The sequence below is a fragment of the Lactuca virosa genome, chromosome 8 (genome assembly GCF_052849685.1).
Source record: "Lactuca virosa cultivar CGN04683 chromosome 8, Lactuca_virosa_CGN04683_v6, whole genome shotgun sequence".
Classification (NCBI taxonomy): domain Eukaryota; kingdom Viridiplantae; phylum Streptophyta; class Magnoliopsida; order Asterales; family Asteraceae; genus Lactuca; species Lactuca virosa.
The window spans coordinates 315,951,669-316,023,757 of NC_136433.1; the positions used below are offsets into that span (position 1 = coordinate 315,951,669).

At 35.1% G+C, this 72,089-nt stretch overlaps 1 protein-coding gene across 3 annotated transcripts; it reads right to left on the reverse strand.

Annotated features, from left to right (window-relative positions):
- Positions 1-6,394: 6,394 nt before the first annotated feature.
- On the reverse strand, positions 6,395-60,073 carry LOC145134040 (two-component response regulator ORR26-like). 3 transcript variants are annotated; one of them, XM_079068965.1, is made up of 6 exons: positions 59,997-60,073; positions 59,405-59,572; positions 46,740-46,889; positions 46,196-46,606; positions 46,025-46,101; positions 29,558-29,904 (listed from the first exon to the last, which is right to left on the reverse strand). In XM_079068965.1, exons 2-6 carry the CDS (start codon positions 59,550-59,552, stop codon positions 29,869-29,871), a joined length of 822 nt encoding a protein of 273 aa, XP_078925091.1. In that variant the 5' UTR covers positions 59,553-59,572; positions 59,997-60,073; the 3' UTR covers positions 29,558-29,868. The 3 variants fall into 3 exon arrangements, with proteins under 3 accessions (XP_078925093.1, XP_078925092.1, XP_078925091.1); XM_079068967.1 differs by lacking the exons at positions 29,558-29,904; positions 59,997-60,073 and adding an exon at positions 6,395-6,450 and having other exon boundaries at positions 59,405-59,612; XM_079068966.1 differs by lacking the exons at positions 29,558-29,904; positions 59,997-60,073 and adding an exon at positions 16,443-16,525 and having other exon boundaries at positions 59,405-59,612.
- Positions 60,074-72,089: the final 12,016 nt, after the last annotated feature.

Here is a 72,089-nt window from a genome sequence, read left to right on the forward strand (position 1 = left end):
CCTTTTCACCAGTGGCCAAGATTAAGTCTTCCCTCTGGTTCTGTTAGACATTGCTGCATTTCATGATTATGAAATATGGCAAATGGATGTCAAAACCACTTTCCTTAATGGAAACTTGGCTGAAGATGTTTACATGGTTCAGCCAGAGGGTTTTGTCAGTACAGAGTACCCCAGTATAGTGTGTAAGCTCGAGAAATCCATTTATGGATTAAAACAGGCACCTCGCAGATGGAATCTTTGCTTTGATGAGAAAGTCAAAGAATTTGGCTTTTCAAGGAGTGAAGATGAATCTTGTGTCTATATCAAGGCTAGTGGGAGTATAGTCAGCTTTTTGGTACTGTATGTGGATGACATACTACTCATAGGAAATGACATCCCAACCTTGCAGGAAGTAAAGTCCTGGCTTGGGAAGTGTTTCGCTATGAAGGACCTTGGAGAAGCTGCCTATATCCTAGGGATAAGGATTTTGAGAAACAGGAGTAAAAGACTAATTGGACTTAGTCAAAGCACCTATGTGGACAAAGTGTTGAAAAGGTTCAACATGCATAACTCCAAGAAAGGAGAGTTACCTATCCAGAGTAACGCCAGATTAAGTAAGACACAAAGCCCTAGTACTGAGGTTGAGATAGCAGAAATGAGTCGAATCCCTTATGCTTCAGCTGTAGGATCGATCATGTATGCTATGACGTGTACTCGACCTGATGTAGCCTTTGCTTTGAGCATGGTTAGCAGGTATCAGGGGAACCCTGGCAAGGCATACTGGACTGCGGTAAAGAATATCCTCAAGTACCTACGGAGGACTAAGGACTGGGTCCTTACCCTCGGTGGCAGTGAGGACTTGAGAGTTGTAGGGTACAGTGATGCTAGCTTTCAGACTGACAGGGATAATTTCCGGTCTCAGTCGGGCTGGGTCTTTACTCTAAACGGAGGGGCAATTACTTGGAAAAGTTCCAAGCAGGAGACAGTGGCTGATTCCACTTGTGAATCAGAGTATATAGCAGCAAGCGAGGCAGCAAAGGAGGCTATATGGCTAAAGAACTTCATCGGAGACCTTGGAGTTGTACCAGCTATAAAGGAGCCAATGGAGATTTTCTGTGACAGCAATAGTGCGGTTGCCTTAGCCAAGGAACCAAGAGATCATGGGAGATCCAGACACATTGACAGAAAATATCACTTCATCAGACATCGAATAGAAGAAGGAATCCTCGTGGCAAAGAGGGTATCATCGGATGAGAACCCAGCAGATCCCCTCACATAGGGACTGACTCGGGCTAAGCATCTCCAGCATGCTCGGAGCATAGGGCTGAAGGATGATATTAGTTTTAGTAGTTAGATAATCTTGAAATTTGTAAAATGTAATTGACATTTGATGATAAATAAAAGCTGTTATTTATGAGTAAAGTGTTGCTATCTCTTGTCAATCGTTTACTATTATTTCTTTTTGCATGTTTTGACTTCCAGAATAATTATGTTATGGTTTATATCATATTATTCAAACTCTCCACAGTCGGTCATATGTTGGAAGTAGATATGAATCAAGACTGTCATGGGTTGGCTTGTAGAGGTCTAAGATGTTAGACAAAGCGGGGCTACAACACTCATGAGTGCTCATAAGTTCTGAGTATTGGATTCAACCCACGCTCACTTGTATCACTTAATGGAATTTATCTCGAGTGATCGTGAGACGGTAATATCATATAAGTCTTCAAACCTAGAGATATGATTTGTTGCCTATGAGTTGGTTATGCATTGATTGCACGAAAACGCATTGGTAACTCGATGTTATAAACCGTGCCTTTGTGTGTAGTTCAACAAGTAGTAGAGCAAACATATGAGTCGAAGTTTATCTGTTCCTTCTAGGATTAGAAGCGATATCTAGGCCCCTCGATGATTTTGTTTTGACCTATGTACCGGGCCCGGTCAGAACTAAATTGATGTGTTCAGTTAAGTTCTATGTCAAACAAATCGAAAATCAGGAAACAAATACTGGACAATAAGCAAGACCATGTTCCATGTATTTGTCCGGCTGATATCTAGAACAGAGGATTATATGATCACTTATCTAAAATGGCGCTTCATAGTTCAACAGAGTTTAAAGAGCTACGATTGCTGATCGGTTCCTGAAGTCATACTTGCAACTATAGTTATTAGACTTATCCAAGTGGGAGACTGTTAGACATAGTGTCTAAGTCCATAACTATATTTGGTATGTACTTGACCCGACCCGGCATGGTCCATTTGGGTTGCACTTCACCTGAACAATTTATGGATAATCGTTTGAGAATAGTATAAGTTATGATTTATTAATATATTATAAGTCCTAATATATTAATATAAAATCATATTATTTAATTAGTAATGATCTATAATTAATTTAGAATTAATTTAGAGATCAAAAGTATGACTAATTAAATATGGGCTCTTGTATTTATATAGTGTGGGCTAATGCTTATTTGGAATGGGCTAGGCTTGCATGGAAAGTCCATGGAGCTTTAACCCATGGATCTCATGGAAATGAAAAGACATGGGTATTAGGGTTTACATGGATGTAACCCTAATCCACCACACTATATAAAGGAGGCTTTGGTTCTTGAAATTGCAGTAGTTGATGTGTGTAAACCAAGAGGGCCGATTTCAAGAAGTTTGTGACTATTCTCTCAAGTTTCCAAGTTTGTGGTGATTTGTGACTTCTATTTGAGGCATCCACATTATTGGTGCTAGGCTCTCAAACTCCAAGCAATCAACGACTACTACAAGGTAAGTAATTCTACTAGTTTTATTTGATTCAAGTATCCCATGCCATGTTAGTTAGGATAAGAACCTTGGAAAAATAATTATTTGCATGTATCTTAGTCAAACATAGATCCAAGGTTTCTAGGGTTGCAAGCACACCATAGGAGTGTTAGAATGCTCAAAACCCATCACCATATGTAATCCATGGACACCATAAGCAACTACACCATGTTGACCAACGACCCATATGTCATCCATGGACACCATAAGCAACTACCATGTTGACCAATGACCCATATGTCATCCATAGACAACATAAGCAACTACACCATGTTGACTAATGACCCATATGTCATCGATGGACACCATAAGCAACTACCATGGTGACCAATGACCCATATGTTATCCATGGACACCATAAGTAACTACACCATGTTGACCAATAACCCATATGTCATCTATGGACACCATAAGCAACTACCATGTTGACCACTGACCCATATGTCATCCATGGACACCATAAGCAACTACACCTTGTTGACCAATGACCCATATTTCATCCATGGACACCATAAGCAACTACCATGTTGACCAATGACACATATGTCATCCATGGACACCATAAGCAACTACATGTTGACCAATGACCCATATGTCATCCATGGGTGATACCATCACACCATACGCAACTACCATGTTGACCAATGACCCGTATGTCATGCATGGACACCATAAGCAACTACCATGTTGACTAATGACCCATATGTCATCCATGGACACCATAAGCAACTACCATGTTGACCAATGACCCGGATGTCATCTATGGACACCACAAACGACTACCATGTTGACCAATGACCCATATGTCATCCATGGGTGATACCATGACACCATAAGCAACTACCATATATATTGACATGACCCGTACTTCTTTTATATATAAATTTTGGTTTAAACATAAAAGCATAAAGATGTATAGTTTATTAATGTTTAATCCTCGTTTATAATTTTAAATTAAAATTATACTATGAGCACCTCGTTAGTCTATGTTCTTTCTTGACGTTAGGTAGATGTATATACCCTATCTATCAATCTGGAACTACTTTAATAAATTTGAATTACTAAATATTTAGCGGTAATTAGCACAGTTCGAATTTTTCATTAGCGGAGCTTCAAAATATTTCGCAATTCCTTTCCCTCCAACTTACACACATTTAGGCTGCATATTAGGGTAAGTTTACTGATTCGAAATCGGTTTACATTTTCTGTAATCATCATCTCCGGCGGCTAATTGATCGAAATCTTTGTTCATTATACGTTTGTGCACTGACTTTGGCGATATAAGTTGTCACTCATCTAAAATTTATTTTTATTTAATTTACTGTTATCGTGATGATCGTTTCTTGTTCTCTGATCATCTTCATGTATATTATCATTTTAAATTACAAGTAAATTGGTTTTGATTGTATTAAATAGTTTGCATGCGTAGTAATGCCTTCCTATATAATTTATTTTTATTGTTTGTTTCTCTCTTCTCATTAGTAGTTTATCATCTTTAATACATTGGTATTGACTACAGCTTTTTGTTAATTTTTAAGCAAGAGAGATGTCGAAATTGAAAGCAAAAGGAGCATCCGATGTGAAGCCAACTAAATTCATTGCACCACAGGTTATGAAATGCAACAGGATTTCAGCTGCAAAATTCATAAACAGACAATTACAAGATGAAGAAATCGACTTCCCAATACCAACAACCACATCCAAAGCACCTATAACATCTACCAAAAAAACCCCTAAACCTAAATCATTAACATCAACCATGACTACCACTTCCTCGGCATCACTTACAACATCCACACCGTCCTTAGAAAATACATCTAAAACTTCAGAAACTGGAACAATACAATCCTCAACACTTACATCAATAACCAAAACTTCAGCACCTACATCATCTAAACCATCCTCAACACCGACACCCACTACCACATCATCAACACCTATATCTACTACCACAACCTCAAAACCTGCATCTACACTACCATCCTCCACAACTACAATAACTACCACACCCTCCTTAAGTAAAGGAACTACCACATCCTCAACATATACATCTATCCCAACACTTACCCCATAATATACCCCATCAACAACACTTAACTCAGAATCTACCCCATCACCAACATAACCAACCATGAACAGATCTGTAGTGGAAAGTTTAGAAGGTGAAAACAATTCCTCTGAAGATTGTGGACTAGATGGACGTTTAACTGTTCATGTTTGGAAAAAAACGTGAGTTACCAATCAAATCTTAATTACAACTTTTTCTATGTATAACCTTTTGGTTTACACATACATTTCGATTCATAACTTAACACATCACATGATTACTTGCAGGCTAATGCCACCAGGCCCTTGTGCACACTTTATTAGTCGGTACTTTTTACAAAGAGTAGATCCACAAGGGTACGCTTGGGGAAAAGTAAGAAAAGAAATGCGCGAATTATATTGGGAGGAGTTTCAGGTAATTAGTATATGTGATAAATTGTTGTTTGGTAAACATTTACACTTAAACTTATATTTATATAGTTAATGTGTAGAAAAATGTTGTTGGGATGAAGCAATAGACTCGTTGGTAAGGCAAGCTTAGGCAAGGAAAGCGGCACAAAGTTATGGTCAATATCTCTTCAACATGTGGATCCCAAAAAGAAACAAACATGGCTTTAAACCAGCTCATATTCCACAGGAAGTCTGGAACTCCTAGCAATTAAAATGGAATACAGATGAATACAAGCTAAAATCTGAGCAGAACAAGAAAAATAGTTGTAACGGTGTGGCTGATGGAGTAGCAAAACAGACACATAACGCTGGATCCGCAAGTCATTTGAAGATAGCTTCTGATTTGGTAATTTTTTTAATGGTACATTATATCAATGTTTATATATGTTTATCTGTATATTTGACATTTTATATGGTATTTATACAGAAGAGGAAATTAGGATGTGATCCACCCCATAGTGAATTGTTCCTGTATACACACACGAAGAATCACGATGGAGTCACTTTCACAAATGAAAAAGATAGACAAGTTCATGTAATATTCATTTCAGTGTTAAACTATTATATTGTAGCTAGTTCATAATATCATTCATAAATTATATATCCTTTAACTTATATTATTTTTATGTTGTAGGCGGCCTATACAGAAAAACGGGAAGAGTTGGAAGCTGAAGGTGTTGAATTTGAGGAGGACAAGCTATTTTATGATGTTGTTGGTGGTCATGACAAAAAAGAAGACTTTATGGATTAGGTTCTTTTGCAAAGGCGGTTCTCAATAGGAACGGTAAAACGGATGTATCTTACATTCCGGAAAAAAGTGATGAAATAGAAGAAATGAGGGAGCTTCTTGCTAAACAAAATAAGCAAAACGAAGAGCTTAAATAAATGATGAAGGCCCAACAAGAAGAAAACAAAGCAAGTGTCACACCCCAAAACCGGAACGGCGGAATCGCTCGGGGGTGGAGGACGTCATGTACAGTATCACAACAATGAATAGTAGTAAACAAGCAACAACATCATCCATTGCATTAATAATATAATTTTAATACAAGTGTGTTCTGTCAAGTTTATAAACACCAAAAATATAAATCAAAATGAAAGATGAGTCTTGAACGAGCTCCATCTTCTCTAAACCTGGCATCGTACCTGTCTACTGGTGACCTGAGAATACAAGTTATTTTGAAAGAGAGTATCAGCTTTAAAGCTGGTGAGATCATAAGTATTTTAGTGTTTGTGTTTGTATGAAAGTGTTTGTAAGTATGTGATGTGTAAGTTTGTAAAAGTTTGTGTATGTTTGCAAAATGTTTGAATTTCCTAGAAAACCCTATGTTTTACTACTAAAAGTAGCCTTCTACCAAGGCATCAAGTGTTTGTGTGTATGTCTCTTGTAAGAGTATGTATTTTCCCAAATCTGACTATCATTAACCAAAAATATAGTTTTTGCATTACGGTTCTTTGTGTGAAGATCACAAAGTGAATTCAATGGGAAATAAAATAGTACTGTAGTATTGTATTAAGGTCCAAGGGTAAACTCTTTTGGAGTTTACGGTTTTGGAACCAACTCCCATGGAGTTTACGGTCGTAAACCCATGAGTTTACGGCCGTAAACTCATGGTAACTCCACCATTTCAAGTTTTAAGGTCTTCCAAGTCATAAAGAAGCATCCTAAATTCAAGTCTAAGCCTTAGGAAGTGATTGGGGCAACACTTCACCCCTTTGTAGAATTTACGGCCCATGGACCATTTCTCCATGAGTTTACGGCCGTAAACTCTAATGGTCCTTGATGTTTTCGATGTTTAAGGTCCTATACACTTCAAGGATGTGATCTAGACTAGTATCCAAGGCTTGGTAAGGGACTAGGGCACACAATGGCCCTTTCATTAGGGTTTACGGTCCAAGAACATGTTTGGACCGTAAACACCTTTAATCTTGTGTTTCTTTGTGTTTACTAGTTGATTAAGAAGTGTAACAAGCCTTATAACACACTAGGGTAAGAGTACTTACAATAAAGGAGCTTGAAAGGGTGTTAAAAGTCCAAGAACACTAGTGTGTGTTCTTGGTGTTCTTGGTGAAATGAAGAACACTTGAAGATCTACATAAATGGAATGATTTCATGGATGAAATCTTGTAAGATCACTAGATTAAGGTAGAGAATAACTAATCAAGGAAGAAAACACTTACTTTCTTGAAGATTTTGAAGAAACTTTGGATGATACTTGAGAGAGAAATGGTTCTAGTCTTGAAAATGTGAAAAAGAGCTAAAAATAACTAAGTGTCACTTATATAGTCCTTAGGGTTTACGGCCCTAATACCATTTGGGCCGTAAACTCCAAACTGTAGGAGTTTTGGAACTTAAGTGTTACACAATAAACCTTAGGGCATCCTCTCTCCAGTTATTTGTTACAGTACTAGGCTTTAGAACACTCAAACTGACTCTACACAGCTCAAAAGTTAACAGAAACAGTTCTGACTTCTATTGAAGTGAATGGTTGTACAAGATAGAAATTTCGGGTTGTCACAGCAAGGGTCGGGCATCTTGAAAAACAACTTCAAACGGCATTGAATGTTATTAATATCTTTACAAAACAACAACACTAGTAGGTCATAAAGTGTATTGATATATGTTTATTGCAGAGTATTTATTTTAGATTAGCAACTTTTTTTTCCATGTAATAAATAATTATTGTATTATTTTATGATATAATGGTTTTGATTTTTTTCTTATTTTTTTCATATATTACTACAAAATAATTTGGATCTAATTTATAAATCAATTATCCATCGGTCTATATGGAATCTGATATACAATATACACCACGAAAATTCCTAGGGATTCATGACCAAGGAAGTTGCTAGGGATTCATCACGATGGAATTTGTTAGGGAATGACTACAACAAAATTTTCTAGGGAATGACCACCACGAATTTTACTAGGGATTCACCACCACAAAATTTGCTAGGGATTAATCACGACGGAATTTGCTAGGGAATCACCACCACAGAATTTACTAGGGAATGACCACCACAGAATTTACTAGGGATTAACCACCACGACATTTGCTAGGGAATCATCACAATGGATTTTGCTAGGGATTAACTACAACAGAATTTGTGATGGAATAACTACCACGAATTTTGTGATGGAATCCTACTACGGAATACACGACGGAATACCATCTACAACGGATTTCATTTCGTCGTCACAATTGCGACGGAATGATTGTTTCCCTAGCAAACGCTCGCTACGGAGTTTTTTGGGACGAAAATCGGTCGTCGCAAATTCTGTCATTATCCGTCTTTTGCAATGGATTTTAAGCTTTTCGCAACGGAATCCTTCCCTAGCAAAATCGCGTTTTTCTTGTAGTGGTTGAATAAGCGTATTCGATTCTCATCCACTTCTTCACCCACTCCCACTGCAGATGATGACGTACAACGTGGAACAACCCTTCCTTTAGTGGAAACTGCTAAGCCAATGATCCAAGATGAGAATTCTGCAAGATTAGCATCTCCTTCTCCTTAAGTTGAGATTGTTCCTCGTATGCCAACACCTATTAAGAATGCTGCTTTTCATCAGGATGATCAGGAAGAATCCAGCTCTAACTTTCAAACTATTGTGCTTTCTCAACTCTCTCTAATAGTGCAGTTAACTCAATAATTGGGAAAAAGGTTGACTAAAGAAGAAAAGGATCTGGTTGATTTGAAGCGTTTTATGGACTTGGTTGATGATGTTGCTGATGATATGGTTTTTGATGACACCCGACCAAATTCTCCAGATGATAATCCTCCTCCTCCTCCGTCATTTACAAATCTTCCTCCACCATTTAGTTCTCCTCCCCAATATGATGCTGCCAAAAAGGGAGAGAATAATCAAGAGAGTCTTGATCAGCAAATGCAAATGGTGGTGATTGCACCAACTCCATCTCAGCCTGAGATGTCTGAAACTGGAAGGGTTGAAAGTTATCCTTCATAAAGAAATTGTTGTTAATGACATTCCAGAAGTTGATGCAGCAACTGATGATCAACCCATTCCAGACACTGGTGATCAGTTAGAGACTAATAACTATTAAGGTTTTCTTGATCTATGATTCATGCCACCAGCTGATGTTCCTGTTGTTCCTTTGAATGTCGTCTACCCTGATTTATACTTTAAGGGGGAGATTCCTTAAGGAACTAATAGTGACATTGAGTCTGAATGATCAGCTCTAATCTCAAAAAGGAAGGCTTCATTCTCATGGGGAGCTCATGATTCTGAAGCTAGAAGTTCTTCAGATGCTGGTGATCCTTCAGCACCTCCTCCTTCCAAGAAAAGCAAACTCATTTTTTATCTGAATGAATTGGCTAAAGTATGGGACATAACTATTGATGAAGTAAGAGAAATCATGATAGATAATAATGCTACTATTCGACAAAAGAAAGAAATTAGAAAAGGAGAACGTCTGTCTGCCAAACTTGCTCAAGCTCTTGATTTCGCTGATGAAAGTGCTGATGTTCAAATCAATAATGATCAAGTCAAGAAAATTCAACTCTTCAATAATAGTGTGGAGAAACAACACAGAGTTTCAAAGCTGAATGACAGGATCAACAACAAGAAGTTTGGAGATGTATTGACTCATAGAACAAAGCCTGATCCCATTATCAAAGTGAGATGCACCAAACCAAGGAACAAGTAACTGAAGCTTCACTTGGTTAAGAAGAAGATTGATATGAATACACTAAGGTTGTATTTGCTCGTGAGCTAGTCAAATTTGGCTACAAAGAATGAGTGCAAATTCAAGAAATTATTGAAAAACATGTTGGATTAGTGTCTAAGTCCATAACTTTATTTGGTATGTACTTGACCCGAGAGTAGGATCGTCCATTTGGATTGCACGGCACCGGAACAATCTAAAGGATGGATTATTGAGAAGAGGTTATGTGACATCCCCAATTTCACGGCCAGAAAAGACCGGTTTAATTTATGCTTTTAAAATAATTTCAGAGTAATCATTTGATTAAAAGTGTTGCGGAATTTGTTCCCAGAAAAACATAATAAATATGTTATCAAATCATTTCCGAAGAAATGTGTTTTATTCACTTAAACCATTGGGATGTCATTGTTAATACAAAAACATAAGCATAAACAAAACTTACATTCATTTACACTAGTGATCTACTTCTCTTTTAATCTCTCAGTGTAAAGCAACTTCGTATCGATACTTGTGATACAATTAAACTGAGTGGGTCAGGCTTGGGAGCCTGGTGAGCATATAGGGTTTTCAACCCACAATAAATAATTTATTATGCTTAAACATCAAACAATCAACCCAATTACCCAATCCCCATTGTCTTATTTGTTTCTTAAGGATCTACCCTAAGAATCAACTATCACTCATTCCTAAGGATTCATCCTAAGGAATAGGCACGAAGTCCATCGCTGCCGAAGGTTTATACTACAAGCATTAACAACGTCGATCCCCACATACTGATCCTATACAGTGATCTTACTAGATCTAGCCTAAAGGATCGATATGAACAACCAACTAGCGAAACTGCTTCGGAAATCCCCTAGCAGCAAACAAGGATCGATAAAGATATCGAATGAATGGAATAAGTTTAACCACGAACCTTTGTTCGTAAAAGAAAGAACCACAAGATAATTAAGTCAGGGGTAGTTATCAATGCCTAGGCTGTGGTCTGAATATCGTGAGGTATGTAGCCCCCAGACGCACCCTATCCAGCATCGAACTTTTCCTAGGCTGTGGTCTGAATATCGTGAGGTATATAACCCCCAGACGCACCCTATCCGGCAATGGAAACCCTGACTAATGCCTAGGCTGTGGTCTGAACCCCCAGACTCACCCATATGCAGCATTGGAAATGGAAACACTGACTAATGCCTAGGCGATGGTCTGAACCCCCAGACTCACCCCTATCCAGCATTGGAAATGAAAACACTGACTAATGCCTAGGCGGTGGTCTGAACCCCCAGACTCACCCCTATCCAGCATTGGAAATGAAAACACTGACTAATGCCTAGGCTGTGGTCTGAACCCCCAGACTCACCCCTATCCAGCATTGAAAATGAAAACACTGACTAATGCCTAGGCTGTGGTCTGAACCCCCAGACTCACCCCTATCCAGCATTGGAAATGAAAACACTAACTAATGCCTAGGTTGTGGTCTGAACCCCCAGACTCACCCCTATCCAGCATTGGAAATGAAAACACTGACTCATGAAGCTCGTCCGAACACTTCACAAAAGAAACGAAGACTCCAAAGCTCTTCAAAATAAAAGCATAGGGAAAATACTAATAAAGTACTCCCGCACGCTTCCGTACCCCGACACGTAATAGTGTCAAAAAGAAGAACTAACGGATGAACACATAGTTCAAAAACACCTAATGAACATATAGTTCGAGAACACCTTATGAACATATAGTTCAAATATATCTACCGATTACAAATCTGCTAACGTTCCACCGGACTATCTAAAATAGACTGTGGCCGTTGTCTATACTCTGCTAGATGACTAGATCATCTTAAACATCGATACCTCTCATCACTTTTATTTCATCACACATCATCTAATTCATCTACCCATGTTTTACCCAACATATTTGTAGATAAAAATACATATACAGTTTAAAACTTGTATAAAACATCAACTCAATAGTCACCTCAAATAAACAATTAATATATTTACACATAGCACGTATTTCAAGGTAAATACTTCATATCTATGTGTAAGGTGAAAGTAACTATACACTCACATGATTTAACGATAACTGGGCAGCACTTTGTTGCCTAAAACGATCATTTCTAATAAAACCGGGAGTTTTATTGAGAAACCGGGCTCTGCAAGGGTCGGGCTTCGAAACCGAAAAAATAAATTTCCCGGGCTTCTCGGGCACTCCAGGACGTGTTCCGGGCGTTGGAAATGATCTCGAGGCATCGGGGGATGTGAAAATGGCTAAAATATTGAAAAAGGGGCCAAAATTGCCAATTTTCCAATCCTAGCCGGGAGGGTTCGCACCCTCCTATTTATAGGCTGCGAGAAGACTTCGGCCGTAGGAAAGGAGGACCACGCGTCGAACTTGCGAAGGCTGCACGCGTCGGATGCGAAGGCGAGGCACGTGGCTCGCTTCGGACCTGCCACCGATGCGAGGCGTGTCATCTTCTTACTGCGCCGCACCTTCGGTCGAATCAGCAGGTGACACCCGTTGGCAGCTGGCTTCGGACGACGCATCAGATCGGACACCTGTGCGACACATGTCGCTTCTCGGACGCACCACGCAGCTACTTCGGATACGTGGCCACCTCGGAGCGAGGGTGACGTGGCCGAAGTTGGGCCATGCGAAATTCCTTGGTTTTTGTGCTTTTCTCGGTTTTTGTGCAAAAACTTCTAAAATCCATAACTTTCGCATACAGGCTCCGTTTTTAACGTTCTTTATATGCACGCGTAGGTAAAATTACGCTCTACAACTTTCGTTTAGACTTCGTCGGCTAATTTTTAATTTAATTTTTATATTATTATTTTTAACAGACCGGGACAGGAAATCCGTTAAAAATTCATAACTTCTTCGTTATAACTCGGATTTCAGTATTCCTTATATATCCGTAATCCTTGTCACGCCCACTACAAGTTTCTTAATAGATATTAGCTTTATCTAATATTTATTTTCGACGCTCATTTTTATTCTTAATTATTTAAACCCTAATAATTAAGCATAAAACACATAATTTTTTCACATAATATTCACATAATTCCTTTTCATTTCTCCAAAATGAGTCACAAAGGTTAACCTAGACTATCATGTCAATATTAATACCTAGCCTAGAAACACGGGCATTACAGGTTATTTATGATTTATTAATATATTATAAGTTCTAATATATTAGTATGAAATCATATTATTTAATTAGTATTGATCAAGAATTAGTTTGGAATTAATTTTGTGATCAAAAGAGACTAATTAAATATATGGGGATTGATTATGTAAATCATTCATTCTTATAATGTGGGCTTGTGATCCATAGTTCCTTATGTTGGGCTAAACCCATGTGGTGACCCATGGATGATCCATGGAGGTTTAAACCCATGGAGCATGAGGAATATGGAAAGTCATGCACATTAGGGTTTGTATGGTGTAACCCTAATCAAGCCACACTATATAAGAATCCCTCTAGCTCATGAAATTGGCACTAGTGGAAACACAAGAGGGCAAGCCGATTTTATGAGTGCAAGTGACATCTTCTCAAGTTCCTCCATTTGTTGGTGGTGTTGTGTGATTCCATTTGAGGTGCAACACTTGGGGAACTAAGTTCTTAAACGTCCAAGGCTTTCAACTACACTAAAAGGTATGTCATCTAACTTGTATTTCATGTTGTTTATTGATCTGCGTATGGATAATGAAGGCCCAAAAGGTTATGGGTAACTTAATATTGGGCTAGAAAGTTGTTTGGGCTTAATGGCCTATGGGGTGTGCATGGTGAGGTAGTTGTTGGATTAGGGTTTTCTTAATTAAATTAATAAAAGTTTAATAAATCCAAGACTTCATTGATTGTTTGATTCAATGCATGGATGGTTATGGAAGCATTTGGAAGGGTAATATTGATGGCCCTCTTTAAACTTTGGGAGTTACACTGTTATCATTGATGGCTCTCTTTAATCCTTGGGAGTTACACTCTTTACATCTTCTCATAACCAATTACTAGCAATTGAAGAACAATTGAAGACATGGACGTTTTTTTGTCATTCTTAAGGGTGGTAGACGTTTTTTTGTGTTATTTCAAGAGTTTCCTTAATTTTCATTTACTAGCTTTAATGAGTAGTTGGTTGGTTGGCTTGTAACCACCAACTTTGTAATAAAGGCTTCATATAAAGCCATGTTTATCCATGGAAATGTAATAGACGAATTTTTAAGAAAAAAACCTTTGTTCACTTGGAATTATTGTTATAATTCACAAATTATCTTGATGGGACGTGTTCTTGACTTTATACGAACTCAATCCAATAGGTCTTGGATTGTTTTCACCGGTATACAACTTAATAGGTCTTGAGTTGTTACTAATCTATCCATTTCTTTACATTCACATATCATTTGTGGTTGCTATTCTCTCTTAATTTACCTAAACACTACCCTACTCACCAAATCAAGCCCATACACGTATCATAAGTGGTATCAGAGCCAAGTTCCGATTGGGTGGTGTTGAGTTCTTGTTTAAAAAAATCCTGCTAAGTTTGTTTGATTTTAGTTCCTGTTCAAAAATTATTTTCCAAACATGCTGCGTAAGATATATGATGAAGAAGAGATAAAGGAAGAGAAAATTGAAGAAGAAGATGAGGAAGAAGATTATGGTCCCATCTACGACACCGATGGGGAAGGGGAGTTTTGTGAAAGGATAAATTTCTTGTTTGAAGAGGAATTTATTGAAAAATTCACTTTCATGGTTGGAGATGAAATTATTGAAGACTCTAGCCCTATCTACGATATTGATGGGGAAGAGGATCATGAAGAAATTGAAGAAGAAATAAATTTTGTGCTTGGAAACAAAATTGTTGAAACGTTTTTGAAAGAAAACGATTTTGTTGTTACAAACAAAATTGGTGAAGAAAAGGTTGAAGAATCCGAAGAGGTGGAGCAGGTTCTTGACCACGAAGATGTGGTTGTGGTTAAGAAGGATGATACCTATCTTATAACAAACTCTCTTTCTAAGAGCCTAGAAGAAGGAGTAACCCATCAAGTTCCAAGTTCCAAGGAGTTACGAGGGAGGGAGTTCATAATGCTTGGATTCCTATTCTTTTGGTGTACCTTTAGTTGGGAAGCCATGTTATTGGAACATGTTGTTTATCAACCCATATGTACAAACCATGATCCATTATTTCATATGCCCATTGTCAATCCTTTAAATTATTACAAGGATAATTTACTAGGTCCTAATCTTGTTCATGAGATTGTACAAAAGTGGTTTTTGATCCACAAATGGAAGATATGGTTAGGAGTGAATTCAGCGAGTTCTTTGAGTTATTTGAAGAAGAACATGTGTATGTGGAGGAGAGACACTACAAGGCTATTTGCAATGAATGAAAAACATATGGTTGCTGCTCCTACGTTAATATGGCCAAATTTATTTTATCTTTTCAAGTTCAAGAACATTAATCGTGGGATGATCCTTTTGTGCAATACCCTATCTCATGAAGATACTTATGTCCATGATTTGCACTTTTCACAAGTGTTAAAACATAAAACAGGAGGATGGAAGCATGGATCATGGCGTGGGTCAAAAGAGGATCTCGTATAAGCTAACCATCTAAAAATAAATACACATGGGTGGAATTCAAAACCCAAGGCCATGTGGTGCATCAATCATGATCAACTTTGGAAAATGAATGTTGTGGAAGATTACAAACTTGTGAATGGGTATGTAGAGGGACAAGAGGATGTTGTGCTTAGTTTCTATGGTGGTTTGTCCAAAATAATGCAAGTATTGATTCATACTTCTATTGATCAAAAGGAGAGTGAGATTGATGACATGAGAGCTGCTAAGCCAAAGCAAATGGTTAGTTTGAAAAAAGAAGAGTTAAGTGATGATACTTTCGGTATGGATAAAACTGATTTTAAGAAGGGTAATGTTATCTTGAGATATCCTTCATTTGAAAGAAGATACCAACTTGGAGTAAAGAAAAGGTCACATTCTATAATAACTATTTGTTTTCAAGACCTAATGTCATGGAAGGTTCATATGGGAGAACAACATAATCTGGTCCTTACTGAATTGAGGACAATTCCTTTCGAAGAAGGAGGGAATGATCCGTGTATGGATAATGAAGGCCCAAAAGGTTATGGGTAGCTTAATATTGGGCTAGAAAGTTGTTTGGGCTTAATGGCCTATGGGGTGTGCATGGTGAGGTAGTTGTTGGATTAGGGTTTTCTTAATTAAATTAATAAATGTTTAATAAATCCAAGACTTCATTGATTGTTTGATTCAATGCTTGGATGGTTATGGAAGCATTTGTGTCCCACCCTGAAACCGATGGCGGAAACGTTCCGGGGTGGAGGACGTCATGTATAGCATCACAACCAATGAATAACAGCAATCATAGCAACACAACCATTACAGTGAATACTTAAGTAAAAATGTTTACATCAATTCTGAAACTTGTTTAAATTACATCATATAACTTGTATGAATATAACATTAAACTCTTATGGCTTCAACTCTACAAAAACCCAGCAGGCACCTGTCTACTGATTTCCTGAGAATACAAGCAGTTTAAAAGAGTATCAGCATAAAGCTGGTGAGTTCATAAGCGGTGGTTTGTAGTGAAAATCGTTGATGAGTTCGGAAAATATTTGAATAGTTTCAAGAAAATCCGATATTTTCCTTAGTGAAAACTTAGTGTTATCAGTTCTGTAATAAACCATGAATATCTGTATGTTTCCAAGAAAATCCGATATTTTCTTTAGTGAAAACGGGTAGCGTTATCGATTTCTTATAAAACCATGAATGTTTGTTACTGAAAACTGTAGTGATATGAGAGAATACTACCTCACGTGACTAGCTAAAACTAATCATGAAGTAAAAGTATTTTATATATGAAACCATTGCATAATCGGTTCTGTTTGAAAAACCCTGGCCTTAGCCAGATTACATAGTGTGTATCAGTGCTATTTAGTAAAAATAGAACTGTTGAAGAGTGTTAAGTTGTAAACTAAAGGTGATTTATACATATTGTGAGTCGTATAACCATGCTTGATATGACTAGAGACCTTTCCAACGTTCTTCAGGCGTCGAGTTAAATGACATTTGTACATCTCAGGCGTGCCCGCCTAACTGTAGCTAGCAGTCCAGATGTGGGATTGTCAGTCCCGAATAGATCTATTCACAAATCTCACGCTCTCCCTCCAGGAGACTCTGGTTATATAGTGGTAGGATTTATCCCTGTACACCTAAGGGTACAGTAGTGAAGTAGCGCCTCACAGTATCGTACAATCTAGTTTACATGTAGTGTAGTAGCGTTCTACCGTAGTGAAAATCCGTATGTATACCGTATATAATGATAATTACAGTTATGAAAACCATGATAAAGTGGTGATGTAACTGTAAACTATTTCTGTCTTCGTGCATATGTTTAACAGTGAAAGTTTCTGTAATTGTTATGTTTTTAGAAAAATCCCAAACTATACCGATTATAGTTTGCATGTATAGTGAATAGCGTGTCCGGAAAACTATGCAAATTTTTGGTGAAAACGTCCCTTATGCTCAACACAGTACAAAAGGGTTAAAGTATGAGGTTTGCATAAGTTTTGAAAACATTTATGATTAGCTTGTATTCCCCCCCCCCTCCCTGAAAACATTAAAAATACAGAAAATATAGGGGTATGAACTCACAGTTGTTGCATGAAATCGTTGACTGAAAATGAAGATCATCGAGTTGTTGCACGGCACTTAACGAAATCCTATTATCAAATAAATACGTATATGTATCTAAATTAGCGATTTCGTTAGATAACGTGTTAGAGGTACACATGAATTCGGTTGAGGAATGTTACCGGGACTTGATCGAATCGAAGAAGATGAGTTTTCAGCCAAAAACACCACTTAAAAGGTGTTTACGGTCGAAGAGGAGTTTACGGTTCTTGAAGGCTTGGACCGTAAACTCAAGAACAGAGTTTACGGTTTCTGAAGTTTGGACCGTAAATTCAAGAACCGAGTTTACGGTTTCTGAAGGTTCGGACCGTAAACTCAAGAACAGAGTTTACGGTTTCTGAAGGTTGGACCGTAAACTCAAGAACAGGGTCCTGCTTGCTGATTTCGAAGAGATAATCGTTTCCAGGCATTCCCAAGTGACTCCAAACGTGGTTTCTTGATGTTTTCCGAAGCTTGAAGGCGTTTTGAGTGTTTACGGTTAAGATCCTTAGAGAGAGAAGGAGAGAGTTTTTGGCCAGAAATGTTCTAATGAAGGTGGAGGCGTCGTATTTATAGGAGTGTAGTGGGGGGTCCACTCTTTACTGACCGTAAACAGGTTTACGGTCGTAAACGAGTTTACGGCCGTAAACACGTTTACGGTCGTAATCTCATTTAGACCGCAAATGCTTGATTTTTCGAGATATTCGGGTTTCCGCGCGATTTTTGGTTCCAACTCGCAAATAGTTTAATTAAATATAACTAGATTATTTTCTAAACCAAAAAGTTTGACGGAAAAGTTAACAAATTCGAAATTTTATTAACGAAACTCGCGTAACGGAAACGGACAAAGTTTCGGGTTGTCACAATTTGGAAGGGTAATATTGATGGCCCTCTTTAAACTTTGGGAGTTACACTGTTATCATTGATGGCTCTCTTTAATCCTTGGGAGTTACACTCTTTACATCTTCTCATAACCAATTACTAGCAATTGAAGAACAATTGAAGACATGGACGTTTTTTTGTCATTCTTAAGGGTGGTAGACGTTTTTTTGTGTTATTTCAAGAGTTTCCTTAATTTTCATTTACTAGCTTTAATGAGTAGTTGGTTGGTTGGCTTGTAACCACCAACTTTGTAATAAAGGCTTCATATAAAGCCATGTTTATCCATGGAAATGTAATAGACGAATTTTTAAGAAAAAAACCTTTGTTCACTTGGAATTATTGTTATAATTCACAAATTATCTTGTTGGGACGTGTTCTTGACTTGATACGAACTCAATCCAATAGGTCTTGGATTGTTTTCACCGGTATACAACTTAATAGGTCTTGAGTTGTTACTAATCTATCCATTTCTTTACATTCACATGTCATTTGTGGTTGCTATTCTCTCTTAATTTACCTAAACACTACCCTACTCACCAAATCAAGCCCATACACGTATCATTTATACTCCATTATATGCTAGTTAGGATGATGCTTTTGAATATGTAATGTATGCATGTATAATAGAGAAAACATAGATCCAAAGCATTTACGGTTGCATGTAAACCATAGGAGTGTTAGAATACTCAAAACCCTTCAGTGGTATCAGAGCCTAAGGTTGTTTTTAATTATACTTGATGCTACTTGTTCTTTAAGCTTGAAAATCGATTTTCTGCTATTCTGGACAATGGACTCGCCGAGTCGAAGCACAATTCTGACCAACTCGCCAAGTTTGTTCTTGCACTCGACGAGTTGGTGCTCCAGAGTGCAGTTTTTCGACTTTTAAGGCTGGAATTGGACTAGGATCATTACCCTAAACTGTTTTTGGACCTATAAACCTGTTTTTGATGTGGTAATGATCATGTTTATCCAATTCATAAGATAATTGTCAAAGTTTCATGTTTTGTATTAGTATATATGATTAGGCTAATTACATGAAATTTGTTTGATAAGAATTATCTTGTTCATATGAGTTTAATCTAGATCATGGATATTATTTGACATGCTTGTTAGTTTATTTGATGATCTTTATGGCCTTTAATGTACTCCATAACTGTTCCTCAAGTTATGGAAAATGAAAAGTTTTTCTTTTAAAGAATTCATTAAACTCGTAGGTTATGGTGTTGAAGACTCTTTATCCATAAATGTTTTTTGAACTCCATAACTTGTCCTCAAGTTATGGATTTTCAAAAGTCTTTTTCATTAAAGCCTATATTAAACTCATATGTTATGGATACCAAAAGTTTTTAAAAAGTTCAAAACTTGCCCTCAAGTTTTTGAATTTGTAAATGTAGAGTCTTCTTTTGACACATTTAGTTCCAAACCCTCGAATTTTAAAAGTTTAAAATTCAACCCTTATACTATTATAATATTATAGGTTTAATATTTATATATATATGTATAAGAGTAAAGTCAGTCTTACCGTTAATAGACCTCATTCACGAAGCCGGTCTATAAGGGGGTATAAGGTTACTGCCTATAAAATGACAGTTTAATGGGTGTCCACTCTCACCCACCGCTTCCTTTACTGGTGGAGGGTCGTTAGCCGAACGGGTAGGATAGGGCTCGAATTCTCCCTTCATTAAAAGTATAATGATAAATATAAAGTAACTAAACACTTATAAATTCCCAAATTTTTGTTACTTAGGAAAATATGAATATGGTGCTAACCCATGAAATTGCACTTTGCACCTTGTTAAGTCGTTAGTGGAGCGTGTGTGGTTTACCGACACACTAATCTGGACTGACAGTGCGTGGCAAAGGGTAGCTTGATGTTAATCATAGATCAATGGAGCGTGTGTGGTTAACCGGAACATTGATTAGGTGGTTGAAACATTGGGTGTACCAAGCTAATTTGCATGGTTATTCACACCTTGTTTGTGATCCGCGGCATCCCAGTCACAAATTTGAAGGGCACAATCGAGATTTAAACATGCCATTGAAAGTTTCAATGAATCTCAAAGGATCTAGGAATTTCAATTCACTTAAAACGTAAAATTCTTTTTCGTTTTTCGTGATGGAAATTGGTAAATCGTCATTTACCTACCTTCAAATATTTTGCAATTGGATTACGACATCCCTCTTCCAGATTGTAAAATATTGTGTTGGGTCCTAGCCTTAATATTTCATTTGGGTGTTATATTAAGGACTTAAATCAACTAACTTGAATTTCTCCCATTGTAGATGTCTAGTTCAGACAACTATGGTCTTCCCAAATCTTTTGGAACAAGCTTTCCTCTTAAAGATGATGTCCCGCGGTTGGATTGTGGAAGTCATACTTTACTTCCTCCACCTCCTCCAATAATTCTCCCTAACGCACAAGTTCAAAGACTTGAAAAATTCAAGGTCACTCAAGCCCTACTTGCAATGAAACATCAAGATGGAAGGCATGTGTGTACTCACGTCTTGGAGATGAAGTCACATATTGACATGATGAGAGTATTGGGTGTCGTTGCCTCGAGGAAGTTGGCGGTTGAATTGGTTCTTCAATCACTTCCCGAGTCATATAGTGAGTTCATTAAGTACTACTATGTGACAGACCACGACATGACCCTTATTGATCTTACCTATTTGCTTGTTGCTGCTGAATCAGCAATGATTTGGTGCACTGGAAAAGCAAATTTGATTGGAAGATCTACTCCCCAAACTTCCATGGACATTGACAATGGAAACATTGGAAGTCCAGAAAAGATTTCTCTTTCCAAGGGAAAGAGAAAGGCTAAGTCTGAGATTGTCTCGTGTATCAATCCCAAAGTGTCTATATGTTTCTGTTGCCAAGAGAAGGGGCATTGGTTGCGAAGCTGCCCTGACTACCTGAAAGATCTGAGAAAAGGTAGAATCAAAAATTTTGAGTCTGCTTCAGGTAAGTCTACTGTCTAACTCTATTAAGTTCCTAATTGTTGATTCTTAATACATGATGTGACAAGGTTGCATTTTGATGTTTTGTAGGATCATGCAAAGGGAAGAAAGCTTAAAGGAAGAGTATGTTGAATGTGGTCACGAAGATGGATTTCAATCACATGGTTCGACGATTGGATTTTTGAGCTGCTGCTTAAGAGTTATGATAGATTGCTTAGAAATTTTTAATAACATAGTTTTGATTTGTAATTGCATTGTAAGGAAAAGTTTTTTGCCACATTTTATAAATAAATAATTTTTTTTATTTTCTATTATATCTCCTTGCAATGGCATTTGTGAAAATTGATGTTTGTATGTTTCTATGTTAGCAATATAAATTTGATTCTTTCGTTTGTGGTAGTGTCGAGTATTTGCCAAATAAGGAAATATTCTCATTACCCAAGTTTCAATTGGACAGAAACTTGGAATCATGCAAGTTGTATTGCATGATGAATGAGAATTTTCATCTTTGGTAAATTAATACTAATTCTTTGTTCACATGTATATGTGAGTCAAGTGAAGGACTAGGGGATCGGGTACAATGGGTGTACGCTGGTCAAGATCCACCACAAAGATCGATAAGACTATTCGTCATGATTTACTAAAATTTAGTAAACATGGTTATGCTTACAAGTTTAAGTATAATTCTGAAACATTGGAAAAGGTTCAATGTATGGTACAACGAATGAGACGAATCAAATTAGGCAGAAAGATAAAAGTTTCTCCAATCTGAAAAGATGGGAGAGTACTTTAGTATCGTGTTTTATGATCATCTTAAAGTTTATGGAAAAACCATATCACAATTGATCCTCGAAAGACATCTTCGTTCCCAAAACAAGTCTTAGAGTCATACTCCAAGATTGTAACCTTGAGTGACATGATCTTAAGAAATGTTTAAAGCACTTATCAAATGTAGAGTAAAAATTTTCTACTCTTGTACATTTGAAATTGGTAAGTCGTGATGTTTTGGATAAAACAACGACCGACTAAGACCAATTGTTTGAAGTGTTAGTCTTGATTAGAATCTGCACTAACTCTTGGATATTTGTTTGTCAAGTAATGCTCCTTGACAAAGTGAATCTTATATGTCAAGAGGTCAGTGGGAGTCTTAAAGATCTTGAAAGTTTCAAGAACTAATCAAGAGTTAACCTATTGTTAAACACTAGCACACGACTTGAGGTTTGTAACCTATCGTTTTGACATATTCTTGTTTCGGTGCCCATTCCAGTTTAAGTTGACTATGTATACGAGTTCTATAAGTTCTCAATTGTTTGCATAACAACTTGGAAGAAATGGTAGTCCCTTGTGCTGCCAGGTGGCAAGAAATTAAGATTGAACAAGTTCAGTCCATATGGGCTTAGATTTGTCACTAACCATGTCTTGTGATTATGGTTATGACAAATTCACATGGATAAGAAAACATACACCATAAAAATCTAAGTGTCATAAGGTTTCTCTCCAATTCACGAAAATGATTGTGAGGAAACGCTTTCACTAAGTAGATTTTAAGGAGATAGCAATTGTGTTATTTGCATTCTCAAACTCGATTATGATTACAGCATCCCTCTTCATAGTTCAAATTGTGACAAATGGCAAAAGGTCTAAACATTTGAGACTTATTGTTGTAAGTTATTAAATTGTTTAAACACACATGTGAGCTATCTAAGGAAATGTGTATGAGTTTGAGAAGCCTAGATAAAGTCTTATCAAAGCATCTCGTGTCAAAAATTTGAACTTTGGTAATGAAAGTCAATGAAGTATTGATTTCTAGAAGTCCAGCTGATTTCTGACTACATGTCAAAGCTAGTGGGAGCTTAAGTGTTATGCTAGTAAGATAATAATTATTATGCTAGTGGGAGCATATGGTAAATGTTTTGAGTTAGCAATGTTAATTATAGAAAACAAAAGTTTCAATTTACAAGTTGCAGAGTTTGAAAAGTTGTTTTGCTATAATTAAGGGAGAGGAAATTATACTTCATTTCAATTCTAGAAGCTTAGATTGATATTTTAATCACATTTAGTCAAATATATATATGAATGTTATGTTGGAATGGTTCAACATAAGGAAATTCTGTATATGGGAATGTTAATTGCGTTCTCAAATTTGATTATGATTACGACATCCCTCTTCATAATCAAAATTATGAGAACATGGCAAATAGAAATATTATAGCAAAAGACTGATTAAGTATCATGTTATTATGTTAAACATTATGAATCGTGTCCCATATGCTTCGGGTATAGGATCGATTCATATGCTATAATGTTCTCGTGTTCTAATTTTCCGAATGCCTAGGGCATTTAGAGGGAAAAAGGAATAGAACCGGATATGACTAAAGTGGTTAAACAACTATTAAGGACAATCTAAGGTTCGCCAAGGATTGGTCTCTTAAGGACAGTTGGAAGTATAGTATTGGAAGGACCAGATTGACATTGTTATGAATAGATAGGAGTTTATTAATAATGAGTTGTCGTATGGCAAATATGAAATGTTTCCCTATTGGGAGTTGAAGAATAGATGAGAAAGTTAGAAACTTTTATGCAAGAAGGATGTTCAAAGGAATGTACTTTGAATTTGAGACTTCATTTCCATGGAATTGTCTTGTAACAATCTCCAAAGAAATATTTTGTAATATCATTGGTCAAGTCTCTATGACTTTTTGGCACCTAGACATTACAAAAGAATCATTTGCATGATAGTTTAGAATCTAACACTTTCTAGCAGTGACAAGAATTTGGAATTCTTACACTTGAAATAAGGATTTGGAATTTTGAAATGAGCATCATTGAAATGTTTTTCAATTGATCTATTTGACAAAGTAAGGACCATAGACAAACATAGTGTGCATGTTGGGTGCATGGCATAACTATTGTTTAGACAAACATAGTGTGCATGCTTGGAGCATGGCATAACTATTGTCTTAATTCAAGTATTAAGTTGATTATTCAAAACATTATACAATGAATAGTGAGTAATCAATATGGGACTCAAAAGCTTTGGGCCATATAGGATTAGTATTATTCTTGTGTTTCACTTTGCATGTTTTTGACTTCCCCAATAACTAGGTTATTCAAACCATCCACAGTCGATCATACTTTGGAAGTAGGTATTGAGGCAAGACTGTCATGAATGGGTCTGTAGAGGTGTGTTAGTCATAGCACAAGTTTGCTACAGTGTTCATGAGTGCTCTTGGAATAAGATTCGAGTATTGGATTCAACCCACACTCATTTGAATCACTTCATGGATTTTATCATGAGTGATCATGAGACGATAATATCTTATATTCTTGAAACGGAGACATATGAGTTGTAGTTGCGAGTCGGTTGCACATTGACATATGTAAACACACCAGTAATTTGGATGTTATAAAACATATTGTTGTGTGTAATTTGATGAGTAAGTAAAAGCGAGCATTTGGGTCGAAGTTTATCCGTTCCTTTTACCCCATGTGGATAAAAGCGATATTTGTGGTCCCCTCGGTCATTTAGTGATGACACCCCTAAGTGATTGGCCAAGCCTGGACTGATTTGATTTGTTCAATTAGTCGGTCGTCATAAATCGGAAAACGGGAAACAACAGATGGACAGAGAGAATTATTATAATCCATGTCTCAGTCCATACGATATCTAGAATGGAGGAATATATGATCCCTTATCTAATGGACGTGTCATTCACTAGGTCAGAGTTCGATAACAGCTTTTAAGAGCTACGATTGCTAGTCGGGTTGTGGAGTCGTACTTGCAATAATAGTTATTAGACTTATCCAAGTGGGAGACTGTTGGATTAGTGTCTAAGTCCATAAGTATATTTGGTATGTACTTGACCCGAGAGTAGCATGGTCCATTTGGGTTGCATGGCACCGGAACAATCTAAAGGATGGATTATTGAGAAGAGGTTATTTATGATTTATTAATATATTATAAGTTCTAATATATTAATATGAAATCATATTATTTAATTATTATTGATCAAGAATTAGTTTGGAATTAATTTTGTGATCAAAAGAGACTAATTAAATATATGGGGATTGATTATGTAAATCATTCATTCTTATAATGTGGGATTGTGATCCATAGTTCCTTATGTTGGGATAAACCCATGTGGTGACCCATGGATGATCCATGGAGGTTTAAACCCATGGAGCATGAAGAATATGGAAAGTCATGCACATTAGGGTTTGCATGGTGTAACCCTAATCAAGCCACACTATATAAGAACCCCTCTAGCTCATGAAATTGGCACTAGTGGACACATAAGAGGGCAAGTCGATTTTATGAGTGCAAGTGACATCTTCTCAAGTTCCTCCATTTGTTGGTGGTGTTGTGTGATTCCATTTGAGGTCCAACACTTGGGGCACTAAGTTCTTAAAGGTCCAAGGCTTTCAACCACACTAAAAGGTATGTCATCTAACTTGTATTTCATGTTGTTTATACTCTATTATATGCTAGTTAGGATGATGCTTTGGAATATTGAATGTATGCATGTATAATAGAGAAAACATAGATCCAAAGCATCTAGGGTTGCATGTACACCATAGGAGTGTTAGAATGCTCAAAACCCTTCAAAACAAAAGGGTATTCTTGCTAAGGAGGTGAAGTTGGCAATCCAGAAGCTACTCCACAAAGTCAAGAAGTTGAACCTTGTGTCATCAGGTGGTCCATCTAGACCATCCTCTTCAAGAAGAACAGGCCCTCCCAGACAATCCATGAATACCAAGTTTCCTCTTCCTTATGGCCCTAGGTACATCACTAACAAACTTCCAGCGGGTGTTGAACTAGTTCAGTACATGTTTATTCCAGAACCAGAGCATGGCATCTTCTATCTTGACAGCCAAAACCACATGTGTTTTCAACGCACTGATGATCTTCCTGCTGCTCCCACTGACCACTTGTTTCATCTACGCATGAAAGGACTTAGTCATTTTGAACTGGAAAGAGGATATCGTGTGTTGATATCTATGAAACTTTGTAGATGGTTAGATTAACTTCAAATTTATGAATTCAGATGGGTTAAGCCTGAGATCTTGAAAGAAGCTGGAAAGTTCTACAATGGTTCTTCTGATAACTCTTAAGAAGAAGAATAGTTTTGACATTATCAGATAGGGGAGATTGTAAGGTCACACCTTATGTATATTAGGTAACGATACATGTATGTATAGAATAGATATCATATCTGATATCTTTTTGATGAGGATTGGTTCTTAGTATAGATTAGATACAATCTCTTCAATCAAGGGATATACTTGTATAGATTAGTATATATTCAACATTAGGGTGAAACCCTAATGTGTTCGTCTTGGTGACCGTCTTTGTGACAACCCATTTTCTTGATGAAAACAAACCCTTTCTTGGTGAAAAACAATTTGGAGAATTCCTTGTGTTCTTTACTTTCGGTTCTTTATTTGCTTCTTTTAGTTTGCTTTTGTTCTTTTCACTTGAAGTGTATTCGATCGATACAAACCTTCAAGTTCCATATTTTGTCTCTTTTTTGTTCCTCTAGGCTTTACTCAAGTAAATAAAATTTTTTATTTTGATAAATTTTTGGCTCCATGCAGATGCCAATATCTGGTAGGAGTGCCTTTCGTGCCAACCCCTCTTATAAATCCACCATGGTCTTTGTCAAAGGCTATTGAGAAGGAATATGTGGTTGGTTCAAGAATGTTTTTTCCTTCTTAAATTTTAGTTTCATGACTGATCTGGAAAAAATGTGTGTTAAACAAATATAGTATTTATTTTGTTCTTTATAAATTAACATTCACAAACACCAAAACTTGCTAGAAGCAAGTAGTTTGATAGTATACCAACACTTCTGCAACAAGCTTCAATTCTTATCAATCATAAATTATACCGTTATTTTCCTGTCCTTTCCTCCACATTAAAGACCATGAGGGAACTTCATTTGCACAAATTACTTGATAGTAACATTATGAAAAAAAGGAACATATCATCATTTTTTAACCTTAATGTCGTCTTCGAATGTTGGTATTATGAAAGCTAGGATTTTGATTCTTCCAAAATGTGCAAGGTTTAAGTTATAGAAATCTTTTGTAGTATAAATGGTAACTAAGTGAATGCTATTAGTGTTTATATATCATCTCAAGTTTTGTACCAAACAAATATGTAGGTATTCTATATATTGTTTTTTGAAATGTATCTTATGTATGCTTTTCCAAGATTAAAATTTCCTAGTGTGTTTATGTATAAATTTCAATTGTTACATGAAACCTCATGTACATATTAAATTACTCACTAATAGATAAATTATCATCATATAAGTAGTAGGATACCTATAATCCTTTCTTTATATCTAGGCCAGGTAGATTAATTTAATGAAATTCAACTAATGAATACAAGCATTAATCAAAGCTTATTTGAGTAATAGACCAAGTAACCATCGTGGATGACAAGCCTTCACTTCTAGAAAATAGTGCAACACCTAATTATACCTTAAGTATTAGATTCAAAAATAAACCTTAAAGAACCCATAGGATCTTTAAGTCATCATACACCCAACACATTTCATAAGAAAATCTATTTAGACACCCATAGTTGTTACATGGCAGGTCTCCCTAATATTGAAAGTTTATGGTGATTCGAACCTGGTACAACTCCATTCTGGAGTGCTAAATTCTCAAGTGATCACCACTAAGACACCTTGATGGTGGTTATTTTAAGAACCATGGAAGGATTAAAAAGTTCAATAAGAACCGAAAAGTTAGAATATCAAAAACTAAGTTGTTTATCATATAAGAAACTATCTAAGAATGCTCTAAAATCCATAAAATTTATGATTTAATTTTGAGTAAATTACACGAACGGTCCCTGTAGTTTGGGGTAACTTGCGTGTTTAGTCCCTAACGTTTTTTTTAACTCAGAAAATCCTTATTGTTTGGTTTTGTTTTGCATTTATTCCTCGACTAGCTTAAAAAGACAATACTACCATGATCAAATATTTGTTTATTTACTCATTTCTTTTATTATTATATAATTAGTAAAGGAATATACAAGGACTCCAAAGCATATACCCCTGAATAAAACTTCTCCATTCTCACTAATCAAATGAAAGTAGTCCCAAACATATCTGCTCATCTCTTTTCTGGACGACACCGGTAAGCAACATCGACCACACATCATGCATCGTAAGAAACCCCAAATTAGATGAAAACAAAATTTGACCCTACATTGGATATCATCTTTAATATGTTCACAAGGGATATCATCTTCAATAGGGAACTATAATTCAAGAGGGATATTTTGTAAAACCAAAATCCGCCATCAAATAAAGTAAATCATATACCTGATCATGAGGGATATTATCTAAATTCCAATGGACAAGAAATTTGCATGCTCTTATTTTGCAAAGACACCCTTCTAATTTAATAGTTAGATTACTTTTATGTAAGTTCCCCAAGGCTAAGTAATATTTGAGGTCTTCTTCATTGCAAAAACTTGGAAGAGAATAACTTTCATCACTAGAACTCTTGAATGTGTTTTAAGCATTTCTATTACATTAACTTTGCAATTAAACGAGTGACCTAATGATTTTTCTATATATAATGGTTCCTTCAATCCCTACTCTAAGTCAAGTAATCAATAAGAGTTTTCTTAGAATACATTACATGCATATAAAAATGAATGTAACATTAATCCTAAAATTTCAATACTTATGTAAACATTCAGGTTGTTATACTATTATCAGATTAAATTCTAAAAATATAATGTTTAATGGATTTGATTTGGCTTGATAACTGAATCAGTATTTATCATTCCATATATGTGTTTAGTTGACTTATAGGAATAAATTGAGCCATTAAATTTTGTTTTATAACATACATGGATAGACATATAGATAAACTATAGATAAATGGATATATTTGTGAAAAGTTTTTCGAATCACCGAACCCCGCGTAACATTTTTGTTATAAGGACATCTTGCATAGTATTTATATTATAAGGACCCCTTACGATAAAATTTTGGAAGCTTTATTCCCCAACGGATTTCCAAGCAGCAAATTTAAAAGTCCATGAAACATTAAAGAAATAAAGATCTTGAGATTGAATCTACATAATCAAAACTATTTTCCAGGTAAGATATGATGCATCAATACTCAAGTGCTATGATTATATCCAATCCTTTACCATAGCGTTTTATGAAAAACTTTCATATTCTATACCTTCCAATGTCACTCTTATTTTATTATATCCTAATTGGATACTTTATTAAAAGTTTATTTAATGGAAGGACTTTAAAAATATTTGAGTATCTTGATGTGTACCACATTTATTAGCATAATAAGGGAGGTAACACTTCATGCCTTCCTATTTTCCATCTTCCGTTGAGTTGCCTGAGATACAAATATGTTATATGTAAGCTTTAAGCTTTTTCATTGGAGAATATTAGTTTAGTTCATGAAACAAATCAATAGATTCCTCATCATAGTGCATAAACAACTTCCATTAATAGAAAGTTGTTATACGAAAGCGTAATTTCAAGATCTCACTCCAACATGCGAGTAAGCCATTCTTGATAAGGCTTCCAAGCCATGAACTATTTTCCCTTATAAACCTTTTTACAGTGTAGTCTCTATTATCCTCTCTCCTTTGGAAATCACTTCCTATCCATACTTTCACATTCTTAAATTTTTATAAAGGCCATGTGTGAAACATGTGTAGAAATATATTACATCAAACATCATCTTTGATATTCAAATGTGTTAGTATTTCATGCAAAGTAAAAAAATCCTAAAACATATTCTATAATACTCCATCATGTATAAAATATATTGTACATTACACAAGTTTCTAATTAGATCACATGGTGTACTCACCTCATGTGCATAACCTCAAGACTAGTTTACCAACTTTGAACATTTATCCTCGTGTTATCTATTTTTTGTTTACATATTATTTTCTATAGTGGAAGTAAAATGTTTTGGGTTACTAGTTATTTGTGGTTAGTATAGTTACCTTGATTATCAGCAACAAGGTGTGATATGTTACGATTATATGTTTGCCATCTCACCAAGTATGTAGCAATTATGTTCGATATTTGTTGCGTCTTTATTTTCATGTTATAACCATCTAAAATTATTTAGGTGAAGCTAGACGTATGATTTCTCCATTAAGAGATTCCATGATCATCTTAACAAAATATCATAACAATTAAGCATTTGATTAAATACCATCATTTTAAATTAAAACATTACAACCATGTTTATGCTGAGAGGAAATTTAGGGTTTCAATAATATGGGTTTCATGGAGATGGAGATAATAAATAGATATAATCATTTCAAGTGATTAAATTTATTAAATTATAACCTTCCAAAGATATATAAAATAGTGTATGATAAGCTTAACAACATTTTATCTTGTGCATTTGTGATGTAAATCTTGAATTGGTGTTGGAGGATGGATTATTGGTATAGTAATGAAGTGTATTGTTTCAATAGACTCATGTTTGGGTGAAGACGGTGTGTGTTGAGGTAGATTTTCGAAAAAATTATACGATTGAAGGAGCACCTAAAAGAGGAGATTACTTACAACCAAACCTACAAACAAGGTAGTAAGATTGATTGATTTTCTACTTTATTGTTCATATTTTATTTTATTGTCCTAAGTGTATATAAATTTTTGTAACGTTGAGTACGTTTTATCGGAGATTATAAATCAAGATAAGTCAAGTTCAAGTATGAACCATGTGAAATCACAATACTATAGTCTAAGTTAATGTAGGATGGCAAAATTCATATGGGATTCCATTATTCAATTATAAAAAAATTTGAGATAATCATACTGTATTACACGTTCTTAATGTTAATATTATAGCTTATATGATATAGAAGGTTCAAGTCATTGTACTACTAATTGTACGTAAAACTATAAATAAGCACAAAATAATATTTACGACAATAATTAACTAATATATTTATAAGTGACGATTTCATAGTTTAGCAATCTAAAATAAATAATTAATAAAATGGTTATATATTATTTATTCAATAATGCAACATAAATAAAATAGTTTATTCATTAAATAACTAATAAAGTTCATCAATTAAAGGCATATTATATATTATTTAATGAAACTAATTAACTAATGGTTTTCGGTTCTTAGCTTAATGACTTAAAAGACATTTCTAAAGTTCATCATTTGGTGTAAGTATATAAGATTGAGAAAGATACTTGTAACTTTACGTTAACAATTCTCTCCCTGTCTCTCTGTCTCTTTCTCTCTCTCTCTCTCTCTCTATATATATATATATATATATATATATATATATATATATATATATATATTAATGTATATCCAAGTTTATTTTATACCATTTGAAGGACAAGAAAGAATGTTGTTTGCTTTTGTTGATTAGAGATCTAGTAGTTTTTTTCCAACACTAAATAAATAACATTAGAGAAAAATCTACATTGTTTTCCATATTTTCTTACTATTTCCATTAAACATTTTTCAAATGGACCAATAACTCCTAAAAGTGGTATCAAAGAATATTTATTCAATAATGCAACATAAATAAAATAGTTTATTCATCAAATAAATAATAAAGTTCATCAATTAAAGGCATATTATCTATTATTTAATGAAGCTAGGTAACTAATGGTTTCTGAATCTTAGCCTAACGACTTAAAAGGCTTTCATAAAGCTCATCATTTGGTGCAAGTAGATAAGACTAAGAAAGATACTTGTAAGTTTATGTTAACAGTTCTCTCTCTTTCTCTGTCTCTCACTCTCTCTCTCTCTCTCTATATATATATATATATATATATATATATATATATATATATATATATATATATATATATATATATATATATCCAAGTTGATTATCTACCATTTGAAGGACAAGCAAGAAGGTTGTTTGCTTTTGTTGATTAGAGATCTAGTAGTTTTTATTCCAGCACTAAATAAATAACATTAGAGAAAAATCTACATTGTTTTCCATGTTTTAGTACTGTTTCCATTAAATATTTTTTAAATGAACCATTAACTTGAACATCTAATTAAATGACATCTCTAATGGTTAACATCTTCAAATATTTTTTTCATTAACTTTAACATCCAATTAAATGGTATCTCTAATGGTTAACCTCTTCAAATAGTTTTTTTTGATAAGTTTTTTTAAATTTTAACTAATCAGTCCTTTTCTATTTAGAATGTTCCCTCCTCTCATTTAATTAGTCATTTTTTTAAACACACATAATATTTTATGGAGTATTGTATTATAATTAAAAACTACATGTTAGATAATATTAAGGCAACTACCTTGGTAAAGGACCTGGTATGTGCATAATCATATGATTTCCCTATAAAATTAACTAACATACCAGACCTCATATGACATCGACCCCCTAAATGAAATGGATGAAGACGGTTGGTTTATGGACTCAACAACTACCTCTCATCTTCATGTCGACTCAAGTATGTTAAGATCCTTTAGCATCACATTTAACATTTAATCAGTATTGGTTAGTAACAATCCTCTATTCATGTAATGAAAACGGTCATATTGATATTTATAGAAACAACATATATAATACTCTTATCATACCTTAAAAAATATCATTTTTATTCGTAAGATACTAGAGATAACAAAAGTTCTATAGAATTTAAAGAATTTTGTTTATCTATGAAGAACCACTGAACTCGTCAAACACTTCTACGTTGTGACAGTACTATTGATATATACCATGTCACAGCTTTGTCTTTTCAAACCTTAGCAATCGTATGTTTGTCTGTTTCCAATCAGTATCACGGTCACCCCAATAGTCATGTCTTTCAACATTTACTTTTTAGCCATCTTGTTTCATATAATAGAGGGATGTCCCTATTTTTTTCATCTTATCAATCGGTTAATCATGTGAGGCTTCCTTTTAGTCTTTTGAATAATATTTTTTATTCCCCTTTTGAAGTAATACATTTAGATATTTAGACTTCTTCATTTCTTAGGCATAGTAATCTAACACATTTCCATGTGTATGTCAAAAACTATTTAAAACGTGACATGAAATGCCTTTTATATTATAATGAGGGGATGGATTTAATAATCATGACTTCCATAATCTGTGTGACACAAATGGCATATTTATTTGTTTGTCTTTCCCTCACACGTTCCAAAAACACAATGAATATGAATGAATGTTGCAAACTGTAACACCCATTTCCCGAAGAACATTGGCCAAGACTTAAGGAATAAAAAATAGGGTTTTGGAGAAAACCATCTGCCACGACGTGGCATTAAATTTAATGAAAAACATGTTTTTGAGATGCCACGATATGCCATAAAGATGGCCACGTTGTGGCAGCCGTTGCAGCCCAAACCCAGGATTTTTAGGGTTTCCCTCATATATAAACACCTTAACTCTCATTCTAGGTCATCTTCTTCACCCTCCACCTCCCCATCTCGAAACCCTAGCCTCTATGCTTGTTGAGAGTCCATTTCCCTTGATTTTGAGCCTTGTTCTTGGGTTTTTGGTAGAGCTTTGGAAGAGGAAGTTCATAAGGAAGCAAGGAAGAAAGTTTGGGTCCATTATTCTCTTCAGTTTTCTGACTTGTTGAAGGTATAAAGTTCACAACTTGACATGTTCTTTTCTAAATTCAAGTTCTAGGTCATAATTGGCTGGTTTTGGTCCCTCTCTTGGATGTTCCTGGAGTTTGAAGAAGTCCATAACTTGTGGTGGCTTTCCTTGGTCCTTGTACTTTTGTTGATTTAGAAAAAGGATCATGTTTGGTATATTTTGTGTCCAAGCTCAAGTTATTGCGTCATTAAGGACTTAATGGACTTAGAATGCGAGATTTAGCTTGGTATGGAGTAGTGATCTGCTATATATAGGCATGTTGGTTACAGTACCAATAGAATGGTTATCGTCTAGTGGAGTGCCCTACGGGTTGTATGTAGCCCTGTAGGATAGCTTAAGAACTTTTGATCTAGGATTTCTTGCAGGTTCCTTGTTTGGATGTGGCTCTAGAGTAGGATCATCTGTTTAGGTGTCTATCTCTCCTCTAGTTAAATATGGTTATGCATTCCTTGGAGATTTGCCGGTAATGGAGTAGTGTGTTGTGAGGGGCCTGGTAGGCAGTAGTGAACTACTCGATAGGTAAATTCACTCTTGCATGTGCTTATGTGCCTACTTGATTTCTTGTTTGTTTATATGACGACATATGGTGGTGGGTCAGGTTGAGGTGGTCCGGCTTTGTGCTATAGGCCAAGATACCTCTGTAAGTTGTAGGCATGGAGGCTCGGGAGGAGCGGTTTGGTTGAGATAGAAGGCCATCATACCCAAGGAAATCCAGTCTGTTGACTGTGGACCCAATATGCATGTTTGATTGTTTTGTTGTGTAATGTATGTTGGGGAAACTTACTAAGCTTCGTGCTTACCCAACTGTTTATGTTTTTTTTTCAAGGATCATTGTTTTCGTGGGAAGGCAAAGGCGTGACTATACACATTCATCAGCAGCAATGAAGATTCTGTGTTTACTATATTACTCTAATTTTTAAATAATGTACTTTGGAACAAATAGTTTTCTTAACTTGTATTCTGAATATGAGAAGTTTTACCTTAATTAAAAAAGAAAATTTTAGATGTGAAAATGGTACATTACAAGTTGGTATCAGAGCCCTGGTTTGAGGGATTTGTGAGGAACACTTGTGTGAACCCAAACTCAAACTAGGATCCAATAAATTTTCAAAAAAACATTTTTGAAAACAAATTTTAATAAACGGTTGGGTTAGAGACATGGGATTGGTCTCTTGTCATGTTCTTATTTGATTGTTGGCTTAGGATCGGGAACGTGGACCTCTTACTTAACCTTGGTTTTACAAAAAGATGTGATGTGTACAGTCAGCCAGAGCTCGAACAGAAAAGTGATTCCTAAAATACCCACACTGGTTATATATGTTAAATTTGAACTCGCTGATATGTGAATTGTCAAAAATGCATGCTAGTGGATAAGCTAAGGTTTCCTTTTGGAACTGTTGGATAGTATTGCCTGATTTATATGATGCTCTATGGTATAGGGAATTGCTTAATACGTGTTATTTGATTATGTGAATTGCTACGTGTATGTTGTATAGTTGTATACGATTAGAATTATATAGCCTTATAATTATTGACATAGCCTTATTTCATGTTTGTTTATTGGTTGTGGGCTTAGGGTAGAGTACAATTATTCGATTGTGTATATGATCATGTATGGTGTAAAACTAGCATGCACAAAGAAACCAGCGGTGCGGGAGCGTGATTGCGGACAATCCTAGGAGGATGCATGGGAAGTTAGTTGCAACTTGCAGGAGCAGGAGGGTGTTAGTACACCTAGGAGTGGTCTATTGCAGTGAATTAGAACCTTGAGATGAATTTTAGGTCAACTATGGATAGGTGTGGAAGGTAGTATGGGTCCGTACTACTTAAAGTATAGGATCCGTATGAGAGTCAGAAGGAATCTCGAGGCTACTAAGGAACTAATAGGTAGGATGCCTGGTGTATTGAGTACTGTGTTTTGATGTTTGACCTTTTCTGTTGTATATCTTAGTATGGTAGCTATCAGAGGATTAAGATCAGGTGTTGGTGGCACTGAGAGGACTAGTCTAAGTGATGAGGAGATTTGTAGGATCGTTGTGGTAGAAGTCTTCGTAGCAATCAGGGAGGCGATTCCGGAGTTGTTTGGGTCAGTTAAGACCACATTGATTGAGGAGTTTGACATATAATATGTCGTCGTCACACAGGTTGTCGCTACCGCAAATACCACTGCCGTCGTCGTGGAAGAACTTTAGAGGGGAAAGACGATGCAATAAAAGGAGTTCAATACTATGAAGCCTCCAAAATTCAAAGGCAACAAAGATCTGATTATCACTTTGAGACGGATATCTGATGTGGTGGGATGTTTCTACGTGTGTTTGTGTCCTGAGAACCAGAAGGTGAAATTTGCGTTGAATTTTCTTCGCTGGGGTGTGAAGGATTGGTGGGAGTTTATGACCCATGACTTTTTGCATGCAGAGTGAGTTGTGGTGACTTGGGAATAGTTTCTGGAGATGTTCCATGCAGAATATGTACCACTTGTAGAGCGAGAACGATTGGCACATGAGTACTTATCTCTCAAGCAGACGATCGAGTCAGTGACGGAGATCACTAAGATATTTATGGAGAGAGCCCTCTTCTGCCTGGAGAATGCCACTCCAGAGCAACTGCAGATGTCGTGATACTTGATTATGTTAAGACAGAGATTAAAGAGTTTGTATCGACTCATCCGTTTCGTACCTTGACCGAGTTATACTCAAGAGCCAAGAGGAGGGAGATTGAGTTGGAGATTCAAGGGAAAGAGGAGAGGACAACTTCAAGGTAGTATTAGCCAGCGGCCAAGTGATTCAAGTCTGCCGAATCGAGATCAGGACCAGTTGAAGGGATGAGTTCTGAGTGTGGCAAGTGCGGGAAGTTTCATGATGAAAGGTATCGATCTTTTACACGTCGCTGGTCGGTAGGGATTACAGGCAGAGCACACATGTTTGTTTCTATTGCGGCCAGGAGGGCCACATCAGAGCTCGTTGTCCCTTTCTTGTTTTCGGCGAGGTGTTGGACCCTACACCCCTAGCTTGGTAGTTACCCGACGGTCACTATGGGGCAGCAGGAGTTTTGGGGGCCGAGGTTTGAGTTATCAGTTCTTCGATTTATTCGGCTACTACAATGTTGGTATCATCTGTATCTTTCCGTTTATATTTCGAAGTGCAATTGTAATCTTGGATGGCCGATTGAATGAAATTGTTTTAATTAGTTCATGTTTTATTTTGTCGATCTCTTATTTATGATTGGATTGCTTTTTGTCCCTTGAGTTTGTGCATGTGTGTTGGAGCTCTTGAATGTCGTTTGAGGGTTCGGTTCATCTCGTGTATCCGAATGTCATGGGTGGGATCAAGTAGTAGAGTCAAGTTGTCCAGGAATTTTGAAGGGTTTTGGAACTGTCAAAGTCTAGCATATTGCAAGTGGGGGGAGTGGAGACCTCGTAGTAGGAAGACCTTATGCCAAAGTTCAGTTCTTAGCCAGATTTCTCCAGTTCAAGACTTCCGCGCAATTATTCAATCTTCCAATTCTTGTGTTGGGGTCATCGTCATTTGTTGCATTTCTTGTCAAATTGTCGTGATGCAATTTTATTAATAATAGGGTGTCTTTGTGCTTTAAGGATCTAGGGTGTTAGGAGCCCAGGTTGAGGGTTGTAGGTAGGGCTTCCTTGTATGTTTTTGTTTGATTGGTACTTGGAAGTCTAAGTCACGGCTCAAAGGCCTGGTAGGGTTGGTTTAGTCTTGTTTGTGTTGTTATTGGTTAGCGGATCGCAGGTGAGCCCGAGTGGTGTTAGTGGTTAGCAGATCGGGGGTAATCCAGAGTGTTTGTTAATGGTTAGCCGATCAGGGGTAAGCCCGAGTGATGTCAATAGATAGAAAGGCAAGATCATTTTAGCCAAGTGAGTTATTAACTTAGTAAAATATGCGATCAATGGGTTTTGTCTAGGTTTCGCCAGTACATTTATATGAGGATATCGTTGGTGGTGGTCGATTGTGTGTTTCGTAACCTAGTTTATCAATAGGAAGGTGTGGAGCCAGTAGATCTCATACAGATCGAATCCGTACACTCTTGGTTCGCATGGTGGTTGTATAAAATGTAGTTTCCTGGCTGGTTGTCATGCAAAACCTCAGAATCCTCAAAGTTTTTAGTAAGGAAATTGTTTCTCTCAAGAGTGGTTTGTTGTGAGAAGTGGGAGATCATCCCATCGATGGAGCGAAGTTGATAGTTTTTTGGTCAATATGATTGAGATTCTGGTGACTTTGTATGTTTGGAAATCAGGTATGTTCTTGAAATATTCGACTTATGAATAAAGGGTGGTCCTACTCGAGGATGGTCAATGGCGATGGTTTGGAATTCGTTCTTGTTAGGTTGCATGGTTATCGTTGAGAATAGATTCAACTTTTGGGTTCGGTGAGAAGTTGTTTGGTTAAGGTTTTGCTTCATTATTGCAACGAATGTGAATGCAACCTTTGGAAGTTTCTGCTTGGATAAGGTTCATGCGCCTCGTTTAAGAAATCCTGAGGATTGATGTCACAGTTTTAGAGTGGTGTCGATTTGTGCGTGATAGGGGTGAAATTGGAGAAACCGCAAGAGGTTTAAAGGGTGTTTCTGAAAAAAGTCGTACGACCAGATTTTGAGGACCAAATCTCATTTAAGTGGGGGAGAATTATAACACTCGTTTCCCGAAGAAGTTTGGCTAAGACTTAAGTAATAAAAAATAGGGTTTTTGGAGAAAACCCTCTGCCACAACGTGGGCATGGATGCCAACAATGTGGCGTGAGATGTAATGAAACACGTGTTTTGGAGATGCCACGACGTGGAATAAATATGGCCACGCCATGGCAGCTGTTGCAGCCCAAACGCAAGATTTTTAGGGGTTCCCTCATATATAAACACCTTAACTCTCATTGTAGGTCATCTTCTTCAGCCTCCACACCCTCCTCTTGAAACCCTAGCCTCCATGCATGCTAGAGAGTCAATTTCCCTTGATTTTCAGCCTTGTTCTTGGGTTTTTGGTAGAGCTTTAGAAGAGGGAAGTTCACAAGGAAGCAAGTTTGGGTCCAACATTATCTTCAGTTTTCTGAGTTGTTGAAGGTATAAAGTTCATACCTTGACACGATCCCTTCTAGATTCAAGTTCTACATCATAATTGGGTGGTTTTGGTCCATTTCTTGGATGTTATTGGAGTTTTAAGAACTCCAGAACTTGTGATAGCTTTCCTTGGTCCTTGGACTTCTTTGGATTTAGAAAAAGGACCATGTATGGTGTATTTTGTGTCCAAGCTCAAGTTATAACCTCATTAAAGAGTTAATGGACCTAGAATGCTACCCTTCGTATGGAGTCGTAATGGATAAAGTTGGAAACTTTATCCATTAAGTCATTGTGGAAGAGTAGATCTGGAAGTATGAGCTTTGTTCTGAACTGATTAAATTCTTAATGAGAGAAATGACATTCTGCCAGTGTCCACTGTCCACGACGTGACAATAGATAGCCACGTCGTGGCAAAGTTTAAAATCATGATTGTATTGTCCTGGCTTTACCACGACATGGACTAGGAGGGCCCATAATGTGGAAATGTCTTGCATGTTCACTGTTTGAATTTGTATTCCGACGATGCGGCTAACGAGGGCCTACGACGTGGCATTCACTTTGACCAAATTGACTGTTAACTTTTAGACCAGTTTGACTTAGGGTCAAACTTGAAGGTTTTGGGTTGTTGATTAAGGTTCTACCATATTTTGGTGCTAGTAGGTTCATGGGAGTAATGAGTGTAGAAAGGGAGCTTGTCGCAGTGTTTTTAGGTTCTCCGATTCAGGTGAGTTTTCCTCAATGTATGTGTGGGTTGAAGGCACCAATAACTGTCCACTAGATTTTGTTATGTATCCTTATGTATTGGATGTTTCTGTGTTGTAGTGATCTGTTATATATATATATATATATATATATATATATATATATATATATATATATATATATATATATATATATATATATATATATATATATATATATATATATATATATATATATATATATATATACATATATATATATATGTATATATATATATATGTATGTATATATATATATATATATATATATATATATATATATATATATATATATGTATGTATATATATATATATATATACATACATATATATATATATATATGTATATATATATATATATAGTGTTGAAAAAATTCCGATTAGGTCCCGATTAATCCCTAGGTGCTACCCTACCGATTAGAGGGCGCCTAGTGTGTGTATATATATATATATATATATATATATATATATATATATATATATATATATATATATATATTATATATATATATATATATATATATATATATATATATATATATATATATATATATATATGTATATATATATATATATATATATTGTTGAAAAAATTCCGATTAGGTCCCGATTAATCCCTAGGTGCTACCCTACCGATTAGAGGGCGCCTAGTGTGTGTGTTTGTGTGTATATATATATATATATATATATATATATATATATATATATATATATATATATATATATATCCTAGTGTGTTAGGATGTAGGAGTAGCGGCATGCTGGTTAGAGTACTAGTAGATTAGTTATCATCTAATGGAGTGCCCTAGGGGCTGTATGTAGCCATGTAGGATAACCTGAGAACTCTTGATCTAGGATTTCTTGCTTGTTCCTTATTTGGTTGTGGCTCTAGAGTAGGATCATATGTTTGGGGGTCTATCTTACCTCTGATTACATATGGTTGTGCATTCCTCAGAGATTCATCGGTAGTGAAGCAGTGTGATGTTAGGGGCCTGGTAGGCAATAGTGAACAGATTGAAAGGTAGATTCATAGTTGCATGTGCTTATGTGCCTACTAAATTCTTTTTTATTTATATGTCGACATATGGTGGTGAATCAGGTTGAGGTGGTCCTGCTTTGTGATGTAGGCTAAGATACCAGGTACAGGTCGGTTGTAAGCCGTAGGCACAGAGGCTCGGGAGGAGAGGTTGGGTTGAGGTAGCAGGCCAACATACCCGGGGAAATCCAGTCTGATGATTGTGGACTCAATATGCATGCTTGTATGTATTGTTGTGTGGGGCATTTTGGAGAAATTCACTAAGCTTCATGCTTACACAACTTTTTATGTTGTTTTTCAAGTATCATTTGTTTTCGTGGGAAGACGAAAGTGTGACTGTACACATTCATCAACAGTTTTACTTTGGAACAAATGGTTTTCTTAACATGGATTCTGAATATGAGAAGTTTTACCTTAATTTAAATAGAAAATTTTGGATGTGAAATTGGGCATTTTCACAAACCATAAATAATATCATTTTATTACTTCTCGTTTAGTCTCATATTCGACTTTAGGTGGATCCACTTCACATGGAATCTAATCTCTTAAACATATAACCATCCACCACTGTAAAATGACTCACCATATATAAAACCTGCTTTGTGATGTAGGCTAAGATGCCAGGTACAAGTCGGTTGTAAGTCGTAGGCACAGAGGCTCGGGAGGAGAGGTTGGGTTGAGGTAGCAGGCCAACATACACGGGGAAATCCAGTCTGATGATTGTGGACTCAATATGCATGATTGTATGTATTGTTGTGTGGGGTATTTTGGAGAAATTCACTAAGTTTCATGCTTACACAACTTTTTATGTTGTTTTTCAAGTATCATTTGTTTTCGTGGGAAGACGAAAGTGTGACTGTACACATTCATCAACAGTTTTACTTTGGAACAAATGGTTTTCTTAACATGAATTCTGAATATGAGAAGTTTTACCTTAATTAAAAATGAAAATTTTGGATGTGAAAATGGGAATTTTCACAAACCATAAATAATATCATTTTATTACTTCTTGTTTAGTCTCATATTCGACTTTAGGTGGATCCACTTCACATGGAATCTAATCTCTTAAACATATAACCATCCACCACTGTAAAATGACTCACCATATATAAAATTCTATGGAAAAACATCATCCTCCTATGACCTATATGTTTTAAGGGTGTCTATGTTATCCACATCTCACCACTAATCATATGTTTTCTCTATATACTACACCATGTCTATTCCTTAGACATCTATCCATTTATCGAGAGTAACAGTGCTATGATATGTCAACATTGAAAATAATCATTTCCCAACATGTCATTTTAGATATGGCCGACCTTCTTTATAAGTCGCTCACCCATCCCTCTAAAGTTTCTTACCTGCCCATACACCCACACCTTCAACAACCTCTCTAATAACTCATATGTTGTTGCCTCCTCGACAACAACAAATCTAACCTGATAAAAAACTTTGACATTGATGCTCCCTCATCGACAACCTCTCTTATCAATAGCCATCACCTAAATTTTGCCTAATAATCCATTATGGCAGTTGTTACCAAAGCCTAACATATGACTACACCTCGTCTCCATATGGCAAGCCAATCCATATATGACATATTTAGACCCATAACCCGACTTAATCCCATCACCCAAACCGAGTCATCCATACCTAGTCATATTCACATGCTTTAAAGTATCCATATTGGTTCAATGTTATAAATGACGAATACAATGGACTAATTAAAAATGGCACATCAGCTTTCGTTCCTAGATGATTAGGTTTCAATTTTTTTCACTCAATCTACATAATTAAAAAGAAGCATATCATAGATGTAACTTTAGCTCGTTATATATATATCAACTAATGGATAATGGGAAAAAAATAATGAATGAGTATCCATTTTTTTGAGATCTTTAGCTTGATAGTTAAACTGGATACTACTCAGACAATCTTCTGTCTCGCGAACTCACTTCAATGACCAATCTATTAGCTAGACATAAGTAATGCATTCATTTATGCGTATCTACAAGAGACTGTATACATATACCAACCTCCATATAATCCACGATAACCCGACTATGCTTGTCATCTTTGGAGATCTCTATAAGACTTTAAACAACACCTTGTTCATGGTCCCGTAGGTTTGCTCGATTTTTGTCTCAACCCTGGTTCTTCTAGAGCCTATGCGACTAATCTTTTTTCATTATCGAAATGGTCTATCCATGGCATACTTTTTGCATTAAGTTGGAAACATTGTTACCACTACCTCATCGCTAACACTACTTCAACATATCATTTCTTCTATTAGCAAAGATGTTACCATGACTGACCTCAGATATGTAAATTAGTGTCTTGGAATATTTTTATATTACAATTACTTTTGCATGTTCATCAATCAACATAAATATGTTCTTAACATCCTTGAGTATGCTTACATGTCCAACTACGAGCCATGTCACAACCTATCTGGTACTCAAGAAAATATGGATGCCTCTAACCCTCCTATTGAAGGCCAAAATCATTTATTGTAATATTGTCAGTATGATATATCTTTCCACCAACCAAGATCAACAACTAAGCACAAAACACATTGAGATAGACATCCATTTTGTTCGTGAGATGGTTGCTCTCGATCATATTAGTATCCTTAAATATTTATTCCATATCACAGTACACAAGATATCTTCAACACGACCTTCAAACCAAAGGGCTTCAGAAATATCCAAGTCCCAAAATCTAATCTTAAATATCTGAAATATGATCTAAATTATCCGGGTTTTCGGATATCCAAAATTTGGATATATGCTTTTTAAGATTTGGATACTTATAGTGATTTTTATAAATTTTGGATATTTCAGATACTCGAAATCTAAAAGTATGATTTTTATTAATTTTTTAAATATATTTTGTGTTATTATTTAAAATGGATCTTACGAAGATAGCTTTTTAGGTTAGGATTATCCGGTAAATGTGACATTTTGTTTATACATACATGGTTCTTTTTCTTTTGTAAGAGTTTCTGATTATGCTATTTAACATCATATGTTATTTTTCTAATTCACGGTTCCTGTAGTTATAATACATATATGTGTTAGGTGATGTTATTATTGTTACTTAACTTGAATTATTTTTCAAGTTAGAACATGTTATTGGTTTTTGATGGGTAGTGTTTTAGCATCTGGATCTTTAAGCTACATTAAGAATAATGTGTGACTGTTTTTAACTTTTTTTGTTAATATTTAGTGAATAATAGGCTAAGTGTGTGTTTTGAATCAAATTTTAATAGGTTTTTAGTTGTGTGATTTATGTTTTCTCTATGTTAAAAGATTAACAACGGTTGTTTGATTACTTTGATAGTAAATGTTGGCTAAAATCTAAGAATTCTGGATATCCAATTTTGGTATTCAAATTTGTATCTAACTTTTGGATATCTAAAACTCTGATAGCGAAAATTCAGATATCCAAAACTTCGGATATGGTTTCGGATACCAAAGTTCACTATCCGATATTTTTGATATTTGATTTTAAACACCCCTACTTCTAACCTCTCAGCTTCATGAGTTCATGTTCACTCGGTACATTCAATCTTGGCATCTTGTTATGACTATGGTCTTGTTCCCTTATTGTGTATGTATGAATGTATTATAGTTTTAGTGGCTTGGCCGACCTTATGGTGTATAGTTGTATCCCCGTATGTCTCCCTTTCTATGAGTATGTAAATTTGATCATGTTATCGAATTTGAAGGACCCTAAATAACCAACAACCTCATAATATTTCATACAAAAATGTGGAGGTATGATAAAAGCTAAGTTACTCGGGCCCCAAACGATGCCAAAATTAAAAGGTATACAACCCCTAATTTAAGGGTAACGCCTATGATAACTTAGCAAAGCTACCCCCCCAATTAGAACACATGTAACAAACTTAAGAAGGATATCACCCAAGTAAGACTCATATATAATTCATATCACATGATTAAAAGGAAATGATTTAAGAATACCCTTAAGGAGGTCCTTAGTAAGGTTAGAGGCCAATAGTGTCATTTTACATAACATTGTATCATTATTGGGGTGAGAGATTTGTATGGTATACCTTGATCCGTTTATAGTGAAATCCTACATAAACTTTTTGGGGATTCTTATCATAAACCATGTCTCCAAAAATTACTTCTCTTAATAGCAATCTCTTTATAAACTACATGACCTCTCTCAAAACAATGTTTGGAAAATCACTAACCTATCATTTTAAAAAGATGTCATGTATGAAAGCATCTCTATTGTTATTCATAACAATGTCTTGTGAATAATACCAACATATTTTTACATTTTATAAACTTCTTCCTACTATTCATAAATGTAAAATATTTAAGAAGTTTATGAATGGGTCACATACTTATATAGTCGTTTAATAATAACTTTTATATTATTTAACATAACAAAACATTCTTATAAAGCTAAAAAATTTTGACATAACATTTCAATATTATTCTCATTTCAAAATTGTGAATTTATAATAGCATAAATTATAAAATAATTGCTATTTAATATTTTTATGTATAACCAACTAATTAGAAAGTAAAGGGTTATATATATATATATATATATATATATATATATAAAGGAGAAGAATGAAAAGGATATTGAATACAAGTAGTGGGCTGATGGTCTGTTTTAAAGAGTTTTTAAACGGTCCCGTTAGCTCTTGGATGGATGCAAGCCAACTACTTCTCTAGTATAGGGAAAAAATGATAGGAAATACTTGACTCCCTATAAGATTCTCTACAATAGGTGAACTACACTCAATGACACTAACTAATACCAAGTGCTCATAGGAAAGAGATGAACCTTTGTCTCGTTACATGGTTAAACATGTGATATAGATCCATAAACATCACATGTCGTTCTTGTAATACTCGTATGGGGCAAAACAATGATAGGATATACTAGACGCCCATACAAGATTCTCGTTAAACATGTGATATAGATCTAAAAAAGAAAATCAAACATTTAATGAATTAAATTGGTGTATATATGATTGAATAGCTAACCTGTAGATGACTAGAAACTTGTGCTCTTGTAATACCAGGTACGCCCATCTGCTCATGTATTAACTTAGGAATACACCCTACAATGGAAATACAATATTTATTTAGTAATACAAGATATCAAAAGCAGTTATTAATGAAAAAATGAGTATTGACATGAAGAATTATATTTACTTCCTTCACCCAATTGCCCAATAGCATCCATAAACTTTTCATGCAGTTCTGGAGTCCATACAAGGCGCATCTTACTCTTCCTCTTACTACATACACTCTTACATGTTGTCGCATCCCCATCATACATGATTGGCTCTTTTTTCATGACCCAAGGAAATGCGTTTGCAACATTAACGTTGCGAATATTTGGTACATGACTAAAGTTATATGTGATGTTAGGGATACCAAGATTTTCTACACGGCGAAACTTATCTATAATATTAGGGTTGTTAAGATTTTGTATCCTCTTTCTGATGACATGTTGTCTTAGTAGCCTTATCCTGTCACCGGTAAGGGGGCGCTTCAATACAAGTAAAGCTCCATCCTTCAAAGCTTTTAGCAGAGTTTGATCATCATCTTCCTTGGACATCACTTAAAATAAGAATATGAATGAGCAAAATCCGTTTATCTTGAAAAAAATAATTTTAAGAAACATGAACACAGAGGGAGATCGTTAGACTAGAAATTTATAGAGGTAAAATTAAGGGTGTAATCTTGAACTCACGGATTGCTTGCAGATTCATGTTTCTTGTTATTCTAAGTAACATATGTGCATCGATATCACTCAAGGTACTATCTATTAGTACAAGATCAAATTTTTCCGACCTTTTGGATAGTATTGCTAAGGCAGTGCCACCATGATCCACAGGTGTGACTAAAGCAAATACATAAAACCAAAGAAGATTATGAAAACTAAACTAGTATATCTTTATAATAAATATGATAATATTCTAATAGAAATTTGAAATCAGGAAAATAATGCGTACACCATCTTCAACCATAACATTATTTTTTGTACCAAAAATAGTATACAAATGATAGAGGTAATGATTCATCGCCACCTCTAACTCTAATTTTTACACCAACATTAGTACTCCAAGCATATTCCATTTTTCTAACTTATTTAGTTTTTCAAAATACTATATATTTTTTTTATAAAATTATCTTGCATATATTTTTGTTCAAATAAAGTTATAAATTATATTACTAAACATATATACCAATTAAACAAATAATTTGTGTACAATTAGCCTAAAATAATTGTTATATTATCAAATCAAACATTTTGTCAAATAAAAAATCCACATGTATAAGTTATTTAGATAAATAAAAGACATTTGTTTACAAAAATCTAATTTGGTGTTTTAATACAGATAAATTAAATAGAAGTATATTATTTTAAATTTAAAAGAATAGAAAGAACCTAGAAATATATAAACTCAAACTTGAGGGATCAAAACTACATACATTAAATTTTAGTGGGCCAAAGTAACTTTACACCAAAAAATGTATGTTGACATGATATATAGTATGATAGTATCGGGTCAAAGATGCCTTCAAATAGATATAATTATGATTAATCTCTACTAAAAAAATATATATTAAATGATTTATTTGATATCAAGAAAAGTGATATAATTATATTGATATATGTGGCACGATTTATATTTTCCTCAACACTAATTAGTTGTTAAGGGTAAGAAGAATGGTGATTGTTGAAAATTAGACATGAAGTGATTGTTTTTTTATAGTGTTGTCCAAGGGTCAACTCAATCACATGGAGAACAATCAATATTATAGGAATTTCCATGTATCTTTGAGGTCTTCCACTATTAGAAGTCATGTGCTCCAAGTTGGCCCTTTTCAAGAATCATCTTTTAGTGATGCTAACTAGTAATTCAATGAGGATGGTAATCTTCTTTTACAAAACATAGGTTGGCTCCCTTAAATTAAAGAATTACATACTATAGAGGAAAGTTCTTAGAAAGAATGAGTAAAAGGAAAATTCAATAGAACTATAGCGTTTTAAGGGGTGTAATTTGATTATGTTGATGCAGATTGGCAACATTTTACAATATAAAATGAAAAATATGGTTAAATATTGTGAATAATTATGCTAGGTGGGACAATAGTAGGAAGTCAATTCTAAATCATGAGGGAAAGCAGAGAAATTGGTGGATCCGTTATCAACTACCTCATCAAAATAACATTTGAAGATGTTTTCTCAATTGAAGTTTTTGATGTGAATTCATGATTTTAGTTTCACTTACCATTATATGTAATAAGAATTAACAGAAGTGCATAATGGGGAAATAAACGATGATTTAACACAAGTTAGCTGTCATAGAGTAGATAGTTGTATATAAGGAAAGATTATTCTCAAACATGAAGAATACAAGGTTAATGGGTTGTGGGCCCATACAAGGTCAAGATACAACACCCATTGTATGGTCTAAAAGGTAGAGCCTATGGAGGTGGTCCTACTCCATCCATAGATAGCTTAAAGATCAACCCAAGTTACCTAACATCCTACTTGTTAAAAAAACATGTTGAATATAGGTATGCTTGGTGGCAGCTCAAGTTACCTAACATCCTACTTGTCTACCAGCTTAACATGCCTTGGAAAAGCTAGCAGCCTAAGTTATCTATGGCATCTTGATCTATCTAGGTTGTTTATCTAAAAATATTCTTCAACTATGGAATCCACGAATTATTCAACTTTGTCTAGTTTTGTCATAAATGATTACGTATACTCATATTTTTCCTTATCTGAAACTCTTGAGTGAATATTAACATTCTACAATCAATAAACGAAATTAATGTTTTGTGTTCGAATCTTTTATTATTCCATATGGATTGTTTTACATTAAAATTCTTATTAACACAAACATAAGGGAGAAATATCAATGAGGAAACTGACCTTATAGGATCCATTAACAATATAGATTCTCAGTTACCATATTATGTTTTCATCTAACTCTATTTATAATATGGTCGCTAATTTGAAAATTATATAGCTTCTTTAAATTCTATTTGGCTTCGTTTATGTATGATCTTTGTGTGTGTGGAAAAGTTCGATAAATCAAATTCCTTTAATGATGGTTGTAATAGATCGAGTAATGTGAATGAATGTCATATTGGTAATAATAAGAAAGGAGAATAGATGTAAGTTCTAGAATAAGTAACATATTGACAAGTATTTATTGATGAATGTTCTCAAAGGGGAACAAGAAATGGCAGACATGATATGTTGATTGGATATCTAAATACTCCAAGATTCACCTTGTATTGAATCTTAATGTTCAGGGGGAAAGAGAAACAGTGAACATGATTTGTTGAGTTCATATCTATCTACCCCAAGATTCACCTTGTATCGAATCCACACATTAAGCATTTTTTATTTGGAAGCTAGCGTGCTTACATGCCTTAACCAACTTAGAGGCTCTTATAGAGCAAAAAAGGATTGTAAATGTGATCATTAAGTATGAGGATGGTTTTATTGATAATATAATTTACTTCTTGTACTTCCATCAAAAATTTATTGAGCTTTAAAGGAAAAAGTGTGGTTTGGTTGTATTGAGCCTTAGACACCTAGTTCTAAGTGGATACGTGGTCGATGTGCTTATAAATTGAAGTTCTTATAATATTATTGTCGAATTTTGATTATTTTATATTATTTACACTAAATAAGGGTGGACTATTGTCAAAATCCTTGTTTAAATATTAACAATAGTATACTGATTGGAAAGGTCTATCCTAGAACTTCTAATTTGAGAATTAATACGTGCGTGGATTGTGATTAGCCAAGTTCATGTTCCAACCCGATCTTAAGTGATTACAATGGTAAATTGTGACTCGTTCCCATTTCTTTTAGTTGCGAAAGTCGTAAAATGACTGCAATTAGAGGCAAAAGAAAGCGACTGGTGGTTGGATGTGAGACGTTGTGATAGGGTCCAAGCAATCGGAGCACATTAGAGTCGAACCATCTGACTCATTGTGAATGGGATGGTTGCGAACCAAGTTTCATTGTTGGTTGTTATGATTGATTGTGATCAATCGCATCTGGTTGCATTCATTTGGTGTTTGTTGTGATGTTGTTCACATTCACTTGTGGCTCGTAGCGAAGAGGTGGCTGGATGCAAAGCAGAACTTGAATGCGAAAGCGAATTCCAGTCCGGGGAGTTAGGATGCGAATGCGGGGTCTCAGAATTCTAAGAGTCGCCTCAAAAAGGTCACGCTCGGGAGCTGAAAAGTCAATTTCAATGCTGAAGCCGTTTGTCTTTAGTTTTATTAATTAATCTTTAGTATGTTAAATAAGCCATTAAATGGCATAATAATTAGGTGTCTTTTGATTTATTTTTATTTATCTTTTGTAACGCTACAAAAGCCAAGTTCTATCATTTGTAAGGAAGCAGTTGATTGAAGTTTATAAACATTTGAACTCGTGTTCATCTTATCGAATTGTTGCGTACAATTCAAATATTATCTTCCTCCAAATTTTGATCTCGAACTCAAACCAATAGGTCTTGGTTTGTTTTTATCGAAGATTCAAACTATATGTCTAGTTTGGACTTCAAATCTATCATTTTCTTTACTTGTTCATTTCTTTGATTCAAGTGTTCTTTGTTCCACTACAAGAGTCGTATTTGAGGTCCAAATACACATCAGTTGTGGTATCAGATCCCCAAGTTCCTTTGGGGTTTTGTTAATTTGTCGTTGCTGTTCTTGTAAAAAAAACAAAAAACAATTACATGTTAGGTTTTATCTTTGTTGTTGAGGTTACTGTTCAGGAAAAAAAAGGAGAACTCTTGTTGAGGTGTTGTTGATTTGTTGTGGTTGAGCCGACGTTATTGTTCAAGAAAGAAAAAGGGGATTTCTCAGTGATCAGTCAAAATAATTCACATTGATTCAGATCAGCGAGACCAGATCTTTCATATGAAGTGCCTGGTGGGAGAAAAGGGTTGTTGCGTGATTATCGATGGGGTAGTTGTACCAATGTGGCAACTAGTGAAATGGTGTCAAAATTGAGTTTGGTGACAACATCCCACCTAAACCCATATTCATTGCATTGGTTGGATGATGGAAACGAGGTGATGGTGACTAGGCAGGTCCAGGTGCGTTTGAAGATGGGATCTTATGAGGATAAGGTGCTTTGTGATGTAATTCCAATGGATGCATGTCGCATTCTGTTGGGACGAACATGACAATATGACATGGATGTGATACACCGAGGGAGAAGCAATGAGTATGAACTGATGTTTTAGGGAAGAAGGTCACTTTGAAACCAATGTCTGTAGCTGAGGTGAGGTCGATGTGAAACCAACAGGGTAGGAAGCCAAGTCTCTCAAGGATGGCCACTAAGAAGGAAGAAACTAAAGAAGAGATTATGGAAGAAAAGGTTGAACAAGCCAGAGAGAAGGAACAGGTGTTGAACCAATGGGAAACAGTTCAAGTGCGTGTTGCGAAAGAGGAGCAAGTTTTGTAACTGGAAGGTCCAATCGCAACCTTACTCGAAAAGCATGTGTTGGACCAGGGGAACAAGATTCACAGAAATTCAAATGAGCTTGTCTTTTTATTTGGTTTTGGAAACTATTTTTCTTTTACAAAAAGCCTTATACTTTGATAATGTATAACGGTGTGTATCTTTCAAGTCCTTGTTATTTTATAATATTCATAGAAATTCAAATGTGGTTGGGATTGATTATAATGTAATTTGGTCAAATAGAGTCAGTGGAGGATGTTCACGATGTTTTTGGTGTAGGTTACTACATGATATCATAAACTAGGTAATAATATATGTGTATTCTACCATTTGGATCATCTCATTAGTAATAGTAAGATTTTAGGAATGGTGTGAATGTAATGAATAAGGACTCAAGAGGTTTTCAATAAAGGGGGTCAACTTCTTGTTTGATAATGAAAGACGATCATAATTATCATGTTAATATAACATTGGATATAAAAACCAACAAATAATTATTGTATCTTAATCAGGCTCACCTTTAGGAGGTTTTAAGATCTAACCTGCTTTAGAGTACAAATTCCACTTAATATCATGCAGAATTTGAGGTAACTATGGTTCATTAGTACTTTTGTGTTCCAATGTTAGAAAATATAAGTAGTTTTGGTCAGGTTGTAGTGTAGGAGTTTAAGCTCAATTTTGGAGTTATTAAAATCATTTTTTTCCACTCGTACTTTGAATCTAGATTTGGCCCAATGACATGAGGTTTATGCTTTAATTAGGGTCTATATGATGGTATATTAAATCCAACCTAAGTAGTTTATGATTGGATCTATGTTTAATATATTCCATCATTAAGCTTTAATTCATCCCCATTAATTATTAGTTGTATATATGCTTGTAACTTAAACCCCAATAATGCGACTAGTGGTTGGATGTGAGACGTTGCGAATAGGTCTAAGCAATCAGAGCACATTGGAGTCAAACCATTTGACTCATTGCAAGGCGAAAGAATGCGACTAATGGTTGGATGTGAGACGTTGCGAATGGGTCCACACAATCAGAGAACATTTGAGTCGAACCAACTGACTCATTGCAAATGGGATGGTTGCGAACCAAGTTTCACTGTTGGTGGTTGCAGTCCATTGCGACTGGTTGCGATCAATCGCACCTGGTTGCATTCATTTGATGTTTGTTGTGATGTCGTTTTCATTCACTTGTGGCTCGTAGCGAAGAGGAGTCTGAATGCGAAGCGAAACTTGGATGCGAAAGCGACTTCCAGTCCGTGGAGTTAGGATGCGAACGCGGAGACTCAGAATTCTAAGAGTCACCTTGGAAAGGTCACCCCTCGGGAGCTAAAAAGTCAATTTCAATGTTGAAGCCGTTTTTTAGTTCTATTAAATAATCTTTAGTGTGTTAAATAATCCATTAAATGGCATAATATTTAGGTGTCTTTTGACTTATTTTTCTGTTATCTTTTGTAAGGCTATAAAAGCCAAGTTCTATAAATTGTAAGGAAGTAGTTGATTGAAGCTTATAAACATTTGAACTTGTTCATCTTATCGAATTGTTGCATACAATTCAAATCTAGTCTTGGTTCGGACACGCCTCGTGATCTTTATCTCGAACTCAAACCAATAGGTCTTGGTTTGTTTTCACCGAAAATTAAAACTATAGTATAGTTTAGACTTCAAATCTATCCTTTTTCATTACTTGTTCTTGTCTTTGATTCAGGTGTTCTTTGTTCTGCTGCAAGAGTCGTATTTGAGGTCCAAATACGCATCAAGACTAAGTTGACAAGTTGAGGACATTAAATTGGATGCTACGGTTGCACAAATCAAGATTAAGCAATGTCTATGTTTTTCTCATTTTATTTATATTCGTGCTTTCTTGAAGGAAAAACTATATATAAGTATGATATTAAACGAACTTGTCCTTTTATTTGTTTTTGGAAACTATTTTTCTATTACAAAAAACCTGATAATTTGATAATGTATAGCGGTGTATCTTTCAAGTCCTTGTTATTTGATAATATGCATAAAAAATTCAAATGTGGTTAGGATTGATTATAATGTAATTTGGTCAAATAGAGTCAGTGGAGGATGTTCATGATGTTTTTGGTGTAGGTTACTACATGATATCATAAAACCGGGTAATAATAGATGTGTATTCTACCATTTTGATTATCTCATTAGTAATAGTAAGATTTTAGGAATTGTGTGAATGTAATGAATAAGGGCTCAAGAGGTTTTCAATAGAGGGGGTCTACTTCTTGTTTGATAACTAAGGACGATCATAATTATCATGTTGATATAACATTGGATATAAAAAACCAACAGATAATTATTGTATCTTAATCAAGCTCACCTTGAGGAGGTTTTAAGATCCAACCTGGTTTATAGTACGGATTCCGCTTAATATCATGCAGATTTTGAGGTAATTATGGCTCATTAGTCCTTTCGTTTTCCAATGTTAGAAAATATAAGTAGTTTTGGTCAGGTGGTAGTGTAGGAGTTTAAGCTCAATTTTGGAGTTATTAAAATCATTTTTTTCCACTCATACTTTGAATCAAGATTTGGCCCAATAACATGAGGTTTATGCTTTAATTAGGGTCCATATGATGGTAGATTAAATCCAACCTGAGTAGTTTATGGTTGGATCTATGTTTAATATATTCCAACATTAAGCTTTAATTTATCCTCATTAATTATTAGGTGTATATATGCTTGTAACTTAACCCCCAACTTAACATGGTCTCAATAATTCTTTATGCCATTCAACCCAACAAAACACAATAGGGTCAAGTAGGAGCAATTAGGTGATGAGGATAATTCATCTCATTATTTGACTAGATGCCCAAATTGTAGTTTCTTAATATCCATTCCACTATATTGATACATTTCATTAACAAAGTACAACATGACCAACTATATTTTGGTAATGTCGGACCTCTCTCAAATCACAACAAGAAATATAGCCTTTAATGATGCCTCCTTTAGCGACGACATCAGGCTGAACACGAATTATGTCACCGCTAAATCCCTCGTCTAAAGAGTCCTTGTCGGTGATACATGTGACAATCCAAGGTTAAATCTAGGCCGTTAGTTCCATTATTTGATCCACTGGATGGTGTTATTGTACGTCAAGATCATGGGGGGCATTGAGTGGGGTGGGGGGCAAAGTGGGCAGCTGCATAGGGCCCAATTTTATACATTATATATTTTTATTTAAAAATAAAAAATTATAATAAAGATAAGGGCCCCATTTTTTCTTGTTCATCCTGGAGCTTTGAGAATACCGGCCCTGGTCAACATGAAATAGCGATGACTCATTTAGTGGCGGTTGCGCCTCGCTAAAGCCCTCGAAAAAAGAATCGGGAAATGCTCCCTCCAATTTATTCAGGAATTGCTCCTAATACACTGAATTGTCATGTTTAATGTCATTAAAATGTTGTCGTTAATGCCTAACGCACATGAAGGCATTTTCCAGCTCTCTTTTTGATATCACGACCATTAATCTCTCCTTTACGCTCTAACGATTCTCTTCGGCTAGCTTTCGACTAATATGTCGGCGATGACAACCATTGGCGCACCAGGTAGCCTCAACCTCCACATACCACTAGTATTCATCATTCACCACCGATTTATTCCTCAACGACAATTCCCATTGGATTTTACAGTGAAGGAGAATGTGATGTATTAGAACTCTTGAATCCTATTCTACGACGTCTTACACCCACATCAACAACCTGTGTTGTTCCGAAGATGTAAGCCACCCACATCACCCCTTTCTCAGTTGTTTCCCAGCCCTAAGGCCATCGACTGCCACCTTCGACCAACGACTTCCTCTTGATACCTCTTAGGTTCTAATTACTCCTTAAAACCCAGTGATTTTTGTTAATATGCTTAATTGGAAATTGCTTAATCAATATTAGATGTTTCTAGTTTTACATGCTTAATTATTAAGGAAAATGCTTGATATGTTTATAAATGCTTAATATGTTTAGAAATGTTATATGATGTGTTTATGTTATTGTTTCGTGTTAATAAGTACTTAATTATTAATTATTAAGTACTTAATTGTTAAGGAAAATGCTTACATATGTTTAGAAAATGCTTAATATGTTTAGAAAATGATATATGACGTGCTTAGAAATTATGATATATATGATGTGTTTTGGAAAGTACTTAATGAAAAATTATTATTCACTTGATTTTTAAATTTCACTCGGAAAAAATTTAATATTTGAAGAAAAATGTTATAATATAATAGAAAAATATTATAATATAATAAAATAAAAATATAATATAATATTTAACGTAAAATAAAAAATATAATATAATATTTAAAATAAAAATAAATCATAAGACGCTAAATCTACCAAGTTATAATCTAATAACTTAATTATTTAAAGTACAATGCTAAAAAAAGTAGGTTTTTTAGTTTAAGTCTCTTCCTTTTAAATCATCAAGAGCTAGAAATACCCTCCCAGAAAGATTATTCCTTTAGGAATAAGAGTATGGTTCCTTTCGGAACGAAATTATGTTCCCTGTGAGGAAAAGAGATGATGATTCCTTCGTAAATGTTGATAGATGATTCTTGCGAGAGTTACATAGTGTATGATAAGAAAAGATAATAATATGAAAGGTTTTGTGAGTGGAACAAGGTAATGGAGAAGGATAATGATTAAGGATTAAGGGTAAGGAATTTGTGAGAGATTCAAGAGAAGGATAATGATTAAGGATCCACGGGAGATCATAAAAGAGGGGAGTAAGTCCGGATGAGTGAAATTAATAATGTTAGTGGAATGTTGTTTAACTTAGAAGATTGGTGAGACTATAGTATGAGATGAGACCGTTGGATCTAGATGAAAATAGAATGTTGAGGCATTAGAGTTGAGAATAGAGAGACGAAGAGTAAGCAGAGAGTGAGACATGCATGCTAAGAGTAAGAGACGAGTAAAGAGCAGAGAAAGAACATGCATCGAATATGAGAAGAAAAAACATAGTATGATATGGGATAAAAGTAAGGGATTGGAAAGAGATAGTAAAAAGATAGAGTATGTATAAAGTATAAGATGAGTCTGAGAAGAGGCTATGCTATGAAAGAGTATGAGAAGAAGAGTAGAAGATAAAGCAAGAGACAGATGAGATGAGAAGGATAGAGATTTTGGCCACAAACATTTGATATTTTAGAATTATATACATATCTAATTTAAAACTGAAAATGAACAGTAAAATTTACATTTGAGATTTTGGCCACAAACATTTGAGATTTTGTCAATTTAGTCCCTTATTTTGGTGAGTTTTGCATTTGATATTTTGGCCAAAAAAATTTGAGATTTTTGCAATTTAGTCTCATATTTTGTGGGTGAGTTTTACATTTGAGATTTTGGCTGATTTAGTCCCTTACTTTGTAGGTTTTAAGCTTTGACCACAATTGTTTTTATATTTGAATTTTTCATCAGTAGAGTTTTTGGTTTCAAACTTTGGCTGCAAGAGTATCTTATATATGTAGTTTTGGTCCATGCACTTTCATAAATTGCCATGTTTCGGCCTTATACTCTTTGGTTTCACACTTTGCCCACTTGACTTTCGTATATTTGCAGGTTTGCTCTGTACAATTTAGTAATAACTTAATAAATTAATTTATCAAATCAATATCAGTTAAACATTTTCACATTTATCATATTTATTGTTATTATTTTATCTTTGTTTTCAAGATTTTAGAAATTATTTTACTAATGTAAATGAGAATATTTATTTATGTTTTACACAATATCAGTACATTTATTTTACTAATGTGGATGAGAATAAATTGTGTACACTTGTTTTTTCTACTAAAGGACCCTTAGGGTAGTTGCATGAGGTCTTTGTAAAGGTGTTTCTTTCTAAGTTGTTGAACGTTTAAGTCTCTTGGTGATATCTATATATATATATATATATATATATATATATATATATATATATATATAAGGTGTTTCTTTCTAAGTTGTTGAACGTTTAAGTCTCTTGGTGATATCTATATATATATATATATATATATATATATATATATAAATGAATATATGACTATCATGTATAAAACATTACATATAAAACCATTCAAAATGATGTAGTTTTCTTTTAAAAATATCCAAAATTACTTATCCAAAATATTATGTTTTGGTTATGTGATTTCTTTGTCCATCCTATCTTGATCCTCTCCAAAGAATCAAAGCTTTATGAGTTAGTAATAGAACTTACTGCAACAAATTTTCGAAATTATTAGAGTACAAACTTTTAATTCGTTTTAATCGAGAAAATCATAAAGTTTTAATGATAGCATTTATTTGTTTACCTACAATCTGCAATCGTATGGATTAAATACTTTTTTGGTTATTGAAAATTTTCATTCAATGTTAGTGGATTAATATATATTTGTTGAATTATTGTAACAATACTGCTATTTTAATGGTTTTATATCTAATAACAAGTACATATGACAACCACATATTCATCAAACCATATATATATATATATATATATATATATATATATATATATATATATATATATATATATATATATATATATAGGGTTAGGTTATTTTGTTTCTTACATTTATTGTGTGCTATAATGCATCAATAAGAATTTAGTAAATTAAATAATTATTGAATTAAATAAATATAGATATTAAATGATTTCCATAATTATATGTATATTAAATGATGTCCATAATTATAATTCTTTTTTATGGAAACTAATTAAATCCGTCATTAATGTCAGCAATAACATTCTTTCAGAATAAATTCGCATTTAGGTTTTTATATATGAGTTCGAATTTTGTTTCAGGAGTCACTCACTTAAAATACAACAAAGTTGCATGGAATATGAAGAACGAGAGTGTATTGTACTATAATACACTCTCATTCTTCTAGATATGAATTCATTATGAAAGAATATTATTGTTGACATTAATGACGAATTTAATTGGTTTCCATAAAAATGAGTTATAAGTATGGATAACATTTAATATACATATAATTAATACTAAAATCGTATTGGTGCATTCTAACACAAAATAGATGTGAAAAACATTTGAACCTACATCTCTCTCTCTCTCTCTCTATATATATATATATATATATATATATATATATATATATATATATATATATATATATATATATATATATATATATATATATATATATATACTTATACATTTATATAAAGACTTATTAGTTCTTTTAGAGTGATATAATCTCAAAAGTATTTGATTGTTAAGTATATTTTTTTTGTGCAATAACTATTTTATTACTTAAGGTATATTTGGAAATAAAATCAAGAGAAAATTATAAATATAATAAAAAAAAAATATTGTGTTTTTCCAAATATTTAAAGTTTTCTACAAATAACCATATATTTCAATCTCAAAATTACTTTTTAATTGGTGAAATCTCTAGAACAAGGTCAATATAATATTTCGTAGTTTAAAAGTTCTCATAAAATCCTAGGTTTGACATACGAAATTATTCATATTTTTACGAAAGTCATAAGTTTTTTACGAAAAAAATATTTTTTTGATGTTTTTTTTTTTGTGCTAAAAGAATCCTCAAAATATCATTTTCACATAAAAAAAAAGAAGAAGATCTTTATATCGTTAAAACTTAAAACCGTATCGGTTGAAAAAGTATTTTACAAAAAAATTGGTTAAATATTTAATGTTAAATGAAAGACCGATTCCGCCGATATCCATTTCAAAGTGAGTGTGCAAAATTTATGGTTATTATTGATTTTCTTTTTAAAAGCTGCATATTTTTCGGATAAATTCTAACGTAGATTTGTTTTTTTACTCTTATTAATATTCATAACTATTGTATTTTTTCGATATAATGAAAACAATCAATTTAATATTAAATAAAAGATATCAAGTTACAATATTACCTTTAAAGGATAAGTAGTTAAGAACCTTAGCCACGACACAAAGAAACCTCTTGTTGTTGTCAACAACCATTACTTTGATTGGTTTGGTGAAGACTGTATGTTCATCCTTGGATCCAGAGTTTTGAGAAAATTCACCATGCACCATCATCGTAAGAACTTTTTAGGAGACTGAGAAAGAAAAAGAAGGTTAGGACAGGTGGTGTATATGATGAAATTTAAAGATTTTTATGGTTTACGAGACATTTAAAGCTTAAATAGTGAATTCAACATTTTACGATTTATGAAAATTGATCATTAATTAAGTGCATTCAACTTTATTAGTTGAATATTATTTATCACCAATAAAAGTCACACAATAAATAGAAAATGGTTAATTATCAAAACAACAAGTCTACAACTTTTACTTGGCTCAAGGGAATGAAGAATATCATGTCATGCTTTCATATCATCTTATCATGTTATTTTGTCCATACAATATAAATGATAAGCTATTTTTATAGAATGTATCAAAATAAAAAAAACTACAAAAAAATTAAAAATAAAATAACAACCATTTACACTCACACTCTCTCTCCTCTCCCATTTTTCTCACCTCGGCACAACAATGTCATTTGACAATGTTTTTTTTTCATGCCACCTTTGAGAGTAGTCTTTGTATGTCATCCAAGCAAATGCCCAATTTTTTGTCACCCACTCCTCTTAACTTTATGTAATTTTTGATAAGTCAAATTACTTTTAAGGTGTATATTTTGATAAGTCAAATTACTTTTAAGGTGTATATATGATGTGAATGTAAAAGCAAATTTGAGTGAGAAATGTGATTTGAATGCAAAATGTGATGTGAATGAAAAAGTTGATGGATGCGAGAAGCGTGTTTAGTGAGAAAGTGAAGATTACACTGTTAATATCTCCAAATTCACGGTCATTTTAAAAATTTTATTTATACTTATTTAAAAGTTAGGGTATCCTTTTTGAAAAATAGTATTGCGGAATTTGTTCCCAGAAAACATGATAAAAATGTTAAAAAAGCATTTCCGAAGAAATGTATTTTTATTTAAAATATCGGGATGTCATCGTCAATACAGAAACATAAACATAACGAAATATTACAAGCCTTACAGTAATTAAACTAATGGCGTAATACTCCTTGAATCTCTCAGCAGAATGTATCTTTCATATAGCCACCTGTGATACAAAAAACTGAGTGGGTTAGGTTGAGAAACCTGGTGATTACATAGGGTTTTCAACCCATAATAATAAAATTATTATGTTTAATCATCAAACAGTTAACCTAATTTCTCATCCCCATTATCTTCTTTATTCTTAAGAATCTACCCTAAGAATCATATATTCATCATTTATTTATTCCTAAGGATTGTCCTAAGGAATAGACACAAAGTCCATCGTTGTCAGGGTTTATCCAACATGCACTAAGTCCATAGTTGCTGATGTTATCTATTAGGCACAACTGTCAATGTTTATTTGTAAGGCACTAAGTTCATAGTTGCCAGGGTTTTTAGAGTATATCTGGTGAACATGTTGTTCACAAACACCTACAGGATGCGAGCCTGCTAGCGTTCCACTAACTGTCTAGAATAGTCTGTGGTTGTCATCTATACTCTGCTAGATGACTTGATCAACTTTATAGTCAAGGCTTCTCATCATCTTTCACCTTTCATCATTTATATCATCTTTCATCTCTCATCATTCATCTACCCATCGTTACCCAATATATTTATAGGTATAAAATACATATACAGTTTAAATCACATAAAACATGTATAAATCGTTCATCTAGCATATATATATCAAGAATCACATACAATAAGCATATATAACATGTATTAATATTAAATACTTCATCTATATATGTAAGAAGAAAGTAACTATGCACTTACTTGTTAAAGTGACGACTCGAAATTCGAGCAACGCTTCGCTTCTAACAATTGTCTTCTCCTTTGACGAAACCTAGTATCATTATTATTAATTCTTAGTCTAATATTTATTGCGACTAATGATTAGTCTAGATTCATCATTTACACAAAGTCTACTTTCATGATCTATCAAGTAAGGAACAACCAGGTAGGATCATATCGGAGGTAGGGTTCGTTTGGTATACGGAGTTTACTGTTTAGAAATCCCACTTTAAACACCTACTAAATCACAACCTAGATATCATCCCCGTAAGTAGAACAATCAGTATAACAAATTGGAATCACTGAAAAATCTTGTTTATAGGTTCATAATAACTATAATGAACTTGAACATAAGTTATACTTAAATTAGGGTAAGCATAACTCACTTACAGAGGGTTAGCGAGAAATCGGGCTCTGCGCGGGCAGAACTTCTAAGCTGAAAGCTCTTCTTCTCGGGAACTTCTGACACTCCGGGAATCGCTACTAACACCTAGGAAGTGCTAGAGAAAAGCTCTTAAGACCTCTGGGGGATTGGGAGAGAATGCAGTTGAAAGGTGTGAGGAATGGAGTGATTTTCGGCTATATTTATAGGCTATATAGGGCTCTTCACGTCGTGAGACTTGGCTCTCACGTCGTGAGCTTGCGAAGGCACCAAGGACGTGTAACAACCGGAAAATTTAGGTCAAACAAAGACAACAAGTCAACTCAGTCAACTCGACTTGTACTAACACATTAAGGTTTAAAACTGTGTTTACTGATGTAATCCTTACAATTATAATACGAAGTATATATATATATATATATATATATATATATATATATATATATATATATCTCCCATATCTCTCTCTATCTCAGATATCTCCCAAATATCTCTCTTTATCTCAAATCTCTCTATGTATCTCAAATCACTCCCAAATATCCCTCTCTATCTCAAATCATCCTATCCCTTCCTTAGTCGAAAACAGCTCAAAACGGAAGGAGAAAACTCAAAAGAACAAGCCCATTCCGGAATACACCATTCATTTCCGGAGCCTCTCCTCTTGGTCTGGACCGCTCTTGGTTCGGAACCCTCTTGGTACGGAACACCTCTTGTTTCGGAACCTCCTGAGTTCACTTCGGACCCTCTCACCCGGAAAATCTCACTCCGGACAATTGCTGATCCGAAACTTCTGACTTCGGAAAGCTTCACATCACTCCAGAAGGATCAGCTATCGAACCATCTCGCACCCGGACTCCTTCGTATCTCGAAAGAAGGCACTCCGGAACCGAACCCTCTCGGAAGCACCAGCCACTCCAGAAAACTACTAATTTGGCTCCGGAACTTCCTGACCCACTTCGGACCCTTGCAGATTCAGGACTCCACTCCGGATTTTTGTCCATTTCGGACCTTCTCTTCATTTTAAGAGATTTTGACGTCGGGAATCCCACCAAACACGTATTTTTCATAACCCAGACCCCTTAAACCTCTATTTTATGCAAATTTGAATATTTAAAACATATTTACATAAAATAATATTTAAGATTTATAAGGATATTATTTTAAATCATAAAGTGATTTGGCCAAATAAAGTAGATAAGAGGGTTTGACTTTATGACTTGATATAATCCCCCATTTCCAACACAATCACAGTTTCCTATGTATTACCCACCATATACCCATGCAACACCTCCATTACCTTCCAGATATCCATGGCCTCACTTATTTGAATTCCCTCATAAAGTTACGACCAAAGAACCATTTTCATTCACCATACTTTTTTTTATCTCCTCTCTACACTTCAAAATTCTCTCAAGAGCCATAGCCAAGATTTCTCAAGATTATCATCATCAAAGTGGTGCTTAGAATTTGAGTAAGAAATTTTGTGAACCCTAGTGATTTTTACACGTTATTATGTTAATTTCATCCTATTTACACACATTATTGTGTGTTGACATCCTTAGCGTATCATAATCTCCAAGAAGTTCATCAAACACATACTAGTGTTTTAGGCTCCTCTTCACAACACTTCAAGCTACACACAAAGATCCACTCAAGGTGAGTTCATACCCCCATATTTTTCAAGCTTTTCCATGTTTTAAGGGGGGGGGGGGGATACAAGTAAAACTTTGTTTATTCCATAAATAATTTCATGTTTTTTTCATCTTTTGTTAAAGATAAAATATTATTTACATAAGTTATGGTTTATAATGGTATAAATATTTGTGATATCCTTATTGTCTAGAACAAACATAATCTATGTTGTAAAATCATAAGTATGATTTGTAAAACTACATAGATTTTTGGGAACTTATACTAAAAGGTAGCATGACAAGCAAAAATGGCACTTTATAGTCACTTAGGAAGCTAATTGGTTTTAACACCAAAATATTATGTTTTGATTTCATATTTTCATGCTAGAATAGACCTTTATATTTATATAAAAGACTATATAAATAGTTTCAAACCAACAGGATAAACTATAAATGGGTATAGTTTGGAAACCACAAATCACACCTTTCGAAGATACGTACAATCATTTAAAGGCATAATTATCTTATTTTACAAGTAAAAATGGAGTCGTAGTCCACGTAAATCTGTTAAGGTTGTTGTGAGATTGTCCTTCGCTGTACCTACCTAGCATACTCCGTAAGTCCTGTAATTACAACCAGAGTCTCCTGGATGGAGAGCGTGGTAATTGTGTATAGATCTATACGGGGTTGACACCCCCACACCTGAGTTGTTCGCTACAGCTAGACGGGGCCAGTCTAGGGTGACAAATATCCTAACGAAACTGACGCCTGAAGAACGTCATGATAGGCATTTTAGTCGTATCAAGCATGGTTGTAACGACTCACATAGGGATTAACAAAATGATTTTGGTTTACGGGAAGCTTATACTTCATTAGTTTTATCGAAAGAAATGAAACTATAAACTATTTTATGTATGATATTCACTCCCATCATGGTCTTAGGGTTTAAGACCACAGTTCACCTATAAGAAAACACGGTATTTTCTGGAAATATACATTATTAATTTATAAGAAAAGATACAAAGGAAGTACTTTCAATTACAGTTCATATTAATGAAAATATTGGATTTTCTGGGAACACACTTTTTTTTTACTTACAAACAAAAGAAAGCAAAGGACATGCATTCACGGTTTTAGAACGGGACTTACAAACCTTTTTCATAGAAAATTTCGGATTTTCTGAAAGTACTACGAGAACTATTCTAGACAAGTGCAAAATACTTTTATACAAAAATGCTTATGAACTCACCAACTTAATTGTTGACACTTTTCAAAATCACGTGTATTCTCAGGAAACTAGTAGACATGTACTCAACTCTCCTTGAGGGTCGGCGTCGTCGTCTCATGTCTTTCTACTTTTCAGTTATTTATATTGAACTTTTGAACAAACAAGGTGTTGTAAACAATGTAAACTTGCGTTATTAATGTATGAATGTTTGGGTTGCTATGTTTCATTACTATTCAATTGTTATGATACTGTACATGAAGTCACTCCATCCGCCCCCAGATGTTTCCGCCGTTCTGGTTTGGGGGTGTGACAGATATGTATCAGAGCATTGTTTATAGTGAACTAGTATATCAAACCATACAAGATATACAACTATAAATACAATGGAACTAAAACACTCTGACTAAAAGTATACTTTAATAATATAAGTATTTTATAAAAGTATACATATTAGAACAGTGTCATAATAAGAACAAAACCAAAGTATTTAGATGTTGGACACTACAATCAAACCTAGACAGTTATTTAATCATATCTGGGATAAATATAGCTTGATGAACTATATTTATTTGAGATACGACCAGCATGTGTTTGGGAGTGGTAGTGGTGTTGGAACAAGTCTAAAACTTACCAAATCTACATGTAAAGGAACATTAGAATCAAACATATAATTAAAATACTATATGAGTATTTTAGGCACCATAATTACTGAGTGCATACTTTAAAGTTTTTATAATCTGTATACACTATGTGACTATAGGAGGACCCGGTAAGGATCATCATAAGAATTTCAATAAAGATACCCTTATTAATCTCTTAGATTCTTTAGACCTTCCCAATATCACACGAACAACATAGGTAGAAGTAACCACTCCACTAAAACAGTCAGCAGAAGAGTAAGGAGCTGGAGAAATCATCAAGGAACCTTACCCTATCAAGAGCAGACATAAGAGGCTCGCTCGAACATCCAGAGTCGAGCTCTCCATTATGAAGTAATGGAGATCAGTGACAAAACCCGAAGCCTGATGGAACGAAGATTCAACATATCTACGAGAAAAAAAACACCATACGGATGCCCGGAGACAACGAAACTTTACAGCTGAAACTAGGACAATCATAACAAGGATGGAAATGCAGAGAAAACCACTCACGATGCGAGCAAGGTGGCAGAGCACCTTATGCGTCACTCTAAAAATTAACGAACTAATATATATATATATATATATATATATATATATATATATATATATATATATATATACTCACACTATGTGTTAGGCATATCGCCTCTATCATCGCATCTAGTAATAATAAATCAAGCAAGATACGCCCTCCCAAAACCTATAAAAACCGAGCCAACATAAGGATTTGATAACTATAATCTATTTGGGTAATATCTGTACAATACCTATTTCTACTCTAAATACATTATATGGATGTAGGTCGAAACATTGAGAACCGTACAACAACACGTGAAATTTATATGTAAATATAAATAGATGAATATAATTAGAAATGGCCATAGTTACTTACGAGCTCGTTTCTCATCATGCAACATAATCATGTCTTCCCATGGAAATAACCAGCACACCGGCGAAACCCCAATTCTGTAGATAGACTCCGCTATATTCCAAGCCGCCGTAACAGTTGCCGTGACAGCTGTCATGGCGCAACTCAACGCCAACAACACAAACGAAAATGGAAACAGCGTCGACAATTCCAACCGTAGTAACAACAAAGGAAACCAACGAGTGACAACTTACCAAGAAACCCCAAGCCCTAAACCTAAGAACATGAAACGAAAGTTCAGGAATGAGAAAGGGGGCAATTCGACTCAAAAAAAATACCAAAAGGCAATGAGCTGCAGCAGCCCCTACCCCCACTGACCTTACTACCTCTACACCGAGAAAACCATATGCTGGAAACCTTTCAAACTGCAACAAGTGCAACTACCATCATCTTGGAGTCTGTCGTGTGTTGCATAGCAATAGGTGCAACAAGAAGGGGCACACCACCCATTTCTATAGGACTCCGGCCCAACACACCACTCCAACCCCCAACGCTGAAGTAAGCCCAGTAGGCCATACGTGCAGTGAAACAGGACATTTCAAGAGAGATTGTCCAACGGAGAGGAATGATGGAGGAGTGGGAGGAGTTTAACAACAGGACATGAAGAAGCAACGAGGAACCCTACTAGGATTTTTGGTACGTTTCCAAACAACAATAACTAAGCATCAAATTTCACTAAAATTTTTTCCAATTAAAAACATAATTATAAATTGCTCCCTCATCCAAACAACTCATATCATTCGTAGAAAAACTAAAGAACCTTGCAGGTGAGCTATGATGGCTTAGTGTAAACGCAAGGTCATGTGTAACATACACGTTTTGAAATCGTGTTTTAAGTAAATAATATTATGAAATATTATATAATTATGAGTAATGAGTTCTAACGGATAGTTTTTACTAGAAATGAAGTAAAACTATGTTTAGAATCATCCAGAATGTTTTGGAAGTCTTATGAGATTCCAAACATTAGGCAAATATTGAAATTTAACGAAAATATAAAATTTTAAATAAGTATAATTTTATTATTGAAAATTGTAGAGAATCTCATTAGAAGCATTTAGGCGAAAATCTCATCGAAATCCGAGTTATAACGAAGAAGTTATGACCAATCGAAGATCCGCGACAAAACTGGCACGGCGCCGAATGACGTAAAAAGTGAGTTTTTGATAAACTACTTTTTAGCCTTGGTGATCTAAATGAAAGTCGTAGTATTTGTTAAACCGAGAATTTTGATAAAAAGAACGCTAAAATCTGACTTCGTATGAGGAAGTTATGATTTTTCTAAGTTTCAGCTTAGCAATAGACAGCTAAAAACTCAAATTTTAGATCAAACGATATTTAGCCGACACAACCTAAACGAGAATCGAAGGTCTCGTCAATAGTAGTACAACGGTAAAAAGTCTGACGAAAACGGATGTCGGATGAAGAAGTTATGAATTTTTAACGGATTTTCCTGTCCCGGTCTGTTAAAAATAATAATATTAAAAATAAATTCAAAATTAGCCGACGAAGTCTAAACGAAAGTTGTAGAATATATTCCCGCCTACGCGTGCATATAAAGAACGTCAAAAACGGAGCCCGTATGAGAAAGTTGTGGATTTTAGAAGATTTGGGCTCGATTTCCGAGGAACCTCGCATGGATAAGACCGATCTCGGTGAGTCACGCGCGCCACGTATCCGAAGATCCTCGCAGGTCCGACGCGTGTGCAGCTCCGGTTCCGACGCGTGTCCGCAAGCTCCTCGCATGCGCGCCATCTGTCCGTGCCACCTGCCCTCGCGAAGTCCGAGCCGCGTGTCCCTCGCTGCTGACTCACCCTTCTCGGCCGACCTTCGGACCTCGCCCTATAAACACAAGGCTTGCGAGTTTACCCAGGTAAAATTGGATTTTTGCCATTTTTCACCCCTCTTTCAATATCTTTATCATTTCGACTTCCCCCGAAGCCCCAAGATCGTTTCCAACACCCGAAAGACGCCCCGAAGTGCCCGTAGAGCCCGAGAAATTTATCTTTTCGGTTTGAAGCTCTACCTTCGCAGAGCCCGGTTTTCAATAAATCTCCCGATTTTCAACGAAGGAAGTTATATTTAGAGCCGAAGTGCTGCCCAATTTACTATTTTTACCCCCGATTATTTCACGGTGAGTTTAATATATAGGAACACTTGTATGTTATGTGTTATATGTGTTATGTGCCTTTCAGTGTTATTATTCCGGGTTATTTTCCCGTGTTATTTTATTCGTTATTTTTTAATAGCAAAATAAATACCTTTGACCATTTGATCAGTGAAAGGACTTAGATTCATATTGGTACTGGTATGTAGCCTCTGGCCATGTAGAACATGTCTCCGTAAGAGAATGATTTCTATTCTATGGTATTGGCAGAAGGTTAGACAGGGCTATAAGCCTGAAATCTACCAAAATGTTAATCCGAAGTTGTATGTCTTCTATGCCATTTGGGCCAAAGCTTTATTGATGTATATCAAGTATGAAAATTGTTATGTCTCATTGATTGTATATCTTTGAATCAAATCAATGATTGATATGGAAAGTTTGTCATCTGATTCACTTATGCCTTTGTTGTTCATTGTTCCTCTTTGCTTCTGCCATATTGAAGTATATATATGGCATAACGTTATATTGTATCTATTATTGAACTCACTAAGCGTCACCGCTTACCCTCTCAATGTCTTAATATATTGCAGGCAATAAGCACCCAGTATAGCTTTATACTGTTGGAAGAATTAAAATAGTCTATACTATTACTTTTGTATTTGAGTTTTAGTGTGTATAAAATATACAATATCCTTGGTAGTTTTGTAATAAACTTAAACTTAGTCGGTTTGTATCCAGTCGTTTGTAAACAAGTTATCAATGTAAAATATTATTTATGAATATGCAAGTAGCATGTTTTGGAGTAACTATATTGTCAAGTATGAAAGTTTGGGTCTTTCAGAAATATGAAAGTTTAGAAAGGGGTTCTTTCATCATGTATAATTAGGATTCTACATATTTAGCGTGTGTGATTCCGCCTTAATTCTTGTTCCTTGTATGGTTGTGGATTTAGGGCAGGGCACTTAGTCGACTGTCTTTTCAATCTAAATTATATACGACTAGGTTACATCAAAATATCATAGAGGGACCTAGTAGAAATCAGACTATGAAATTCCATCATTATATATCAAAGTACTCGTACTACTAGAACACCCCAAATCCGGTACAAAATAGTCACAGCAGTAATAACGATGATGAAACTAGTAGCGTTTGAAACATGAACATAGAGCACACCATCATTCTAAACAAATCGACTTAACATCTGACATGGACTGGCTTGATCCTCACCATACCAATTTCATATGCCACGAAGAGACCCTTCGCCTTACCCAACCGATTAACCAAACTCTTTCAACCTACAACGACAAATCCCCGAACCATCTCTAGCATCTAAGCTCATTAGTACTTATGTAAGAGATACAATGCTTCTTCCTAGCCCCACAATACAGAGGGGAAACAAGAAACAAAGGACATCAAGGGTATCCCAGAGGTTTATAACCTCCCCGAGATTCTTAGAAGTTCCTTCAAAGAGATACCACCCAAGTTCCAAGTTGAGTTCAGAATCGACTCGACTCTAGGAGCCATTCCCATAGCCAAAACCCAATACCACTTAGCACCAACCCAAAAACATATATTTTTTGGTCAATGGAACAACCTAATAAGTAAGGAAACTACCAGACCAAGCCTTTAACCTCAGAGAGCACCCGTCCGACTCGTAAAGAGGAAGGGCATATTTGTTCATAGGACCATTGACTATCAAGAATCAAACAAACCCATCATCAAGGACCAATATCCTCCATTCCGAGCCGACGATCCGTTCGACCAACCTCAAGGAAATCAAGCAAGGGTCGACATACCACCAGCCCAGAATTTCGTAGGAAGAAACTCCCAAGATAGCCTAAGATTCATAGGGCCAGCTGCACCACCCGCAACCTTAACCTTAGTAAAAAATAGTGTTGTCCTTAAGGTCTAGAAACACTACCTCTAGGGCGTATAGTACACAAACATCACTAGACCATTCAAGATCCTCGCCGAGATCGGTCTTGTAGCCTATAGACTTCAGTCACCACAAGAACCCAGCATCATGCATCCCACATTCCACGTGTCCAACCCTAATAAGTATCTAATCAACAAAGTTCTGATAATCCCACTCGACGATATCCAAGTGAACAAGAACCTACACCCTCGAAGAGAAACATGTGGGGATCATGGGCGAGGAAACCAAAAGAACAAGGTCAAATATCAATAGCAAAAGTCCGTTGAAACACCAAGCAAGGACCCAAATTCCCCAAGGAACGAAGAGAGCAGATGAAACAGAGATACCCGCAACTTCTCCTAGTTGCCAGAGCCATCCAAGATGCTAATTTCGAGACGAAATTCCCTCTAACGGGGGATGATGTAACAACCGAATAATTTAGCTCAAACAAAGACAACAAGTCAACTCAGTCAACTCGACTTCTACTAACACATTAAGGTTTAAAATTGTGTTTCCTGATGTATGTCTTACAATTATAATACAAAGTATATATCTTTCGCTCCTATATCTCTCTCTTTCTCAAATATCTCCCAAATATCTTTCTCTATCTCAAATCTCTCTATGTATCTCAAATCTCTGCCAAATATCTCTCTCTATCTCAAATCTCTCCCAAATCTCTCTATGTATCTCAAATCTCTCCCAAATCTCTCTCAAATCTCTTTCAACTTTTTTTTATAAACACCAACATCATCTTATCCTTTCCTTAGTCGAAAACAGCTCAAAACGGAAGGAGAAAACTCAAAAGAACAAGCCCATTCCGGAATACACTATTCATTTCCGGAGCCTCTCCTCTTGGTCCGGAACCCTCTTTGTCCGAAACCCTCTTGGTCCGGAACACCTCCTGTTTCGGAACCTCCTGAGTTGACTTCGAACCCTCTCACCCGGGCAATCTCGCTCCGGACAGATGCTGATCCGAAACTTCTGACTTCGGAAAGCTTCGCATCACTCCGGAAGGATCAGCCATCGAACCATCTCGCACCCGGACTCCTTCGCATCTCGGAAGAAGGCACTCCGGAACCGAACCCACTCGGAAGCACCAGCCACTCCGGAAAACTACTAATTTGGCTCCGGAACTTCCTGACCCACTTCGGACCCTCGCAGATTCAGGACTCCACTCCGGATTTTTGTCCATTTCGGACCTTCTCTTCATTTTAAGAGATTTTGACGTCGGGAATCCCACCAAACACGTATTTTTCATAACCCAGACCCCTTAAACCTCTATTTTATGCAAATTTGAATATTTAAAACATATTTACATAAAATAATATTTAAGATTTATAAGGATATTATTTTAAATCATAAAGTGATTTGGCCAAATAAAGTAGATAAGAGGGTTTGACTTTATGACTTGATATAATCCCCCATTTCCAACACAATCACAGTTTCCTATGTATTACCCACCATATACCCATGCAACACCTCCATTACCTTCCAGATATCCATGGCCTCACTTATTTGAATTCCCTCATAAAGTTACGACCAAAGAACCATTTTCATTCACCATACTTTTTTTTATCTCCTCTCTACACTTCAAAATTCTCTCAAGAGCCATAGCCAAGATTTCTCAAGATTATCATCATCAAAGTGGTGCTTAGAATTTGAGTAAGAAATTTTGTGAACCCTAGTGATTTTTACACGTTATTATGTTAATTTCATCCTATTTACACACATTATTGTGTGTTGACATCCTTAGCGTATCATAATCTCCAAGAAGTTCATCAAACACATACTAGTGTTTTAGGCTCCTCTTCACAACACTTCAAGCTACACACAAAGATCCACTCAAGGTGAGTTCATACCCCCATATTTTTCAAGCTTTTCCATGTTTTAAGGGGGGGGGGGATACAAGTAAAACTTTGTTTATCCCATAAATAATT

Excerpts from the sequence above, each read along its gene's own strand:
- LOC145134040 (XM_079068966.1), bottom strand. The coding sequence starts at position 59,552 with ATGATGGTGCATGGTGAATTTTCTCAAAACTCTGGATCCAAGGATGAA. Across the intron at positions 46,890-59,404 it reads TAACTACTTATCCTTTAAAG|TCACACCTGTGGATCATGGT; the intron begins GTAATATTGTAA and ends TATTTGCTTTAG. Across the intron at positions 16,526-46,024 it reads AAGTTTCTAGTCATCTACAG|GAAATCAGTAGACAGGTGCC; the intron begins GTTAGCTATTCA and ends TTGTATTCTCAG.